This window comes from Thalassophryne amazonica, chromosome 3, assembly GCF_902500255.1.
Source record: "Thalassophryne amazonica chromosome 3, fThaAma1.1, whole genome shotgun sequence".
Taxonomy (NCBI): Eukaryota; Metazoa; Chordata; class Actinopteri; order Batrachoidiformes; family Batrachoididae; genus Thalassophryne; species Thalassophryne amazonica.
Window position 1 is genome coordinate 125,564,921 of NC_047105.1, and position 72,089 is coordinate 125,637,009.

Below are 72,089 nucleotides of genomic sequence, written 5' to 3' on the forward strand. Positions count from 1 at the left end.
ATTCTCAGCGTTACGCTTGTGACAGTTTTACCTTGCTTTAGAAACATGATGTTTGTTCTAGGAAATGACATTTCTACCTTTACAAAAATGTATTACTTAGTGTTAGTATGAAGCACAAACAAACAAACTGACAAAATACAAGGTTATTTCTTAACATTCAACTTTAAATGATAAGGCTAAATATCAATGTCACACAAAATTGGTGAAAAAAGTGCTATTTTTGGGGTAAATTTCCTGCATATCTCTGGAACCGCGCAGAATTTTTCCATGAAATTTTCAGTACCTGTCAAAGAGACTGCAGGCAACTCGCAGATAAATCTGGATGGTGCTAAATAAAATAATGGCTTTTACATGACAAATGAAAATCAGTAGTTAGGCTTCATTACTTTTGAACTAGGCCTTATCTGTTCTGTTCATCGAGCCGGTTCCTTAACGATTCCCTTATCGATTCTTGACTCACTTTTCCATCAGGTAACAAATACACCAACACAGCTGTTCCCTGCGTTATTATCGGAAATTTGTAACAAAATTCTGGTAAAACAAGGCCTCATCATGAAGCATTTGGTCGGGTTTTTTTTTGTCTTTTTTTTTTGGAGAAAATGTGACTAAATATAGACTTATTTTAGTGTCTGATATCTATCAGTGAATGAAAAATGGTGACTGAACCAATGGTACCTGGTAACATATATGTGATAAAGTACCTGCTGGGTAGATAATAAAGCCTCAAAATTGTATCACAATATTCCAAGGAAATTTGTACTAACGACATTCAGATGTAAAACCCAGTAAGTTTTTTTTTTTTTTTTTTTTTTATGGAGAAAAATGCAGTTGAAAATTGAGATTTAAAGGAAACCATATTTGGAAACGCACAGACTTTCAGCAATAAAATGAAAACAGTTTGATCAAATTCTCTCATATTTTGCACACTGATGGTCCCCTTGACAGCCAAGTACATGTTGGCCTCAACTAAAAATTTATGGTTTTGGAGATACTGGGATTTGCATCTGAACTCTTCATATATATATATATATATATATATATATATATATATATATATATATATATATATATATATATATATATATATTAGACAAATAATGGATGGTAAGGAGTCCAACATAGAGAAATATTGGACGACTTGCCATCCATCAATTATGTTCTCCACGCCCCTCCCAAATTAAGCAAACAACAAAGAGTCAAGTAAATTAGATCAATTTATTTTGTTGTGAACAGCATATGAATGCTTCTAAAACGTCAGTAGCGTGCTTGTCTACCTTCTTAGTGTTTTTGGCATCCTTGGAGTTCAATATTTCCACCAGTTCCTCCTCTGTGAACTCAGCAAACCTCGCCGGCAGACGATTTTCTGCTGTTGTTGACAAGTTTGTTGCCATTTTTTTAACCAGCGTCTGTCAGCAAGTTCCTGACCTCCGCTACGTCATTAGTGATGTCATCTCATGAATAATTCTATGCCGTGCTCTGATTGGCTAGCTGTTGGCGGTAAACTCTAACGCTATTGGTCAGTGGGAACTGATCCAATATAACTTTTGGTCCTAGCCTTTTTGGATCCCTTTGGATCCAGCATAACTTTCTGGTGCCAAGCATGCCAAAATACAGGTAAATGATGGACAGAAAGGCTAATCTGTGATTGGCTATTGCAGTCTGAGTGGAGAACATATATATATATATATATATATATATATACTGCTCTCACTTTCAGACATGATTACGATCGTGTTGTTGTGTGCGCTAAGGAACATAAATACAAAATTGCACGATTTGAAATCACGAATTGAAAATGTGCTTAATGTAAACAGGTGTATTTATAAAAATACACAAATATAGGAATATGTAGTAGGACTTACCCATTCATTGTAATGATGGTGATTGAAACTCCAGTTTATTGCAGCCTCCTGCTTTTATCGCTGACTCGTCAGCACATTACACTTGACTCCATACGTTGTCAATTTATTTGTTCTTGCAGCAGTTTTAAATGCAGCTGTGCTGGAACATGTGACCGGATAACAAAGTTAAACATCCCTCACTCTGCATTTGCAAAGCGCCAGTGTTTACATTAACCACAAAAATTTAAAGCCGCTAACTGGTGCCTCCCTCACAAGTGCACATTAGACCTCTGTGGTCGTAACCCGTTAAGGCGGATCAGACGGATGTGCAGCTCCCATCAGCATGCATGCTTCTTCAAGTCAATAAACAGCTGTGTTGGCCACAGCGCTGTGCCTTTGCACTTACACCCTTCAGACAGATATTTGTGGCCTAAAACGTTCAGGCTCTACCAGAGATTATACAGTGTGTGTCTGAGTGAAGCTGCTCTGTAGTCAGAGAGGCCGAGGTGAGAGCAGGGGCCCCGGCGTTCCCTGTGGGATCCAAACACAGAGCTCCGTTTATTGCACGGACACCATGAACACTTCAGCCTTTCTATATTTTGGGTTTCCTAAGCTATTAGTTCTCTGTGAGCCCTTTAGGGTGGAGAATAAAGGCCTTGGCAGATTTGGGCCTCGATAAGGTTAACAGGACGGGCTGCTTTGAAATGGACCGCACAGTGTATTATTACACACAACTTTACAATAAGTTGACTGCTGAGCGTTTGTAATTTGACTTGATACTGTTTGTTAGAATGGCCTGAGATGACTTATTTATTTATTTTTGTGAAGAAGTTAATTCCACATTAAAATGTGGATTTGAAGTTTCCATGCTTGTTGAGCGATTCCGCGTTCGTCAGAGAGCAAAAACACACAATGCACTCTTTCATTTCAGTGTGTATGCCATCTCGGCTTGTTGCTGAAATATTCAGTCTGCTGGCTGTTTGTCAGATCCTGAATCAGTTCAGACATTACCTCTGCTGAATGGTGTTTTATAGCAGGAGGAAATATGATGGCTTTGGAAACGGCCACGTTAGAAATGTATTCCTGAGATGTTGTTAGTTTCTTTACGGACTTGGTGATTTGTTTAGATCAAGTAAGTTAGAAGTTCACTGTCAAATGCTCTTCCTCAGTGCTTCAAGACAAATATGCAATTGGAATTGCAACATGCCATTATGTCATGTTGAGTGGTTTATTGAATCTGAGTGAGTGCAGGACGTCTCTATATTACATACAGTGAGGAAAATAAGTATTTGAATACCCTGCGGTTTTGCAAGTTCTCCCACTTAGAAATCATGGAGGGGTCTGAAATTTTCATCTTAGGTGCATGTCCACTGTGAGAGACATAATCTAAAAAGAAAAAAAAAATCCGGAAATCACAATGTATGATTTTTTTTCATAATTTATTTGTATGTTACTGCTGCAAATAAGTATTTGAACACCTACCAACCAGCAAGAATTCTGGCTCACACAGACCTGTGAATTTTTCTTTAAGAAGCCCTCTTATTCTGCACTCTTTACCTGTATTTATTGCACCTGTTTGAACTTGTTACCTGTATAAAAGACACCTGTTCACACACTCAATCAATTACACTCCAACCTGTCCACCATAGCCAAGACCAAAGAGCTGTCTAAGGACACCAGGGACAAAACTGTAGACTTGCACAAGGCTGGGATGGACTACAGGACAACAGACAAGCAGCTTGGTAGAAGACAGCAACTGTTATGATTATTTATTAGAAAGTGGAAGAAACACAAGATCACTGCCAATCTCCCTCAGTCTGGGATTCCATGCAAGATCTCACTTTGTGGGGTAAGAATGATTCTGAGAAAGCTCAGAACTACACAGAGCTGTGTGATGACGTGAGCAATGTGAGTGTCCAATCGGAATTGGTTCACCATCACATGGTTTTCCAAAATCCAGTCGTAGGGCAGATTCACCTCACGTGACACACCAAAGATTGTTTTTAGGAGTGATGTGTTACGTGTTTATTATAGTTTGCTGTGTGTTTTGAAGAAATGTGTGTGGAAAATTATTTTCCGCTTTACTTTTTCCTTTCTTGTTTATGATTGTAAACCTTTATTACACTTATAAAACACAAGTATAACATATATATTTTGAAAGTACAGGTTGTCCTGAAAAAAGAAACATAAAACTTGACTGTGGGATGCAGGAAGAGCTGTTAACAGCAATAATAAAACATTTATACCAGGCGAATGAACTGTCCAAAAAATGCCCTCAGACCCAAGAGGGTTAACCACTGAATCTGAAACATGACGGAAGATGCGTGTAATGACGTGGAATAAGTCTCTTTGCCAAAGGGTATTCCATGTGACATCAGTGACCTTATGGCCGTGGCGGAGGTTTGTGCTCTCCGAGTGCTTCTAGCTTCTGCTTAAAACTGACTTTAGAATGATTTAAGAGCTTTTACCATGTCATCTGATGGTTAATAATCCCAATAATCCATTAGATCACTTTGGATGAATAGACCTTGTTTCAGATGAGCTGCTGAGCTCTGAAATGACGCAAGCACAGGGGAGGCAGGGTGGACTAATTTTTAGGGGGGAACTATTTGGTCTGTAACACCAGCGCTGATATCACTTCCTCCTTCTTCTCCAATGTTGGGACTCGCCAGGAAGTTCCTGTTTTATAGTGGCTCGCAGTTCAAAACCTGAATATTTATTTCTTCAGTAACTGTGCAGCAGGAAAGGATACATTTCCAACTGTTGTTTAATTTTAGTCTTAAATACTCAAAAAAAAAAATTACATATCATGTCACCTACACTTTAAGTCCTGCTTCAGCGTGCTCATTATGCTCTAATCAAGGGGGGAAGTATATAGCAACTGGTTTTTCATCATCCATTTGTCTACCCATCACACAAGTTGTGAATGCAATAACTTGAGAATGAGTGGCAGCAGGTCAACTAAACTTGGTGTATAGGTGACTCTTACAAGGACTTCAAATCAGTTTGCATATACACTCATCAAAAATATAAACGCAACACTTTTGGTTTTGCTCCCATTTTGTATGAGATGAACTCAAAGATCTAAAACTTTTTCCACATACACAATATCACCATTTCCCTCAAATATTGTTCACAAACCAGTCTAAATCTGTGATAGTGAGCACTTCTCCTTTGCTGAGATAATCCATCCCTCCTCACAGGTGTGCCATATCAAGATGCTGATTAGACACCATGATTAGTGCACAGGTGTGCCTTAGACTGCCCACAATAAAAGGCCACTCTGAAAGGTGCAGTTTTATCACACAGCACAATGCCACAGATGTCGCAAGATTTGAGGGAGCGTGCAATTGGCATGCTGACAGCAGGAATGTCAACCAGAGCTGTTGCTCGTGTATTGAATGTTCATTTCTCTACCATAAGCCGTCTCCAAAGGCGTTTCAGAGAATTTGGCAGTACATCCAACCAGCCTCACAACCGCAGACCACATGTAACCACACCAGCCCAGGACCTCCACATCAAGCATGTTCACCTCCAAGATCGTCTGAGACCAGCCACTCAGACAGCTGCTGAAACAATCGGTTTGCATAACCAAAGAATTTCTGCACAAACTGTCAGAAACGTCTCAGGGAAGCTCATCTGCATGCTCGTCGTCCTCATCAGGGTCTCGACCTGACTCCAGTTCGTCGTCGTAACCGACTTGAGTGGGCAAATGCTCACATTCGCTGGCGTTTGGCACATTGGAGAGGTGTTCTCTTCACGGATGAATCCCGGTTCACACTGTTCAGGGCAGATGGCAGACAGCGTGTGTGGCGTCGTGTGGGTGAGCGGTTTTCTGATGTCATTGTTGTGGATCAAGTGGCCCATGGTGGCGGTGGGGTTATGGTATGGGCAGGCGTCTGTTATGGACGAAGAACACAGGTGCATTTTATTGATGGCATTTTGAATGCACAGAGATACCGTGACGAGATCCTGAGGCCCACTGTTGTGCCATACATCCAAGAACATCACCTCATGTTGCAGCAGGATAATGCACGGCCCCATGTTGCAAGGATCTGTACACAATTCTTGGAAGCTGAAAATGTCCCAGTTCTTGCATGGCCGGCATACTCACCGGACATGTCACCCATTGAGCATGTTTGGGATGCTCTGGACCGGCGTATACGACAGCGTGTACTAGTTCCTGCCAATATCCAGCAACTTCGCACAGCCATTGAAGAGGAGTGGACCAACATTCCACAGGCCACAATTGACAACCTGATCAACTCTATGCGAAGGAGATGTGTTGCACTGCATGAGGCAAATGGTGGTCACACCAGATACTGACTGGTATCCCCCCCAATAAAACAAAACTGCACCTTTCAGAGTGGCCTTTTATTGTGGACAGTCTAAGGCACACCTGTGCACTAATCATGGTGTCTAATCAGCATCTTGATATGGCACACCTGTGAGGTGGGATGGATTATCTCAGCAAAGGAGAAGTGCTCAATATCACAGATTTAGACTGGTTTGTGAACAATATTTGAGGGAAATGGTGATATTGTGTATGTGGAAAAAGTTTTAGATCTTTGAGTTCATCTCATACAAAATGGGAGCAAAACCAAAAGTGTTGCGTTTATATTTTTGTTGAGTGTAGTTGCCCCTGCCTACTTTTAAAGATCACAGAGGTTAACTTAAGAAATTCTTGGTGATTATGACAACTTAGAACAAATTACAGCAGGTTCACCAAATTTGGTATATACATGGCTCGTGTAATGACCTCACATGACTTTACATATGGCTGACCTTGGCCACCTTTTTAAGGTCACAGATCAGTGAAGTAAATTCTTAATAAACCTTGCTGAATTCAGCCATTGTTTCATTTGTGGATACAACACTGGATAAGCCTACTAACATCAGCCTGATTTACTGCCTAATGATCAGTCATATTATGTTAAGCAGTCAATGAAATGCTGATATTATCAGTTTATAAGTGTTATTTCCCAAGGAAGAGGTTATACTTCATGCATTCTCTGAACACCACTTTAATCATTAAAAACTGGTCTCTTGAGTCTTCAAGACAAATCAAAGGTAGTTCTGTTCAAGCCTAAGAAACCTGGAACTAGTTAACAGCAGCCTATAAACACTGACATTTTATGGAGACGAGGATTAAAAAGCAAGCAGAAAAATCACTCTTACTAACAAACATCTAGAAGATAATAATATAAATTAAGAAATGTCAGGGCTTGAAATAACAAGCTAACTTTAGACGCTAGTGACAGAGTCAGAACTCGGAGCTCATAATAAATAATCCAGAACTTCCAAATTGCCGGGGCCACTGTCTCCCAAAAGACACGTGGAGTCACAATCATGAGACTCGAAGCAGTCAAACACTGATCTGACAAGACTTGAATGATAGCACAGACTTCTCCAGCATAATTCAGAAGGAATTTCACCCAGTGGATACTTGGAGGAAGTTTCACTTGAATAACACAGTTCATGTTTACAGTTGAAACCTAAGAAGAAAACCTCTCAAGGATAACTCAGAAGGAACGCCACTCAGAAGATAACTCAAAGGATAACTTGGAAGGAATTTTACTCGGAAGATAACTCAAAGGATAACTCAGAAGGAATTTCACTCGGAAGATAGCTCTAAGGATAACTCGGAAGGAATTTCACTCGGAAGATAGCTCTAAAGATAATTCGGAAGGAATTTCACTCGGAAGATAGCTCTAAAGATAACTCGGAAGGAATTTCACTCGGAAGATAGCTCTAAAGATAACTCGGAAGGAATTTCACTCGGAAGATAGCTCTAAGGATAACTCAGAAGGAATTTTACTCGGAAGATAACTCTAAGGATAACTCGGAAGGAATTTTACTCAGAAGATAACTCAAAGGATAACTCGGAAGGAATTTCACTCGGAAGATAACTCTGAGGATAACTCGGAAGGAATTTCACTCGGAAGATAACTCTGAGGATAACTCGGAAGGAATTTTACTTGGAAGATAACTCTAAGGATAACTCGGAAGGAATTTCACTCGGAAGATAGCTCAAAGGATAACTCGGAAGGAGTTTCACTCGGAAGATAGCTCAAAGGATAACTCGGAAGGTATTTCACTTGGAAGATAACTCTAAGGATAACTCGGAAGGAATTTCACTCAGATTATTTACTAACACCACTTGTAAGGGAACTTGTTGGAAGGCCTGATGACTTGAATGGACTCTGTTGTAGGACTGGTCAAGATCTGGCAAACATGTGAGATGACAAAAGCCCCTTTAATAGAACCTGTGCTTGTTAATTTTGGAGCTGCAGGTGAAGTGGATGTTTGTGACTAGACATGGGAATTGACTCCCCATGTGGTAACCAAGCAATAGAAACTGCTTGCAAGACCATTGAGGAGCTGACAGCAATAAAGCCCAATCAAGGCAGTATGGGAGAGGAAAAGCACCTTTACAATGAAACCAGGCTGATGGAGAATACTATGGCTCACACGGCTCAATACAGCGAGGGACTCGGACAAAAGAAGAACAGAAATGCAAACAAAGTGACTGCCCCATGTTACGGTGAGTAGTTATACGTAAGAGAAACCATTACATTGTACTGAGCAAAAACAAACCAATACACAGAGAGGAAGGAACACAACAGGTGCAGAAGATGATGGAGAAATGTAAATACATGAGAGCACAGAAAGCAAACCAGGAAATAATGCAGTACACAACAAAAAGGTGGCGAGGTCCAAGCAGTCATCTGAACTCACCACGGGACGAGGAGAGGAGACGATAAGAGAACTAAAGGTAAGAATGAGCACCAAGCACAGTCATGAATGGGGAAACATATCTGCCTGCAGAGTTGTGTGATGCACTGAGAAACCAGTTGGTTGTCTGCATGAGGAAAGGTGAGTGCTGATAAACCCAGAAACAAACTCATTAATGACTGACAGATAACCAGATGGCTGAAGGACTTCGAACAATAAACAAAGCAGTGAGGGACGTGAGTGGATGGAAGACCTGGATGGAGACCAGAAAGCTGTCCCGTACATGATCAGAAAACAGGTGTAATAAAAATGAAGAGCACAGCGGGAGCTAAAAAGAAAACTACCGTGGGTGGAGTGTGGGGTTGAGGGGGGGGTGAACGATAAAGCAGAGGGGTGTGCGCGGAAAGGAAACAACAGGGAGGAAAATAATCCCTGCTTAGGCATATGAATATGGCGCTGCTGTCCGATGCTGCTCGGGCTTCAGAAGGCTTAGTATGCCTCTTAGACTTTTATGCTTCCGAGTTCTATGAGTCCATAAATATCTGATTTCCATCGTCACATTTGTGTTTTAATTTTTTTTTACTCTTTCATTTCTCCAACCACAGTCAGTAAGCATGTAAGCACAGACATCGCTAACACCAAAGCGGTGTGACTGTTTCAAGTTGTGTGTCCTCGCCACAGGTTTCCCATTGAGATCATGAGCAGAACAGCCAGTGTTGTTTGCCACTGCAAAGAACGCCCTTTTAAACTAGAAATGTTTTCAATTGTGGCAGTGTAATTTTGCTGAACCCAATAATACAAGTATGATGATCTTCATGTAACACATGCAGAAATAAAGTACCGTTTCCAGGCACTGGCAAGTGAAAGCTTTCACTGCATGAAAACAAATGGAAGTTTGTTTGTTGATGATGTTGGTGATGTTGATGATGCAATGCATGCTGGGTTGATTTTAGCCAATATACGATATGTAGAATTGTACTGCATCAAGCAGACTCATGAATCACTATTTCATATTTTCTCTTCCACCTCTGTGGTCCAGGGGCATTTTCTAGTGTTTACCGACTTTCAGTAATTCTCCTTATAAGGCACTTTTTTGTATAATGCCCTAGTGTTCCAATAAAAAATTACAACAATCTCGGTTTTCAGAATATCTTAACATATTTGTCCAGAACCAGTGTTGCCTCAGTTACTTTGAAAAATACCAGCACCACAGAGAGGGTGCCGGTGGACCTCAGTCTGCAGTTCATCTCCACCTTAAAGACACTAACCACACGTTTGAGGACAAGGAAGTTAAAATCTTAGCCAGAGAAAAGAAATGGTTTGAGAGGGGATTGAAGGAAGCTTTGTATGTGAAACATTTGAAACCCAGGCTTAACCGGGGAGGGGGGCTGAGACACGCTTTGTCCCCTGTTTACAATGGGGTACTCATGTCAAAGCAGTTTCACTGTTTTGCTCATGGTAATGACTCATTCACGTTGTCAGGAGAGGCGTCAGTCCTGTCGTTAGGAGGGACAGCTGCCCTGTCATTAGGAGGGTGCTAACTAGAGTACAATAGGTGCTAATTAGAGCAGTTGTTAGTCACTAGCCAATAGCAGTCTGCCTCTCAGTAGGAGGGGTCTTGTTAGGTTTAAAACTCCAGCTTTTGCTGGCTTCTGTTTGTTCTTCTCTACAAGAGTCTAGACAGAAGTCAGACTACCAGAGCAAGAATTTTAGCTGAGGAAGCTTCTGCCATTAGAAACGAAACGTCCTCACGTCAAGCAACCCAGAAGATTCAAGCTTCTCTACTATGTTTTGGTGGTAGAAACAAGTGTTTGGCTCACAAAAGTAGTATAATATATGAAGAAAATTGTAGCTCATTGTAAAAAAAAAAAAAGGGAAATAAAATCACTCAACATTTCCATCTAGATGTTTTCTGTCTTCACTCTATCCAGAAATATCCATACATATGCTTTACTGGATGAGAAGTACAAAGTCTGTCACCGAAGAATGGCTATTTGCTTTGGGGTGAAAAAAAACAAACAAACTCATCCGCAAGTTTTTTTTTCTTCCCTTGATGACAGTATGCTTTGTTTGCAGGACTAAATAAAAAGTGAAAAGTGTTTTCAGGATGACAGGACCATTATTATTACCTCCGCCAAGGAGGTTATGTTTTCGGTCGTGTTTGTTTGTTTGGAGTGGTTGGAAATGACAAGAGGAACAAGTGATTAAATTTTAGTGGTGATCACGATCCGGAACCAGGATTTTTTTTTTAAAGGATTCTTCACCATTGCAGGATAGGGGGAATTTTGACATTCTAGTTTCTAACTCCACAAAAACAAGGCAGAAAGGCTTGAAAAAATGGTGATCCGGAATATGCAAAAATATAGGGAAAATAGAAAATGTTTGTGTGAGGTGACAAATGAAGCTAGAGATGCACAACTAACACCAAATTGTAGCTGAATCTGTACTGATTCAGTAAGGTGTCATCAGATTTGAAGTAGCTTCAAATGTTATGGAGCTAGATCCAGAAGAAAACTGCCATTACCGAAAATTTTTTTTATACAATAACTTTTGAACTAATAAAGACATAAAAGTGATTCCAAGTTCTAGTGGTATGTTTTCATGGTCAAGGATGTCAAATATAAAGGAAAGAAAAGTGTATGTATCATAGTTTTGGTTGTAACACTGAATTGTTGAATAGATCACTGTGCCAAGGAGGGAATCTCTTTAGGGTCAGTGACCCTATGGCCTTGTTTAGAGAAGTGTTTCATAAATGTTAAAAAATTAATATATTTGCGGTTTAGTTGAATAATAAATTTAATTTAGTCTCTTATTTGTTTTTGTCTATAAGCACATGCAATATCAATATCAGTGCTCAGGTGACAGTAGCTTCTGGGAAAGGTGCAAGTTGCAATAAACTGTGATGCCAAGCGCTAAGGATACATGCTATCCAGTCACAGCAGATGAAACTTTTTTTTACTACTGAGCAAACATCATTGTTAGACTTTTTTAGGTTCAATGATTCCACGGCGTGTAGATGTTATGGCGTCAGTGACCCCATGGCCTTGGCGGAGGTTTGCACTCTCTGAGTGCTTCTAGTTATTGTTATTATGAATATTCATGCTTTTTTAGCCTTTGAGAGGGTTTACAGGCAGTGTGAATCAGTTTGACTCTTGAACAGAGCAGCTGTGCACTCTGTAGCCGATGTGTGTGTGCATGCGCGCACGTGTGTGTGTGTGTGTGTGTGTGTGTGTGTGTGAGAGAGAGAGAGAGAGAGAGCGACAGAGACCCATGTGACCTTCTCTAGGATTGGCTGAGGCAAAGAGAAACAGGGATTGAAACCAGACGTGTCACTGTAGTTTCACAAAGTGGTTGATTGACGTCTCTGTGACATTCTGTTGCTGATCTGTTAATTCGGTTGTTAACTGTGACGTAATGCATCACGTGATTTTCAACTTCCGGGTCCAAAAAAACCCAAAACAAATGCGCTTTGTCAGCTGTTTGTTTGTCTTCTGCATCAGCTGAGCTTCTTTTGAAGCTAAGACCTCACAGGCAGAGTTCCCGGATGTGCGACTGAGTCAGTTGGTCGGAAACATCACCGGAGCTGTCGTTTTATAGATTCCCAGCCGATGACAAACAGAAACAGAAGTGGCTACAACTGATCAGGTCGGCTCCCACCCTGGCCTTTTTGTTTTGATTGGTGATGCTGTAGCGGCTGTACCAACCATTTATGAAATTAATCTCGTCAATTTACATAACCACAAGTGTTTTGTTTGGACCCTGAAACAGATTTATCATGTGACGCGTTACGTCAGAGCTTAACAGTCCCATTGAAACATGATTGAAAAGCAGCTGGGCGTGGCCACACCTCCATCAACCCAGGAGTGTTAAGATCAGGAAAGAGTCAATAAAATTTTGAGGTAGATACTCTGCAAGTGTACAGCAGGTAGGTCAGTGGCATGTGGGGGGTGAACACATGTATTTGATTTCCACTCACACTACCTGTCTGTGTCCTTGGGCAAGATATTTCATCTGTATTCCTCCAGGTAACACAGGTGTAAATGGGTTCTGGCTTTTGGTCTGAAGGTAACCTCTGATGGACTGGTCCATCACTTGGGGAGTCATTCGCTTCATGCTGTGGAACCTGGGGATAAGCAGCGGACCTCAGGGTCCATATAGGACTTACTTCTTTCTTCTTCTTAACCTGCAAAGGGGGCAGTCCAGGGACTGTTACCGCTTCATCAGTCAAAAACCAAAGTCAGACGTTGCCTATCTGGAGGTCACTCTGCATCCTGCCTCCATTGGCTCAGATGCACAGCCCGAATGACTTGTCCAAAGGTCAATTTAGAGTTAATTGGAAGTCAGTCCAACTCCTTCTGTGATGCAGTCCTGATCCTGATTGCTGCACACCAGTTTGTTTCCAGATCCTGTCCCTGTAAACTTGCTGCCCGTTTTATTTGTGCTGTTAATGACTAAGAATCTGCAATACAAGTGAAACCTCATATGAGTTTCATCTCAAGATGCATAATCCAAAGATAATATCAGAACATCGGTCCATACCTGATGCTGATTTGATACCACAACATGAACTATAGCTGCTCGGCATGATTAACTAAAATCTGTGTACCACTGCTCACCTTTAACCCTCTGGAACAAAAACCCCCCCCAAAAAACCCAAGACATTTCATTTTTTTAAAATGCTTTTTCATGTCATTCGGTCATCAGCAGTATTTGTTAATTTGACATTTCTCTGCAGCTCTTTGGTTCAAACCTGAATTTTAATGATGGTTATCACACCAAACTTTGACCAAAGGATGAGGTCATGAAGTAATCTGCCTGTCTTCACTAAACACGTCTTTCTGTTTTCCATTTTTGTTGTAAGGATAGACTTTAAATGATGATGGATTCTTTTTGTTTCCTCAGCCTCGGAGCCCGTTGCTGAACAAAGCGGCGGACACAAATCTCGGCGGAGTCCTCTGCAGACACTGTATGATGGTGACCAGGTCAGTCTCTTCTATCAGACTGATCCTTTGTGCACACACTGTTTGCCAGCTAACATTGTATTGATAAAACCAGTGCAGTGCCTGGACAAAGTTTGTATTCCTATGGAAAATTGGGAGCTACCGTATTTTCCGGACTATAAGTCGCACTTTTTTACATGTTTTGGCCGGGGGTGCGACCTATACTCCGGTGCGACTTATAAATGAAAAATATACCGGTAGGATCTCAATTAATTTACTGTAACAAAACAATTTTACGTGACAGAGTCGATCTATGTTTTAAAATGGCCACCGGAAAAGGAAATGCAATGCATCATGGGCACTGTAGTATGACGGCCATCCTATAGTTCACGCTGGTCGCGATAACCAATCAGAGAACAGAACTTTAGATGCGTATTCCTCACCTCACCCACAGCGTGTGAAGCTGACGAACTCGGTGCTTGCTGTTATTCCGGCTTGGCGAACAGAACAGCTTCAACCCTTGGATATCAATGTGAGCAGAGTGTTTAAGTTGACGCTGAGAGCTGCGTGGGAGCATTGGGTGAGCGACGGCGGAGGATTAGCGTGTGCACTTGGAAGGAGCTGGCGTCGATGATTGTGAAAAGCGTTTGAAGCAGACGAACATGGTGTTTATTCCGGGACGGCTAACAAGACAGCTTCAACCCTTGGATATCACTGTGAGCAGAGTTGACGCTGAGAGCTGCATGGGAGCACTGAGCGACGGCGGAGGATTAGCGTCTCCACTTGGAAGGAGCTGGATCGACACCGCTGGGTGGTCATGAGCTGCGCAGGTAGGCGCTGCATGGTTCGGCTCGCAATGTGGTCCGCAAAATACAAACATATCCGTAGGTAAAATGCAGCTCACGAGAGGGAGCTCAAGGCTTGTGTAACTGTTCCTGCGACTTCTGACTACCATAGAAAAATAAACATTTTAACGTTACTGATAACATAACAAGACAACGGCGAAGGCCCGAAAAAATGCCACCAAAAAGAAAATCATACTCTGCAGATTACAAGTTGTGACTGGTGAAATATGCATCCGAAAACGGTAGCCGTCACAATATTATCATCTGAACTTTTCATGTTAACATACCTGTATGTCCATGGGACTTATAGTCCAGTGGACCTTATTTATGGTTTATTTTTCTTTATAATGGATAAAGTGGCTGGTGCGACTTATACTCCGGTGCGACTTATTTATGGTTTGTTTTTCTTTATAATGGATAAAGTGGCTGGTGCGACTTATACTCCGGTGCGACTTATAGTCCGGAAAATACGGTAAATATTTTAATTAAAAAAGACCATCGCAATACTGCATATTAAAGCCAAATACCACCACCAGACCCATAGAATTCTAAATAAAGTGTTGTGAAATGCCACCAGGTGTAATATAAATAATAAAAATTATAACCAGTGAATATACCTGTACAGTATTTACCACAGTGCTTTATTCTTCCCTCAAAATATTTTATTTTACAAACTATATCTCGTCATTTTTGAATAATTTAGCTATTAACCCTCTGGGGTCCGAGGGCATTTCGTGGACAGTTCACTCGCCTGGCATAAATGTTTTATTATTGCTGTTAACAGCAACAGTCTCTTTTTTCAGGACAACCTGTACTTTCAGAATATATATGCTATAGTTGTGTTTTGTAAATGTAATAAAGGTTTACAATAAGAAATAAGAAAGGAAAAAGTAAAGCAGCGTAATGGCGCAATGGCGCAATGCGTAATGGCGCAGGGCGCATTGGAGCCAGCAGCCAGATGACTATTCAAACGGGCTAACTTGTAACACATCACTACTAAAAACAATCTTTGGTTTATCACGTGAGGTGAATCTGCCTTACGATTGGATTTTGGAAAACCATTTGACGGTGAACCAATTCCGATTGGACACTCACATTGCGCACATCATCACACAGCTTCTATGAGGAGTACAAAGATGGCCGATGGCCGGCTCGAACGTCCGTGGAGTTAACTTTTCAGCAAAAAAAAAAGTACATTTGTATCTCATATCATTCAAAAGTTATTTATAATTTAGTAAAGCTTGGTCCCAACCGTCATATATGACGGCGTCGGCCCCAGAGGGTTAAAAAATCCTGAAGAGGTTTCTGTAGGAAGTATTTTAGCCATAAGGTTATGTGTGATGAAGAAGTGTTGGCTTTTTAAATACTTGAAAGACGCTGGATTCACCGAGAGGAATTAGTACTGCAATAATGGACTTATGCAGAAGGTGGCAGCAATGCAGCAATAAGGATGCCAGCTGCTGTTAAACGCCAAACAAGAAAAAGAAGGGTTCGTTTGTTTCTCCCCACTGGGTCACGTTTTGAGAGGAGTTCATTTTGTGTCAAATTAAAGCCGTAAAGTAAATATATATATGTACAGTGGGGAAAATAAGTATTTTACCCCCTGTCAGTTTTGCAGGTTTTCCCACTTACAAAGAATGGAGAGGTCTGTAATTTTTATCGTAGGTACACTTCAACTGTGAGAGACAGAATCTAAAAAAAAAAAAGTCCAGAAAATCACCTTTTATGATTTTAAAATAATTAATTTGCATTTTATTGCCTAAAATAAGTATTTGACCCCCTAGAAAAACAGAGCTTAACAATTGGTACAGAAACATTTGTCTCCCATTACAGAGGTCAGATGTTTCCTGTAGTTCTTGACCAAGTTTTCACACACTGCAGCAGGGATTTTAGTCCACTCCTCCATACAGATCTTCTCCAAATCTTTCAGGTTTGGAGTTTCAGCTTCCTCCAAAGATTTTCTATTGAGTTCAGGTCTGGAGACTGGCCAGGCCACTCCAGGACCTTGAAATGCTTCTTACGGAGCCCCTCCTTAGTTGCCCTGGCTGTCCCAGACAGCAAATAGATCCAGGCCGTAGAGGTGCACCGATCGATTGGCCACCGATCATTATCGGCCGATCACGCCTTGATCGGTTTGATCAGTGATCGGCAAAATGTGTCTATCAAAAGGACCAATCACAACAGTGCAGGCAGTAGCGCAGGGAGCGCTTGGTGTGTTTGTCAGGAAAATGATAATTTCTCTACATTGATTACAGATCCTGCAGCGGGTCCGTGATCAACTTTTCTGCAGCGCGGCTTTCCTCTGAACCTTGAACCAATCGAACCAGTGGTTCGCAGATTGAAGCAATGCTTCGAGCCTGTTGCTTCGTTTATACTTTCTTTCTTTCGCTTAATTTTCCCCCGCTAAAACCCTAAAGAGCATACGTCTGTGAGTATTATTTACCTTTTCTATGTTAAAGCGACCTGTTATGGTCTTCTGAAACAGTTGATAGATGTATTTTATAATTTAAAAACGGGAGCGATGCTAACGCGTTAGCATGTCTATGGCATTTTCAATGTTAAAAGTTAGCATTACGCATTTGCAGCTGTCATCACGTTCATGTGCATTTGTTTTCAAATTGTAATATTTCTTAAATTTATTTTTGTTTATATATTAATTTATTATTATTTTGGGCATGATCCAAATATGTACTTGATCGGTATCGGCCTTGATCGGTATCGGCCGATCAAAATTTCAGTGATCGGTGATTGGTGCACCTCTACCGGGCCGGATGTAGTCCAACATCTGGTACCAATCCTGAAAACAGATCCGGTCCAGACAGTTTTTGCAACCTGGCCCAGATCCGTCACGGCTCCGTTTTACAGTTCTGGGACAGATCCGGACCAGATCTGAACTGGATCTGCAAAACACCAACCGTTTACAGACTATATCTGGCACGGATCTGGGGCAGATGTGGACCGCATCACAGCACCGTGGCAGGAACATGGGGCATAACGATAAGCAATTTTATCTGCACTCGGTAGAAACTATCCATTAGCGGTTGTCAACTCTGTACTCTGTAATCGTGATCGTCACTGAGGCTTTTTTAAATGCTTATTGCAAAGCGGTTTGTTTCTTTACGACAATCAAGTTTTATAAATCCAGGGACACTGATCTGTGTGTTATACGAGGTCTGTCCATAAAGTATCGTACCTTTTTATTTTTATTTTTTAACTATATGGATTTGATTCATATGTTTTCACGTCAGACAAGCTTGAACCCTTGTGCGCATGCGTGAGTTTTTCCACGCCTGTCGGTGATGTCATTCGCCTGTGAGCACGCCTTGTGGAAGGAGTGGTCCTGCCCCGTCGTCGGATTTTCATTGTCTGGAAATGGCGGAATGATTTGGGGGTTTTTTCAGAAGCTGTTAGAGACTGGCACCTGGAAACTATTCGAAAAATTTATCTGGCTTTCGGTGAAAATTTTACGGGCTTCACAGAGAATAAGGTCTGGTAGTACAGCTTCAAGGACCCCTTTAAGGACGCTCGGCGCGCCGCGCTCCGAGCTGCGACGACATGGCACAAACCACTGGACCATTTCTGAGCTGATGGCTCTGTGGATACGAGACCGTTGTGTGCTCTTTTTCTGGTTATCACAAGAGCTGGACATCAGCCATTTTCCGTCAGATTTCACTTTTAACAAGAGATTTTGTCATGGAAAGCCACGCGGAGGCTTCGCGCGTCACGACCGATGTGCTTTGGAAGCGAGACAAAGGAACACCTCCGTTTCGGCGTGTCAGAGGACAAGTTTGGACATGTCTATCTCGGCTTTCAATGCTTACCAGTCCAGTAAGTATCAGTGAAATTGTGGAGAGCTTTCCATGACAAAATCTCTTGTTAAAAGTGAAATCTGCCGGAAAATGGCTCATGTCCAGCTCTTGTGATAACCAGAGAAAGAGCACACGACAGTCTCGTATCCACAGAGCCATCAGCTCAGAAATGGTCCGGTGGCTTTTGCCGTGTCGTCGCAGCTTGGAGTGCGGCGCGCTGAACGTCCTTAAAGGGGTCCTTAAAGGGGTCCTTAAAGCTGTACTACCAGACCTTATTCTCTGTGAAGCCCGTAAAATTTTCACCAAAAGCCAGATAAATTTTTCGAATAGTTTCCAGGTGCCAGTCAGCTTCTGAAAAAAATTTTGATGGGAAAAAAAACCCCCAAATCATTCCGCCATTTCCAGACAATGAAAATCCGACGACGGGGCGGGACCACTCCTTCCACAAAGCCTGCTCACAGGTGAATGACGTCACCGACAAGCGTGGAAAAACTCACGCATGCGCACGAGGGTTCAAGCTTGTCTGACGTGAAAACATATGAATCAAATCCATATAGTTTAAAAAAAAAATAAAAAGGTACAATACATTATGGACAGACCTCATAGATACAAATCAGTTTCCTCGCATCCACGGAACTTACCCCTGTAAAACTTGTTCCTGCCACGGTGCTGTGATGCAGTCCACATCTGCCCCAGATCCGTGCCAGATATGGTCTGTAAACTGTTGGTGTTTTGCGGGTCCAGTTCAGATCTGGTCTGGATCTGTTCCAGAACTGTAAAGCGGAGCTGTGCCGGATATGGGCCAGGGTGAAAAAACTGTCTGGACCGGATCTGTTTTCAGGATTGGTACCAGATGTTGGACTACATCCGGCCCGGATCTATTTGCTGTCTGGGGTGTGTTTGGGGTCATTGTCATGCTGGAAGACCCAGCCATGACCCATCTTCAATGCTCTTACTGAGGGAAGGAAGTTGTTTTCCAAAATCTCACAATACATGACCCCATCATCCTCCCTTCAATACAGTGCAGTCGTCCTGTCCCCTTTGCAGAAGAGCACCCCCAGAGTATGATGTTTCCACCCCCCATGCTTCACAGTTGTTATGGTTAGAGGAGTTGATTTCAAAAAGCTCTATTTTGTTCTCATATGACCACATGACCTTCTTCCATGCCTCCTCTGGATCATTCAGATGGTCACTGGTGAACTTCAAACGGGCCTGGATATGTGCTGGCTTGAGCAGGGGGACCTTGCTGCCCTACAGGATTTTAAACCATGACAGCATCATGTGTTACTAATGTAATCTTTGTGACTGTGGTCCCAGCTCTCTTCACGTCATTGACCAGGTCCTCCTGTGTAGTTCTGAGCTTTCTCAGAATCATCCTTACCCCACAAAGTGAGATCTTGCATGGGATCCCAGACTGAGGGAGATTGACAGTCAACTTGTGTTTCTTTCACTTTCTAATAAATAAACATAACAGTTGTCTTCTACCAAGCTGCTTGCCTGTTGTCCTGTCGTCCATCCCATCTTTGTGCACACATTTCAGGCTCTGTTGACCCAGTAAGTCGTCAGAGAACAGAGAACTTTCAGAAGAAGTCGGCATGAGTTTATTTGGACATTCCATTGTTAATGGACATTTTGTAATGAAAGAACGTGCGGGCAGAGTCGCATGTCGGGCCGGACCCGACCGTGGGGGGGTCGCGACAGGAATAACACCTCCGTTGGAAACCTTAACGGGCAAGTTGGAACATGCCCAAGCTGTTAAACAATTTCTCAGTTACTCACTTGTTGAAAGCCATCAAAAGCCACCTGAATTTTACAAATGGTTTTCAACACGAAGGTGTTTTTCCTGTCGCGGCGCACACAGATTCGCCGAGTCGTCACGGAAACGACTCGGCGAATTTGTGCGCACGTCTTTCATTACAAAATGTCCTTAAACAGTGGAATGTCCGCATAAAGTCCTCATGCCGGCCTCGTCTGAATCTTCTCTGTTCTCTCACGACATCCTGGGTGAATTAAGCCTTAAATTAGGATGTTTTCAGGTTGAAACAGGCCGACGACTGCGCCTGGAAGTGCTGCGCGACGTCCCGCTCCGTGGGAAGTCCTTACAGCGACAGAAACACCCCATAATCTCTCATCAGCTGTTAAACTTTTCACCGAAAACCAGCTAAATTTCTCGAATAGTGTCCACTCGGATATTCCTCACAGGTCCAGAAAAAATTTCGATAAAGCAACGAGCGCCATCTCGAGCAGCGTGTGAAACAAAGGAATTCAGCCGAGAGGGCGGGACCGCATCTCACTCAAGGCCTGCCCACAGGGAAATGACGTCACCGACACGTGAAAAAACTCACGCATGCGCACGAGGGTTCAAGCATGATTGGTGTAATCGCACGTCATTCAAATCCATATAGTTAAAAAAAAATAAGTGTCGGTTTCTTATCTAATAGACCTCATATATATATATATATATTTTTTTTTTAAGTTAGAGGTGACGAAATAAACGGAACATGCAAACAAATTTTGACAGAAATCCTTATACAAAAAGTGGGTTTGCAGGACAGAGACACCACAGAGGGCCCCATCTTGGAAGTACTAATGTTACAATGTCAAAATAAAGGTTTAATATCAACATGAAAGCTTTGAAAATTAATCTCCAAAAAATTCATAATAAAGGATGCACATCATCGTGCCATGTGCAACCCATATCCGAAAGCTTAGGTAGATTTGATAAACAGTCAGAGACATATGCGAGCCACATACACACACAGATGGTTCTTGCTTTATAGATAGATGGGGGCACATTTTGAGCTCTGATGAATTCTGCATATGTTTGGATAGTGCTGTAAGACCAAAACAGGAACTGGAGCACATCATTGACCTCAGGGAAGATTGTCCCTGTGTAAAGATAAATATAGAATTGATTTACAGACATCCTCATGATTTTCCAGCTTGAACAGACCTCCTGATTTTAGTTATGTAGGGAATCTTATACAACGTTCATAAAAGTGAAATGACAGTGACATTGACTTAGATGTTGCAAATAATTAGATGTTTGTTTAAGAGCTCAGTGGACTGTGATACAGTGAAGGTTTCCACTCATACTGAATGTCTGACAAAAAAAAAAACATTTAGTTTTTCAGTTGCTTGTGCATTATTTATGAACTGCAGATTCAAAACCATAAATGCCATCTACCAAAAGAAAGAAAAAAATCTAAAAGCTCAAAACACCCATTTCTCTAAACTATAAACAAGGGTTGTCATGATACTAGTATTTCAAATTCTATACCAATATGCAGGAAAATACTGTATGCATATACTAATATGCATATTCTGCTGTTTTAAACCCAGTAGAGGAATTGTTCTTGCTTCTTTGTTTTTTTATTCCGGCATGGTGGTGGAAGAGTTACGACGAAGGTCCCTTTATTGAGAGAGTAGTGTCAACTTAGAACATGGCACCATTTTGGGGTCAACTGTGCCTAACTACTGAATGAACCTTTTATGTTTTCAGCGTTTTTTTTTTTTTAATCATTTAACCACATACAGCAACATATCCAGGTACAGCTACTATCAAAATATATATCACAATAATTAAGCTATCAAATTTACATAAATGTACAATTTATGATGATTTATTTAATTCATTTAAAGCCTGATTTATGCTTCTGCAGCTCTGTAACTGTTAATTTGACCCTCAAGAAGCTTTTCTTTCTACAATCATGACCTCCAATTCAAGGGGTAAGCTGTACATTTTCCTCTTTTTCCGACTCCATGCTGTAAATTTGCAGACTTGTCTGCCAAATATATGGGATCCCGAAATGTGGTCAGCGTGTGCACTGCAAAACCTATTAAAATATGAGAGGAAAGAGTGAAAGCAGAAAAGTGTGAAATCACAGCTTTTTGCTGTGTCTGATTTAACAGGTTCACGCCAGGCTCCGGGTCCGAGTCTGAGCACAGTGTGAAAAAAATAAATGGCTGGTTTTTAATGAGGGAAATGACTCCGTTCCCACATGTGAGGGGGTATGCGATGGGAGAGGACATTTTATCTGATGTGAGCAAAAAATCCACTATACAAGATCTGTTATATACGGTGTTTATTACATAGAAAACAATACAAAAACATTTGGACTTTTTTTGTCCGATGACTGCAAATATCCAGTTTATACGATGACAGTTTAGGTGAGCTTTACTGTACATTGGACTGAACAATAAATTTACCTCTCAAAGTTTTGATGATGACGTCGCTTCCATCCCACACGGCTGAATTTATTTTACCAAATTTTTCTTCTGTTAAGATCTGAAGGGACTCTATACATCTTGAAGCTTTTATTGTGTCTATTTGTGCATCCAAATATTGGGAACTCAACTTCTTATCCCACTGAGATACCACATCAGGTGAGATGGAGACAGATGTGCCTCTGTGGTGATCCTGAATGAATGGAAGCCTGTATCAAATCATATTTTTTTAAGTTAGTATTGTGATTCTATGAAAAGCCAAATATTACATGGAAGAAACAATGACCTATTGTAGAAGAATCACAAATGATTTATAATATATACTAATATGAAACAGATAACATCAAGGGTTGTTTCTTTAAAGTGAAAAAGGCTAATATAATCGCATCAGTCTGGCCACTGATACGATTATATATCGTGATATGTATTGTATCGTGGAGCTATTGCTACATTCCCTAGTATTGGTGATTATTTTATTCGCCTCTTCCCTTCTCTGTAGTGTACAGACTCGAGTATGAGCAGCGGTGGGCATAGCTAACTGAAAAGTTAGTTTTGTTAATCATTAAATCGCTAACTGACAAGTTAACTTTTATAATGCTAAGCTGACAAGCTGCTAAAAAATTTAGTAGACGTAACCGCTCACTGCTAAGTTTTAGTATTGACTTTGTACACTGCTAGTGATAAGCTAGTTTTGAGTTTAAACACTGCAGGGGCTGCTGGGTAAATTCAAAGGCGATCACAAACACAAAATGAACACACAAAAAAATCAATAAATAAAAAAATAAAACCCCAAACACTGTCAACATCTTTATCAAAAGCAGTAAAACACAGTTTATCTCTATATTATATATTGTGGCAAGCTGCATGGAAGAATGAGTCAGCACTTTTGTCTTTATGTACCCTGCCAAAAACAAGTGCTATTTATTTTTCTCACACACAACACAAAACGGTGGCAGAAGACATCAAACGCAAGGCACTTTTCACTCATGGTGACAACATAACTCTTAACCAAACTGACTACAACTCCAATTCCAGTGAAGTTGGGACGTTGTGTAAAATGTAAATAAAAACAGAATACAATGATTTGCAAATCCTCTTCAACCTATATTCAATTGAATACACCACAAAGACAAGATATTTAATGTTCAAATTGATGAACTTTGTTTTTTTGCAAATATTTGCTCATTTTGAAATGGATGCCTGCAACATGTTTGAAAAAAAGCTGGGACAGTGGTCTGTCTGTGCCACCGGGGAGGTGGAGCATGAGTGCGTGCGATAGGACCCGAAAGATGGTGAATTATGCCTGGGCAGGGTGAAGCCAGAGGAGACTCTGGTGGAGGCCCGCAGCGGTCCTGATGTGCAAATCGGTCATCTGACCTGGCTATCTGATCTGACCTATAGGGGCGAAAGACTAATCGGATGTGAACCTGGGCACTACAATAAATGCACACTGTGGCTTCTATTCTACGTCTTCGTTCCTCAGGTGTTAATCAAGCCCTGCCGAGTTGCATGGGCTCGTTGGCAGGGGCAGCAGTTGCAGTGGTGAGTGCATTGCCGGTGGAGCATGAAGAAGAAAGAACAAGACCAAGTCATGGAGGGATCTGAGGGGAAGACACGTGTTCGGCCTTTCTCCCGCCATCTTTCCCTCAACCAGTTGTCTATTTTGATAGCTAGTGAAATTAACTTGTCAAGTGTGTCGGGTTCATCCAGGATTGCAAGTTCATCTGTAAGATTATAAGCTTACCCGTGAATAAAGACGGAGTTCCAGCTGGCCTCTGCTGCAGGTACCTGGAACTCAATGGAATATGCCGCGAAACTGGGGTTCTCCTGACGAATCAATACCAGTCACTTGGAGGTTGCTTGCCCACGCATCGGCTGATCAAAGACCATCCTAAAATCCTGTACAAATGTGAAGTATGATGCAAGCACTGGAGACTGTTGGCTCCACAGGGCCGTGACCCAGGCTAAATCCTCACCATGGAGTAAACTGATGAGATGAGATATACGAGGGCTGTCAATAAAGTAACGGTCCTTTTTATTTTTTTCAAAAACTATATGGATTTCATTCATATGTTTTTACGTCAGACATGCTTGAACCCTCGTGCGCATGCGTGAGTTTTTCCACGCCTGTCGGTGACGTCATTCGCCTGTGAGCACTCCTTGTGGGAGGAGTCGTCCAGCCCCTCGTCGGAATTCCTTTGTCTGAGAAGTTGCTGAGAGACTGGCGCGTTGTTTGATCAAAATTTTTTCTAAACCTGTGAGACACATCGAAGTGGACACGGTTCGAAAAATTAAGCTGGTTTTCAGTGAAAATTTTAACGGCTGATGAGAGATTTTGAGGTGATACTGTCGCTTTAAGGACTTTTCACAGTGTGAGACGTCGCGCAGCGCTCTCAGGCGCCGTCATCAGCCTGTTCAAGCTGAAAACCTCCACATTTCAGGCTCTATTGATCCAGGACGTCGTGAGAGAACAGAGAAGTTTCAGAAGAAGTCGGTTTCAGCATTTTATCCGGATATTCCACTGTTAAAGGAGATTTTTTTAATGAAAGACATGCGGACGGGTCCGCGCGTCGGGACGCAGCCGCCGCGACGCTCCGCCACAGGAAAAACACCTCTGTTGAAAGACTTAAGGACAAGTTGGAACATGTCCTGCCTGTTAAACAATTTCTCATATACTCACTCCACTGAAAGCCATCAAAAGCCGCCTGGATTTTACAAATGGTTATCAACACGGAGGTGTTTTTCCTGTGCCACCGCACCGGCTGCGTCCCGACGCGCAGATCCGTCCGCACGTCTTTCATTAAAAAAATCTCCTTTAACAGTGGAATATCCGGATAAAATGCTGAAACCGACTTCTTCTGAAACTTCTCTGTTCTCTCACGACGTCCTGGATCAATAGACCCTGAAATGTGGAGGTTTTCAGCTTGAACAGGCTGATGACGCCGCCTGAGAGCGCTGCACGACGTCTCGCACCGTGAAAAGTCCTTAAAGCGACAGAATCACCTCAAAATCTCTCATCAGCCATTAAAATTTTCACTGAAAACCAGCTTAATTTTTCGAACCGTGTCCACTTCGATGTGTCTCACAGGTTTAGAAAAAATTTTGATCAAACAACGCGCCAGTCTCTCAGCAACTTCTCAGACAAAGGAATTCCGACGAGGGGCTGGACGACTCCTCCCACAAGGAGTGCTCACAGGCGAATGACGTCACCGACAGGCGTGGAAAAACTCACGCATGCGCACGAGGGTTCAAGCATGTCTGACGTAAAAACATATGAATGAAATCCATATAGTTTTTGAAAAAAAATAAAAAGGACCGTTACTTTATTGACAGCCCTCGTACTTTATTGATCTCACAGTGGAGAAATTATGTTTACACTCCAGTTACCTCAGACAGCAATTAGTCCACAATTATTACTTGTTTACCGTAATAATGGCACACATCAGAATTAAAGACAGCACATACACATTTGACATTGTTTATGTGCACTAAATTTGAAGAAGTCCGTTATTCGAACTGAGGCAAGTGGGAGAAGGTCACGCAGCAACCCTGAGTTGCGCCACCGTCAGCTTGGGGCGGGGGGACCAGCTGCAGCTAAAACCATGCCACCCCTGCAGAAGGGAAGGGGTGATGTGAGCAGAAGCCGGAGTGGGGTGTGTGTGATGGGGTAGGAGGGGGGTGGGGAGAGATAGTGGAGCATGCTTCAGTCCTGTGAAACAGTTTATTGTCTTTGTGAGTTGAGATAAGAAAACAGCCAAATAATCACCAAGGCCTGAAGACATTCCTCTGGAGGAAAACAGTTGGGTAATTTGTCCTTCAGGCTGATAAGCCTGCCGTGTTGTGGTTTGAGCAGTGAAAAACACTTTTTACAGCTTCACTTGAACAACCAAATCCCAATTATGAATTAAGAATATTCCCCGGCTTCCGAAATCTTCATCTTCATCTGCAAGGCACGCATCTGCTCCAAGATGTCATCCAATTTGTGTCTGAGTTCAAGAGTCATTGCAGTCTGAGAATGCACTGCCTTGCCCACCTCGTTAATATAAGGTAGGTAAGATATAAGGTAGATAGGGTAAGCTATTTGTTTTGGTCAGTGGAATGTGTTGGTGGAAGTTGTGAAAAACAAATGGTTACTGTAACAAAAACAATGCGCATGTTTCTATGGAACCGGAATAGGGTTTGGGCCTACAGATAACTGGTTCATGTGTGGAATGGTCTTGCGTGGGAAGTGGTGATATGGGTGGTGGCGTGGCTGGTGGTGATGTGGGTGCTGGGGTGATGTGTGACAGCTGATCAGTGAGTGTGGATTATTGAGCACAAAGCTGAGCTAGCTAAAGGCTAAAGCCTGCTGTTGGTTGGACAGGGTCTGGAGCTAATGTTGCTGTTGTCCTAGTCCATGATGTGGCCAGAAACTCCTGTTATGGATAAACCAATGAATGATTCAGACCCAAAATGCAGGGAGCTGTGGTGAATGCAAAGTAACAATTTATTTGAACACAGAGTAAATGAATATTGTAATCGATCGAGGAGGAGGCACCAGAGCAGTGAGACACAGGCTTGACCAGAATGAGGTGTGGACAGAGGACCAGAACCAGGCAGCAGCGACGGAGCTGGCAGGAGGCAGGAACAGTGAAAACAGGGAGCACAAGAGAAATGTCAAAAACTGGACCACAAGGAGTCATGGAAATATACAGAGAACAGTAATTCAAAAATAATCTACTGAGGCCAGGTACCTCTAAGTTGAGCTGAGTTTCTGGTGAGTGTGGAGTGGAAAGACCAGGGTTTAAATATAGGTGTTGATGATTGCAGACAGGTGTGATGAATCAGCTTTGTGACGCGGCACCTGGAGAAACAGGAAGGGAGGGGGCGCAGAGCAAACACCAAGACAGCACATCAGATTCAGGAAGTCAGTGAGCAGAAAACAATAATTTGGTCATGGTAACACAGTGGATTAGTGGTTAGCACTGCTGCCTCACAGCGAGAAGGTCATGGGTTCAATTCCCACCTGTGGCCTTTCTGTGTGGAGTTTGCATGTTCTCCCCGTGTTTGTGTGGGTTTCCTCCGGGTGCTCCGGTTTCCTCCCACATCCAAAGACATGCAGGTTAGGTGGATTGGAATCTTTATATTGTTTGTGGGTGTGTGTGTGGGTATGAATGTGTTTGTTTGTCTGTTTGTGGCCCTGTGGCAGACTGGTGTCCTGTCCTGGATGTATCCCGCCTCGTGCTCTGACTGCTGGGATAGGTTCCAGCCCGCCGCGACCCTTAATTGGACTGGGCGGTTGGATATGTGTGTGTGTGTGTGTGGGGTGGGGTGGTAATATAACCCCTCTGTTCTGTCACCTCAAATCAAAACTCAATGTGGAGCATGAAGAATGCTCAAGAATGAATGCCTAAGTCCCATTTTTCATGAGCTGAATTCAAAGATATAAAACATTTTCTATATACACAAAAGAGCTGTTTCTCTCAAATATTGTTGACAAATCTGTCTAAATCTGTGTTAATGAGCACTTCTGTTTTGCAGAGATAATCCATCCCACCTCACAGGTGTGGCATATCAAGATGCTGATCAGACAGCATGATTATTGCACAGGTGTGCCTTAGGCTGGCCACATTAAAAGGCCACCCTGAAATGTTCAGTTTTATCAGACAGCACAATGCCACATATGTCGCAGGTTTTGAAAGAGTGTGCAGTTGGCATGCTGACTGCAGGAATGTCCACCAGAGCTGTTGCCCATGAATTGAATGTTTATTTCTCTACCATAAGACATCTCCAAAGGTGTGTCAGAGAATTTGGCAGTACATCCAACTGGCCTCACCACCACAGTCCACTTGTAACCACACCAGCCCAGGACCTCCACATTCAGCATGTAAACAAAACTGTCCAGCCCTGGGATACCATGAGTGATTGTGTGGCGTTGCACCATTGCCACATATTCCCCAGGTCAAGAGGCGAGAAATTGGATCCGTCACTGAACACAGTTAATTTCAACCTTTCAAATACAACACAGAAGAAAAGCATTTAGCTTAAGTACTGAAACACATAGCTGCAAAACCTCCGTATGTATACAGATATCTGTCAAAATTTGTTTCTATGTTTTGGCTTTATTTTGACATAAAAGACCAGAAATAGAGTTGTGTGCAAGGATTTCTGGTCGCAGCTCTGACACTGCTACACTCATTTGCATTTGTGATGCTCGAGGCATCTCCATCTTCATTGTACTCAGCTGGAGCTACAATTATCTGTTTCTGCAATTATTTCCATCGTTTCTGCTAGTAAGGATATTACAATTAATATAATGAGAAGGATTTCAGTCCATTATGAGCGTAGATTCGACCCCGCGTGTTCGTAATTGCTACAACTTAGAGATCTGGATGGGTGACAAAATTCACCAAACCAGTCACATTATGTAACAGTTATTTTAAATTGGAGTTATAATTGATTAAATTGAAATGATCCAAAGTAGAGCCCTGCACAAGACTATTTTCTTCGTATTGCTCCTGCAGTGTGCTCCACGGAATTTAGGAGAATTACAGCCCTCAGGAGAAAACGCGTCATTTAGTCGACTAATACAGAGACTCATGGGGCTGTTTGCTTTGTTTCACTGGCCTGTTTGTCTGTTGATGCACTGGTGAGGAATAGCACCCCTATTTTGTTGTTTTAATTTAGTTTAAAGACGGTTTCACGTGTGCCCATATGTGGACCTGCAGTAAAGCACGACTTTGCTGCAGGTCCTCCCGCTGTGTCTGTGTCTGAATGTATACCTGTTGAATCTAAATACAGTAAAACCTGTTTAGAATGAACACATTAAAAAAAAACTTACTCATAATATGAACTGAAATTCAAGGACATTTGTTAATTTTTATAGTTATTTTGTACATAGACAGTTGAACTGATAATTAACATTTTAATTAACATTTAAAATTTGAACGACTTCATGTGTAATCATGGACTTACATTCATAGAATTAATTTCAGAACTTTATTACAACTGATTAATATTTATATAATATATATATAATTTATAATATATAACCATTTTCAGCCTTCCACCTCTTCCACAATTTCTCGGATAGTCACACGACTGAAAAGCCACCGAAAGCCGTCTGAATCTTCCGAATGGTGTAAGAGATGGGCGTCATTTTTCGGAGTCCAGCATGTCCTGTGAGACTTCAACACGGAGGTGCTTTTGCTCCACCGTCAGCAGCTTCGTGCCAAAGCCATCGGCATGAATTTCACCACCACAGCATTCACTTTGGAAATGATCTGGTCATTTCAGCATGTTGATGATGGCCGACCGGAGCGTGGCTCGCTCTCCACCGTTGTGCAGACGTCTTTAAACCGGTTGTACCGCTCCTTAATCTGTGTGATGCCCAGAGGATCGTCACTGAAAGCCGTCTGAATAATCCGAATGGTTTCCACCTTGCTGTCGTCCAGTTTCTGGCAAAAATGTGATGCAGTCGCACTGCTCCAGTCGTTCCGCCATTTTCCTTGCAATGAAAATCCGCAGAGAGACTACACCCGTCCTCACACAAAGGCTGCTTACCAGAAAATGATGCAATTGGCAGGCATGAAAAAATTCATGCATGCGCACGAACATTCAAGGTTGGCTCATGCAAGCACACATGATTCAAATCCATCAGGTTTTTGCAAAAAATAAAAAGGTCGGATACTTTTCTAACAGACCTCGTATAACTGTTTTTCCAAGTTGACTGGGAACAATTTTGGACTTCTATTTAAAGTTCATGTTGGACTGTTCCCATCAAAGGACCAGTGAAGCACATCAAAATGTAAGTCCCTTTTCTGTTGTTTATAAATTAATACAATTAATTAAATAAATTAATAAAATAAATAAATAATAAATAAGGGCAGTTCAGAACCTCCATGACCAGTAAAAGATCAAGGACCGTGACGTCGCCCGGTATGGCGGAGCCGGGGTCCCACCCTGGAGCCAGGCCTGGGGTTGGGGCTCGCGCGCGAGCGCCTGGTGGTTGGGCCTTAGCCCATGGGGCCCGGCCGGGCTCATCCCGAAAGAGTGACGTGGGCCCGCCCTCCTGTGAGTTCACCACCTGCAGAGGGGGCCATGGGGGTCGGGTGCAGAGAGGATTGGGTGGCGGTTGAGGGCGGGTGGCCCGGCGGCCCGGTCCATGCTCACAGCCCCTGGCTGTTAGGAAGTGGAATGTCACCTCGCTGGGGGGGAAGGAGCCTGAGCTTGTGCGGGAGGTTGAGAGATATCGACTAGAGATAGTCTGGCTCACCTCCACGCACAGCTTGGGCTCTGGTACCCAACTCCTGGAGAGGGGCTGGATGCTTCATTTTTCTGGTGTCGCCCACGGGGAGAGGCGGAGAGCTGGGGTCGCATTGCTTATTGCTCCCCAGCTCAGTCGCCAAGTGTTGGAGTTCACTCCAGTGAACGAGAGGGTTGCGTCCCTACGCCTTCGGGTCGGGGACAGGTCTCTCACCGTTGTCTTGGCCTACGGGCCGAGCAGCAGTGCAGAGTACCCGACCTTCCTGGAGTCCCTGGGAGGGGTACTAGATAGCGCACCAACTGGGGACTCCATTGTTCTCCTGGGGGATTTCAAGCCCACGTGGGCGGCAACAGTGAGACCTGGAGGGGGGTGATCGGGAAGCACGGCCTCCCCGATCTGAACCCGAGTGGTGTTCAGTTGTTGGACTTCTGTGCTAGTCACAGTTTGTCCATCACGAACACCATGTTCGAGCACAAGGGTGTCCATAAGTGCATGTGGCACCAGGACACCCTGAGCTGGAGGTCGATGATCGACTTTGTAGTCGCATCATCTGACCTTCGGCCACGTGTCTCGGACACTCAAGTGAAGAGAGGGCCAGAGCTGTCGACTGATCACCACCTGGTGGTGAGTTGGATCCGCTGGGAGGGTAGGAAGCCGGTAAGACCTGGCAGGCCCAAACGTATAGTGAGGGTCTGCTGGGAACGACTGGCGGAACCCTCTGTCAGCGAGGTCTTCAACTCCCACCTCCGGGAGAGCTTCTCCCAGATCCCGGGGGAGGTTGGAGACATGGAGTCCGAGTGGACCATGTTCTCCACCTCCATTGTCGATGCGGCTGCTCGTAGCTGTGGTCGCAAGGTCTCTGGTGCCTGTCGCGGCGGCAATCCCCGAACCCGGTGGTGGACACCGGAAGTAAGGGATGCCATCAAGCTGAAGAAGGAGTCCTACTTATCTTTGTTGGTAGGTGGGACCCCAAATGCAGCTGACAGGTACCTCTGGATTGGCAGACCGGGGTGGTGGTCCCTCTGTTTAAGAAGTGGGACCGGAGGGTGTGTTCCAACTATAGGGGGATCACACTCCTCAGCCTCCCCGGTAAGGTCTATTCCAGAGTACTGGACAGGAGAATTCGACCGATGGTTGAACCTCGGATTCAGGAGGAGCAGTGTGGTTTTCGTCCTGGTCGCGGCACACTGGACCAGCTCTACACGCTCCATCGGGTGCTCGAGGGTTCATGGGAGTTTGCCCAACCAGTCCACATGTGTTTTGTGGATCTGGAGAAGGCATTCGACTGTGTCCCTCGGCGCACCCTGTGGGGAGTGCTCCGGGAGTACGGGGTCTGGGGTCCTTTGCTAAGGGCTATCCGGTCCCTGTACAACCGCAGCAGGAGCTTGGTTCGCATTGCCGGTAGTAAGTCAAACCTGTTTCCAGTGCACATGGCCTCCGCCAGGGCTGCCCTTTGTCACCGGTTCTGTTCATTATTTTTATGGACAGAATTTCTAGGCGCAGCCAGGGTATAGAGGGGGTCTGGTTTGGGAACCACAGAATCTCGTCTCTGCTGTTTGCGGACGATGTGGTTCTGTTGGCTTCGTCAAATCAGGACCTTCAGCGTGCACTGGGGCGGTTTGCAGCCGAGTGTGAAGCGTCCGGGATGAAAATCAGCACCTCCAAATCCGAGGCCATGGTTCTCGACTGGAAAAAAGTGCTTTGCCCTCTTCAGGTCGGTGGAGTGTCCTTGCCTCAAGTGGAGGAGTTTAAGTATCTCGGGGTCTTGTTCACGAGTGAGGGACGGATGGAGCGTGAGATTGATAGATGGATCGGTGCAGCATCTGCAGTGATGCGGTCGCTGTATCGGACCGTCGTGGTGAAGAGAGCTGAGTAGGGGGGCAAAGCTCTCGATTTACCGATCGATCTACGTTCCGATCCTCACCTATGGTCATGAGATTTGGCTCATGACCGAAAGAACGAGATCGCGAGTACAAGCGGCCGAGATGAGTTTCCTCCGCAGGGTGGCTGGGCGCTCCCTTAGAGATCGGGTGAGGAGCTCGGTCACTCAGGAGGAGCTCGGAGTCGAGCCGCTGTTCCTCCACGTCGAAAGGAGTCAGTTGAGGTGGCTCTGGCATCTTTTCCGGATGCCCCCTGGACGCCTCGCTGGAGAGGTGTTCCGGGCACGTCCCACTGGGAGGAGGCCCCGGGGAAGACCCAGGACATGCTGGAGGGATTACATCTCTCGGCTTGGGAACGCCTTGGGGGTTCCCCCGGAGGAGTTGGAGGAGGTGTGTGTGGATCGGGAGGTCTGGGCGGCTTTGCTTGAGCTGCTGCCCCCACGACCCGACTCCAGATAAAACGGAAGAAAATGGATGGATGGATGGATAAATTAATAAAATATCAAATGAGAATGATCTATTTTAAGGCTGCTGGAGCGCAACAACGAGCGTAGTCTCTGGACCTGTTGCCAGAGTCGTCCGCAGCTCTGCACAGCAGACAGGAGGGTGGTGTGAGTGGCCCACTGCCGAGCCTGCAGACTCAGTAAGCGCATCAGAGGCAGTGAGAGCAATCGTGATGATGCCAACCTGCGCTGTAAAAAAAAAAAAAGGAAGACGCATGCAAAATTGCACTAAAAAAAATCAGTGAAACTGCGAGGCTGCGAAAGGTGAACCGTGTTATAGCGAGGGACCACTGTAGTCAATTCATGCACAATTAATTCCCTCCCCAGTGGGACCGGGTCTTTAGCCGTTATATAAAACATATAATGAATGCTTTTACATTCTTTCAATGGAACAAATATTTCATGAGGTTTTTTTTCTATACGTTCCAGCTTTCACGTTATGAAATATTTGTATCATTGAACTCATAAACATTCATTATTTGTATAACATTTACATTGAAGTGTCCAATGCAGGCTAGTGTTTTTTTTTTCACTATTGATCCAGACAGCACACTGACTGTGATAAAGTGTGTGTGCAAAGCAATGCCAAAGAGCAACAGCAGCACAGACAAATCAAAAATCCTGTTATTTTTGTTTCCAAGCAAGACTGATTTTGACTAAGCACAAGGGGACATGATTGATTCAGACTGTCGACCGTCCAGGGACTGTGACATGGAGGTCCCTGCTTAGCCCTGATTCTCAAACTGTGCTGAAAATTTATATATACTTTACTTCATGTCATTCATTACTTGTTGTTAACTGTTGTCAGTGGTGGGCACAGATAACCAAAAAAATCAACTTCGATAACAGATAATAAGATAACTGAAAAGTTATCTTTGATAAAGATAAACCACCCAAAAATGTATCGGAAGTTACAGATAACCGATAAATTCCAGTATTGTCTCTGGTACATTTGCAACTACTAACAAGCTGAATTTGAGTTTTAACACCACAGTTGCTTTTGGAAGCATCAAAAGCTACAAAAGACTCAAACAATGAGTCCGCACTTCTATGTTTGAACATGCTGTCCCCTGCTGGAAGCTACACAGAAGCACCCTGAAATCAGCCACAAAGCCAGCTCTCTACCAATCACAATGCTCCGGTCAGGCGGAGGTCTTGGAAGATAAAGTCATGCTGACTTATGGTTTGGTGTAAATACTGATAGAATAACTCCATTAATGTCAATTCTGTCATTTGTACAAAGTTAAAATATAACAAATATCTTTTAATGTTGAATAATGCACTAATTCTGAGGTTTTGTAACAAACACAGACAGATCGCAATGGATTCTGGGTAAAAGTGCCCCTGCTAAACACTGATTGGTTCAGTCATTAATTATGTAAATCAACACGTTAATGTGAGGTGTGTCGTGTGTTGGTGTTTACAGATAAATGTGCTTTTGTAAAATATTCCATTTTTCATTTGTAAAAACAGGCATTTTTACGGAGCCCTGGAAGTGTTATCGCAAAATGTTTTGCATGTGGAGAGAATGTGCGCTCATTTTATTATTTTTATTATTAGTTTTATGATGTGCGCACGTTTTATTATGTTGTAAAATGTGCACTCAATATTGTCTTGACACATAAATGTTGGCTTTACACTGTGCGAGTTTTGGTTCTTTTTCAGATGATTTTTCATTCGTGCGAGAATTTTTTGGATCGAGTTTCAGGTTAATCACATGTCCTGCATCGTGTAGTGTACATGGAGTAACAAGCTCTGTTTAACATCTCATGACCACCTCCTGATCGCCGATCGTATGGTCGAATGAAAATCAAACCTGTTTGATATTATTCTGGTCGGCCGTCGTGAGGGTATCCTGCTGCTGAAGAGCTACAAGCATCCAACCTCTCGCACTGTGCATGTGCAAACACCGCAGAGCTGTCTTGTAATGTTTTTTTGTTGTTGGTGTTTTGTTTTGTTTTTAAACTTAATTTGTTTAAAAAAAAAAAGCCATTTGCAAAGCCAAAAAGTTCTGATATAACCGGGGTCAAAATAAATAGAACACTGCCATCTACTGGTGCCCAGACGCTTAGTACTTAGGGCGAATACTGCCATGAACACTACTGGCCAGTAGATGGTAGTAGAGGCCTTGAAAACTTGCCAAAACAAAATTCTAGATAATCCGTGTCTGCTACATTTAAGATGCGTGGAATTTAACAAACGCAAATACAATAACAACGTCTATAAACCCAGAGAATATATTCACAAGAGTTGTAGGCACTAGAGTTTAATGCTGCTGTCCGTAGAGTCTGAACAGAGTGTCTGAAATGCATTTGCCCTGTTGTGAACAGATTGCGATTACCCTGTCCTACCCATAATGCACTGCTGGGCACAGCATGTGCTAACAAAGCCTTAAAAATTAGCACATTAAAACTAAAACATATATCTGATATTTTCACTTTATAAAACTTCAGACATGACAGTAATTTTAAATAACTTGTCCAAAATTAGTTAATTGGTTAAAATTTGAACCATAAGTTAAAAATGTGTGCCTCTGGATGACTTGGGTGATATTGCCAGTGTATCAGTATGGTGTTGAAGGAATTTTTTTTTTTTTGTGACCAGTTCTCCTTTGCCTGCATAGGATAGAGTGGTTTCTCCTGAAAGCAGCTCTCTTCTGTTTGCAGAGGGTAGAACTATACATCTGTTAGGAAACTTTTAACGGGTAGGTGCTCAAAAATCTTTGCCGCTGTTCAGCTTTGTTTACTATGTTATCGGTCTAAAAGTTATCGGACAAAAATTTATCGGAAGATAATTAGTCCGATAATGGTTTTTAAAGTATCTAAAAAGATAATCCCATAATGAAAACATTATCTTCAATAATTATCTGTTATCGGATTATTGGAACTGTGCCCACCACTGCCTGTTGTACACATTTTATACAGTATAAAGGAGGGACGAGTGGGTAGAAATGTGTTTATACTTCAATCAGGAACTGGTATTCACTTTTTCTACATCCCTGTTTCAAAAGAGAAAGCTCTGTGACCTGCAGACTTTTCATTCACCCTAGGGACACAAAATAGTCCTGCACCCTGAGAATGCAGAGCCCGGGCCGGTATGTAGAGTTTAATTAGGTCAGCTAAGTAGGGAAGTCGTAGTCCATGAATAATTTTATAGGTTAATAGCAGAACCTTAAAATCTGATCTCACAGGGACAGGAAGCCAGTGAAGAGATGCCAAATAGGTGTAATGTGGTCAAACTTTCTGGTTACTGTCAAAACACTGGCAGCAGCATTTTGAACCAGTTGGAGAGCCCTAAGGCTGGACTGCGGTAAACCAGAAAATAGAACATTGCAGTAGTCCAATCGAGAAGAAACAAATGCATGGATCAGGGTCTCAGCATCAGCTATACACAGGATGGGATGAATCTTCACTATATTTTGCAGGTGGAAGAAAGCAGTCCACGTAATATCTCTAATGTGTAGGTCAAAGGACAACATAGGATCAAAAATTACCCCAAGGTTCCTCACTTTGTCTGTGATGTATGACACACGAGCCCAGGCTAATCGTTAGCTGGTGAAATGGATGCCAATGTCTCACTGGACCAAGAACCATCATTTCAGTCTTGTCAGATATTAAAGTAGGAAATTGCTAGACATCCAGCTTTTCACTGATTCAAGGCAATCCTCTAAGGATTTTATGTGGATGAGATTACCAGCAGTTATCGGCATGTATAATGGAGTATCATCATCATACCAGTGAAAGGTAATCCCAGAACACCGCGATATGTGGCCAAGGGGTGCTATATAAAGTGAGAAAAGCGGGCCTAAGACGGACCCCTGTGGAACCTCAATTTTCTAGTCACTAAGGTTAGTGGTAGTGTTGTTGTATAAAACACAGTGAGAACGACTGGTCAGGTATGATGTCAACCATGGTCAACATGCAAGAGCCTTCCCAGTAATCCTAAAATGATTCTCCAGCCTGTCAAGCAGAATATGATGTTCCATAGTATCAAATGCTGCACTAAGATCTAACAACACCAGAACTGTAATGGTGTCCAAATCCATTGCAAGGAGAAGAACATTTACCACTTTAGTGAGAACTGTCACACCAGTTTTATTTTGTTTAAGTGCTTAATTTCTTTAAGTACTGTGAGTTGTAAATTATTTTTGCAGCATCTTTATAAAAATCATGCCCAGCATTTTTGCACAGATGCACACAAATGATTCATCCTCCTCCCACCTGGTATTCATCAGCACAGCTGACATAGACTTTTGCCAGGATTGCATCCTTTTAACCCCCACCACAAAAGGGTTCACATAGCTGTGATATTCTGATACAATAAACACATAATTCATCAGAAAATATTAACAGCTGCATGATGTATTGTTTGAGAATAGGCATCGCGATGTGTATGTGTGCAGTTGTTTACATTGTAGGACTCACGATATGGCATAATTAAACTAACCATGCACGTCTACATTGCCAAGTGATAAGGGCCAAAGATGTTGTATTGAGGATCCTGGTAATGTGAGTGCATGACATGCACCTTCTCCCTCGCTGCACTGCATGCGCCAGTCACATACTCAGCTGAATAAAAAATTAAAAGCAAGTGCCTTCCTCACAAATTGTCTTGTTTTCAGTGGCCGTAAACGATACTTTTTTAAAACGGTTTCCAGAGTAGATCAATATGAAAACAATGGAACTGGAAGCAATACGAACGGTTCTGAAACAATGATGGAATAGTCCTGCCTTTGTACCCCAGCCACTCATAATGAATAACATGTTGTTGTTGTCGTCATTGTTAATAGTGTTGTTTAACATACTTTTTTGTCTTGGTGGATCATCTATGGGATTTATTTTCAAGGCGAGCCGACAGCTGAAGAAAAGACGGTTATCTGTGGTGAACGCTGATCGTGAATAAATGGAGTGCTGCAAATTAAATAATTTCAGAAAGGGCTTTCAGCTTTTAAAATGTTATTTTTCTTCTTATTTGTACCTTCCTTCAGCTCAGGCTTAGAAATGCACCTAGATCAATGTATTATAACACAGAGGAACTTCTTTAATAATGCTGTGTTTTTTTTCCACAAGCAATTTTCACGATAAGGAATTTCCAGCTAAAGTTTCCAAACGGCGTCTTCCAAAACAAGGGCCTCTTCTGGTGACAACACTTTTCCGAAGGCTGTGATGATGAATTTAGCTGAAAGGACATAACAGGTCAGATTAAAAGACTTTATTCAATTTTCCACTTTGAAACATTCTAACCTTCTGATGCTACATTGATTGGCTCCTTATACTGGTTATGTGCATGGTCCTGTCATCTTGGGGGAAGTGTTACACTGCCACATACAGGCTTGGCATGTGTACTACTGCATTTTTTGATACAGAAAAGATGATCCTGCAAGATATTCATATATCACAATATATATTGCTATGGGGGAAAAAATAAAAAAAAAATCTCAATTTTTTCAAGCATCATGCAGCCAGTCACAAATTTATTTTAGTTAAAAAAGGAAGTTGTTGACTGGTGTTTGTATCAGCACCAACTCCTGTTTATTTCCTTTTTCTTTGTAGGTTGAATCAGCAGTGCAGGCGATTCATCAGGGTCGCCGGGAGCTGTTGGAGGAGGCATGCCACTCAAATACCCATAAGCGCAGAGTTCTCATCCCTGAGGACCTGAACCATGTCATTGTGGACGATCAGCATGGTTTGCTGTATTGTTACGTGCCCAAAGTGGCTTGTACCAACTGGAAGCGAGTTTTCATGGTTCTCACAGGTGCTGTTGAGTCCCATAGAGACCCACTAGACATCCCCGCAAATGAAGCTCACGTTCATGGAAACCTCCGTACCCTTTCAGACTACTCAACGTCCCAGATTAACCAGCGTCTGCGCTCCTACCTGAAGTTCATCTTTGTGCGTGAACCCTTCGAGCGGCTGGTATCAGCGTATCGAAATAAATTCACACTGAGCTACAATACAGCTTTTCATAAACGATATGGCACAAAGATTGTGGAGAGACACAGGCCATTTCCACAGCCACATGCGATGGAGAAAGGAGATGATGTCTCCTTCGAAGAGTTTGTGTATTACCTGGTGGATCCGGCCACCCAGCAAGAAGAGCCATTCAATGAGCACTGGGAGCGGGTGCACTCGCTGTGCCACCCCTGTCTCATCCACTATGATGTGGTGGGGAAATACGAGACACTGGAGCAGGACTCCCGCTATGTGCTACAGCTAGCTGGTGTGAAAGACAAGGTTAGCTTCCCTGATTCCTCCAAGAGTACCAGGACTACAGGAGACATGACAGCGCAGTTCTTCCGCAACATTAGCCCCTTCTACCAGAAAAAGCTGTTCAATCTCTATCACATGGACTTCCTGCTTTTCAACTACTCAGTGCCAGCCTACCTCAAGTTTAGATAAGTGTAGGAGGTTACTACTCATAGGCAAGGAGCTGAAGTCAAGGAGCACAAACTCCTGGGCCCTCATTTATCAACTGTACATAGGAGCAGATTTGTGCTTAAACCTTGCGTATGAATGAACAATTCTTCACAAATTGTGCAATTTACCAACTTGTACTTATACTTAGAAATGTGTGACCATGCATATGCACAGCATGTATTGGTACAACAGGGAAACTGCAACCAGAAAGCATTGCTGCAATCATTGCATGCAGCCTCATTCACAGTTATAAGTACACAATTAGTAATTATGTCTGGTTAGAAACATACATGTAGCCTCATTTGTGTCAGAACCTACAAAGCACATCTGTGTGAACTAAACAGTTTTTGACCTGAACAACAAACGCCTTGAGCTCTACCTGATACTACAAGGCATGAAGCAAATAGTTTCCCTCCTGCAATTTTATATTAACAATTGCCTATATCATTTTCACTGCTCAAATCTCATTAGGAGACATTTTATCTTTACCAAGACAGCAATGCGGTGACATAATAGAAGTACAAAAGATTCTGAGACAACAGTAATGATAAATAATTGTCTGCATTGGAAAGGCTTATGCTGGTTCTTGTGGTGAGCTTGATGGTTCCCACATGCTTAATGAACACTACTGACCAGTAGATGACAGTAGAGGCCTTGAAAACAAAATTCCAGATACAGTAATCCCTGTCTGCTACATTTAAAATGCGTGGAATTTAACAAATGCAAATAAAACCAACATCTATAAACGCAGAGAATATATTCAAGAGAGTTTTAGGCACTAGAGTTTAATGCTGTTGTCTGTGGAGCCTGAACAGAGTGTCTGAAATGCATTTGTCCTGTCGTGATGTACTGAGATTACATCATCCTACCCAAAATGCATTGCGGGTCACAGGATGTGCTCACAAAACCTTAAAAATTAGCACATTACTTTAAAACTAAACATATATCTGATATTTTCACTTAATAAAACTTCAGACATGACAGTAATTTTAAATAACTTGTCCAAAATTTGAACTATAAGTTAAAAACGTATGCCTCTGGATGACTTAGGTGATATCGGCAGCCTATTGGTATGGTGTTAAAAGAATTTTTTTTTTCATTTGGGGCTGTTTCTCTTTTGTTTGCAGAGGATTGAGATACTTTTTATACAAGCGGCTCTCTTCTGTTAGCAAAGGTTATAGCTGTGCGTCTGTTACAAAATTTTTAACAGGTGAGTGCTAAACTAATTTTAAAAATGCTTGTCACTGTTCAGCTTTATTTTGTTTATTGGTTTAAAAGTTATCAGACAAAGATTAATCGGAAGATAATTGGTCTGATAATGGTTTTTAAAGTTATCTAAAAAGATAATCCGATAAAGAAAACATTATCTTCGATAATGATCTGTTATCGGGTTATCGGAAGTGTGCCCACCAGTGGCTTGAGGTGCGCCACCTGTGCAGAAGAGAGAGAAACAGAAGCAGCAGCAGGAACAGGCAGCCCACAAGTGCAATCTACCCACATTTACTGTCTACTAGAAACAGTTGATGGTAAGTAGGTACTCTGAGTATACAACTGCTGTTGTGTTTCTGCATTCTTAAATAGAGATGGATGATAAGCATTTCTGGAGAGTACAGTTTTTGACAGACGGAGAGTTACACCCCAGTGTTAATGACATTTGACACATTGTTTTGTGGCATCACAGATAATGATTACATCTTTTGAACAAAAAATTATTATTCACATAACACTGATGCTTGAGTTTGAAATGTACTCTATTTCTGGAGAGGACATTTTTGACAGCCTGGTTCAAGTCATTTCCCCACTGGGCCATAATTCTGATTGTTATACAGTAGGCTTTGATAGGAACATTAGTCCATTTAGTGGTTACCTACTAAGTAAATAATAGTTCTGGCAGCCCATCAAAATTAGACATCATGGAAGTGACACAGATATTTTGGTAAAAACTGGTATAATTAGAGTTCTGCTGGTAAACAAATGAGTATATCAAACCAAATGACTTGCTGCTGATGGACCAGTAGTACGTAGTCATCCATGTATGGCCTTGTCATTAAACCAAACTTTATCTTTAAAATCCACTTACATACCCTGACTGTAAAACAGCTCAAATTAAGAAACATGACACCATGAGTTAATGTTCATTAGGACCGGCTGTGTTTAAAAGTGCTCGTGGACTTGTTTCTGCCATCTTTTGTTGATGCTTGTTGCTTTTATTTTTGTCATCTCACTGCCATAACCTCGATCTCCATTTCACAAAAGTAGATTGTCCTTACTCTCTTGTTCCATTATTATAAACACAAGCAACAAATGGATAGTTTGTTATCATATATGGTTAACTGAGTGTTTTTCTGAGTGCAAATGACCATGAGCACAGTGGTTGAGAATGCAGGACCGGTGTCGCAGACCGAACGCCCCCCCCCCCCAAAAGAAAAAAAATCAGTCTACCCTGTCTTCACTGCACATGCGTAATCAGCCGCGGTTCACCAATTATCACCTTGTTTCTGCTTCAAACTGCACTCCAGTCATCATCTATCTCAGTGACAGATATCTGAAGCTTTTGTACAACAATCATTTCCACATAAATTCAGCATTATTTCATCATAAAAGACAGAGGAAGCGATCAGAGCACTGAGGCTACACAAGGTGGTAGCCGATGACTTCACTGCACATCAGTCATTTCAAAGCGCCACAGAGTTTTGCCTTGTTTCTGCTTAAAACTGGCTTTAGAATGATTTTATCAGGTTTAGTCGATAGGACAGGTAGGACGCAAATGCAGGACACAGGAACACAGCTTAGTGGCGTAACAGGGTGATTCTTTAACTACGGGCACTATTGGCCTTGTAAATGTAATTTCCACCACACCATTGCCTTACAATATAAAGTGCCTTGGGGCAACTGTTTGTTGTGATTTGGCGCTATATACATGTGCTCTGATGTCACTGTTTATCGCCATAGAAACTACCCAAACAATCTTTCATACAAACTGTTTAAAGGGACATTACAGTGTTGTGGTGGAAATTACGGCAATAGTGTGGGACAACTACATTTTGTTTAAAAAAAATCACAACAGTTGTATGACATTGAATACCCCAATTATATTTTGATTATTTTACTGATATTTTATTCAGAGATATTTTAAAACATTAGAAAAAATGTTTCTTTACCATTCATTTTTATCATTGAAGATCAAAAGTCTGGGTGTGGGACAAGCACAAAACAGCAATATTTGCATATAATGATGCTGAAAAAAGAACCGGGGTGTGGCCAGACAGAGGGAAATACCCACCACCAAGAGCCCAGAGAGGGAGACAAGAGAAAGCAGGACAGAGAACCACCAACCAGAAAGACAGAGCAAGAGGCAGACAGAACCCAAAAGCAACCCCAAAGACCAAAAACCTGACAGATTTATTAGGTTTTACCTTGTCATCTGATAGTTAAAAATCAATTTGATCACTTTGGATGAAGAGACTCTGTCTTAGACGAGCGGCTCGGCTCCAAAATGATGCATGCACAATGGAGGCAGGGCGAACCGTTCGGTCTGCGACACCGACATGCACCTGTTTGACAAATGTTGATTCTTTTGCACTTAACTCACATATTAAATTTTATTCTTACAACAGCTTTTAGAACACACAGCCTGATAAATGAGGGTCCTGGAAGTGTGATGATGTTTGGGATTCATCTGTTCTTTTCTCATTCAGATAATAGAAGTGTCATCACTGGCCTCCAAAGCATACCATATTTATTTCTATTTCCAAGCAGAATGAACGTTTGCAGGGGAGTTTTGTGGTTTTTGAAGAACTGCCATCAGCTTGGAGAACATCTGGAGCACACCAAGGATTACAGCAGAAGAAATGTTATCACCAGTTGAAAGTTGTTACCTTTTAAATGTATGTTGTGGTTGAGGCTTGTTTGAAATGTTTGTCACTTTATGGGGGTTGCACCTTTCCCAGTTTAATGCACACTTCATGTTTCAAAGAAAAAGGTAATACGGTTGAAAACTAGGATTTAGGAGCACTATTTTGCACTTGAATACTTAAGACGTTTGCTTTAAATGGACTCTATCAGCCATGTTGATGCTGAACTGAATATATTCAGTTTTCTTTACATTGAGGCCATTTCCCAAAATATACAGTTGAAACTGTTAAGCCTTAAATTTTCTTCTGCTTTTCTTGACTTGTTAGATTTAAGCCCCGGTCACACGACACTAACGAAGGACAATGAAGCCCAAACGAAATAAGAAATTATGAGACTTAAGTTGACTTTCGGAGGCATCGTTTAACCGTTGTAAGCTTCATCAGAATTTTCAAAGTTGAAAAATGTGACCGAATCCCGACGACAACTTCAGTTTGTCCGTATTCTGTTTTGCTTTCTGTCTTGACGCTTTGTCATCGTTTGTGTAGTTTCTGTGACGTCAGTGTTTCGTTTGACTGTCCTCTAACTTCGTCCAACTTCCCAAGTTTGACGTATCGCACGAACGTTGAGGACATCCGAATGGATCAATAACTAAAGCTCCAACGAGCTGAACGTAACATCCTTGTATCACTGACAACTCGTCCATGTGTGGAACGAAAAACAATGTCATGCAGAAAGAATGTTTTATCAAGTTACGCATGTTCCAGCTGTTTGTGGCTGGCCTACGTGTGCACACACGTTGTTGTGTAGGCAAACATCTCTTACCTGTTGTCAAGACAACCAAATCCCGCCCATGCAAATGCTGCAAGTTTTGATTTTGTTTAAAGTGTCGAGGTCGATGTTCACTTCGTTTTTAATTTGTTAGGTTTGGTTTTGTTTCATTCCTGTTTGTGCTTTTGATTCGCAGGCTTTTCAGTGATGGGTAAGGCGCAGGATCATTCGTCCATCTTTTCTCGACGATTTGTGACTTTTTATCCTTCATTCAGTAATCGCCCTGTGCCATGTGACTGGGTCCTTTCAAATTTACAAAATGTGGGGAAAAAAACCCCCTGTCCTCTCCAGAAAATTGTCAGGGTTTGTTAATCCGTTGCAGTAAGACACCCAGTCACATAACCTTAGTGATGTCAGTCGTCTGATACATTTGTTAGGCCCAGTCCACACAGAAAACCACATATCAATATCTCATGCTGTTCCTGAGACAAGATCAATTTCAATTTAATCAGCTTATAAAGCGCCAAATCACAACAAAAGCCATCTCAAGGCACCTCACACAGAACAGTTCAACATAAAAATTTAAATAAATAAATAAAAATTCAAATTCATAATTAAAAACAGAAATAAAAGAATGAAACAGATAAAATGAAAACTATTCATAAGAAAGAGAATAAAAATAGGTTTTAAGTCTTGATTTAAAAATGTCTGCAGACTCCGACTGCTTCACGGTCGCAGGAAGACTGTTCCACAGTACAGGTGCATGATAACAAAAAGCTCTTTGACCCGCTGACTTCTTCTTCACCCTGGGAACACAGAGAAGTCCCGCATCCTGCGACCGCAAAGCCCAGGCCGGCACGTAGGGTTCCACCAGATCGGCCAGATAAGCCGGCGCCAGTCCATGAACAATTTTATAAGTCAATAACAAAACCTTAACCTCATTATTGTATTTTAGACAATGACCTGTGATTTGACCTTGATCTTGACCATAGACTTATGACCTGTGTTGCGAGAGGATGCGCCACTGAGTTTAGCCACCATGTTTATTGAAATTGCTCTTTGTGTTTTGAAGATATCAGACAGAAACACAGACAGTTCAATTAAAAAAGAAAAAGAAAATCCTCTTTCTGTTTAGATGTGAGGCTCATAAATATCATGTGTAGTTGCTGACATGGTTCTGTAAAGTGTGATAACTCATGTTCTGCTGCTTCAGAAGTAAATTGTGTCAGATGCTCAAGTTTGCAGTTGAGACAAAGGTAACAGAAGAAAAAACCTTTTAAAAACACATTCAGACAGTGAATATTTCTAAATGTTGGTGTTTTATGTTCTCTTTTTTGACTCCAGGACATTTATAATGGACTTTTTCTACTGTAACAAGATATTTGATATATTGACAGTATGTTTTTATTTATTGTGTCACTTCTGACTTGAAAATCCAAATAGATATACTGGATCGCACACATTTCAAATAAACACTGCACGTGTCAGTTAGCTGCATCACATCCTTCACCTCACTGCTGCCGTCGTCTCTTACAGACTTCAAGAAAATGTTCTGTGTCCTTGATTTTAAATCACCATAGACCCTGTGTCCTGTCAGAGAAAATGATCAGGAACATTAGTACTTTCAAAAGATTATGGATGATGATCAGGATGTAGATTTGGATTGTGGAACTTTCTTGTTTTTAATTTTCTGGGATTATGTATTTTAACACATCACCGTTCATTAAAATTTAATGCATTGATATGAGTTGTACACTTTTGTTGTGTCGCAGATGTTTAAATATTACCAAGGAAGCTGACGAGTTTGCACAGGAACACAGTGAACTTTATTTACAGCGTAAACCACCAACAGGTCTCCATCAAAATGTCACCCTACTTCTGCGTAGCTACAGCCTTATAAAGTGGCACTTAGCGCCCCTGCAGGTAACACAAGTTACTGCACCTTTAGAACCTTCCAGATACCACAATTCTATTGTCATAAATTTCACATGACAGAAAATTAAGCGGAAAATTAGTGCAGATCAGGTTTTGGATCCTTATCTATGACATTACACTGAGGAAAATAAGTATTTGAACACCCTGTGATTTTGCAAGTTCTCCCACTTATAAATCATGGAGGGGTCTGAAATTTTCATCTTGTCCACTGTGAGAGACATAATCTAAAAAGAAAAATCCAGAAGTCACAATATATGATTTTTTTTTTTTTTTTTTATAATTTATTTGTATGTCACTGCTGCAAATAAGTATTTTAACACCAACCAACCAGCAAGAATTCTGGCTCACACAGACCTGTTAATTTTTCTTTAAGAAGCCCTCTTATTCTGCACTCTTTACCTGTATTAATTGCACCTGTTTGAACTTGTTACCTGTATAAAAGACACCTGCTCACACACTCAATCAGTCACACTCCAACCTGTCCACCATAGCCAAGACCAAAGAGCTGTCTAAGGACACCAAGGACAAAACTGTAGACCTGCACAAGGCTGGGATGGACTACAGGACAACAGGCAAGCAGCTTGGTAGAAGACAACATGTTGTGTGGGCCGCTGAAGAGGAGGTACTGCTGGCCCACCACCACCAGAGGGCGCCCTGCTTGGAGTGCGGGCTCCAAGCACGAGAGGGCGCCAGACCCAGAAGAAGTGACAGCTGTCACTCATCCCCTGCACCAGCTGTCACTCGTTCATCATCACCACCATAAAAGCCGGACTGCAACTCCACCTCCCCGCCGAGAAATCGACTACCATTATCAAGGTAATTTCTCTGTGAACTTAAGACTGTATATCTGTCTAAACTCTTCTTTGCAGCCGTTTTCCTGTCGGTGAGACTCGTCTGTGGAGGTGGCGTTTGAGGTGTTCAGCGACGGCTTCGCAACACCTCCCACCCAGATAAGTGCTCAAACAGGAGCTGCACGAGTGTGTGCTTGGAGGTGGAGGCGCTTCCTCCCTCGCTAACTGTGGATTTACTGAGTGTGCGGACTCACACTCACTCATCATATTTCTGCTTTCTGCCAGCAGTACCAGGGTCGACAGCCGAAGACAGAGGCCACCTGGGGACTCGGGACTTGGCGGCTCCGGTGTTCTTCAGACCGTTGGTGGTGGAAGCCGTGTGGGACGCAGCTTCTCTCTCGTCGGGGGTCTTCTATCTTCGAGCCTGCCCACACGTCACCGGGTGTTAAATTGACTGTGCAGATTATAGTACGTTTCGTTGTGTATTATCGCAACATTAAATTGTTACCTTTTTGGCTTATTCATTGTCCGTTCATTTGCGCCCCCTGTTGTGGGTCCGTGCTACGACACCTTCTCAACAGGATTTCTCGGCCATCGTCATGGATTCCAAGGGGCGTCAACCCGACCTTGAACGGCCAATGGAAGAGCCAGGAGTGCAGGCGTCAGCGGGAGGCGTGTTGAGTGAGCTGCAGCAGATCTTAACCGCCTTCACGGCTCGGTTAGATTTAGTGACCGAGCAGAATGTCCTCCTTAATCGGAGGGTGGAGGCTCTCACCGCCAGGGTGGAAGCGCGCGACCAGGGCGCTGCTGCAGCCACTCCTCTGGCTGGTCCTGGGCCTGTATCAGACGTTCCACTGGTCGTTCAACGAACCCCCCCACCGTCCCCTGAAGCATACATAAGCCCTCCGGAACCGTACGGGGGCTGTGTCGAGACGTGCGCGGACTTCCTCATGCAGTGTTCGCTCGTCTTTTCACAGCACCCTGTCATGTACGCATCAGACGCTAGCCGGCTGGCTTATGTTATTAATTTGCTTCGAGGAGAGGCACGCGCATGGGCTACGGCGCTTTGGGAGCAGAATTCACGGTTCCTAACGTCTTATGCTGGGTTTGTACGGGAGTTCAAACAAGTGTTTGATCATCCCAACAGAGGCGAGACCGCTTAGAACGTGCTGCTGTCGATGAGACGGGCGCCGTAGCGCAGCCGAGTATGCAGTCGATTTCCGCATCGCGGCAGCGAGGTCCGGCTGGAATAACGTTGCGCTCCGCGCCGCCTTTGTAAACGGACTGTCCCCGGTCCTTAAGGAGCACCTACTGGCTAAAGAGGAACCGCAGGATTTTGACGGGCTTGTCGATTTAGTTATATGCTTAGACAACCGTTTAAACGAGCATCGTCTGGGGCAGGCCGGGGGGCATGACCGGGCACGAGCCGTCCCTCCCCCTTCCGACAAGGTGACGTCGTCCCCACGCTTCACTGCCAGAGAGCTCCGTGTGGCTACAGCTCCCCCTGCTGAGGAGGCTATGGACACGAGCAGGGCCAAATTAAGATCAAATATCAGACAAAGGAGGCTGGCCCGCAGGGAGTGTTTTGTCTGCGGCTCTTGCGAGCACATGCAGAAGGACTGCCCCAAACGGTCAAACTACAACGCCCGTCCTTAGAAACTGGGCTAAGGGTGGGCCATAACACGCATGCGGGAAAACCCCGCAAATCTGCACGAATCCCAGTAACAATCCTTTGTGGGGATTTAACCCTTCACGCCCCAGCACTGATAGACACGGGGTCTGAAGGGAATCTGCTGGACAGCAGATGGGTAAAGGAAGTAGGGCTCCCTCTGGTGGCTCTGCCGACACCATTGCGGGTGCGAGCACTAGATGGCACCCTGCTTCCATTAATCACACATCAGACACAACCAGTGACTTTGGTTGTGTCTGGGAATCACAGGGAGGAGATAGTGTTCCATGTAACACCTTCTACCTCCCGAGTGATTTTGGGCTTTCCATGGATGGTGAAGCACAATCCCCGGATAGATTGGCCGTCCGGGGTTGTCACGCAGTGGAGCGAAACCTGCCACCGGGAGTGTTTAGGATCCTCGGTCCCTCCCGGCACTACGGCTAATGAGGAGGTCAAAGTCCCCCCCAATCTATCGGCGGTGCCAAAGGAGTACCATGATCTTGCTGACGTTTTCAGCAAGGATCTGGCGCTCACTCTTCCCCCGCACCGACCGTATGATTGTGCCATCGATTTGGTCCCGGGCGCTGAGTACCCGTCCAGTAGGTTGTACAACCTCTCACGTCCGGAACGCGAATCAATGGAGACCTACATCCGGGACTCCTTAGCTGCCGGGCTGATCCGGAACTCCACCTCCCCGATGGGTGCTGGTTTCTTTTTTGTGGGTAAAAAAGACGGCGGACTCCGTCCATGCATTGATTACAGAGGGCTGAACGAGATCACGGTTCGCAACCGATACCCGTTACCTCTGTTGGATTCAGTGTTCACGCCCCTGCATGGAGCCCAAATTTTCACTAAATTGGATCTTAGAAACGCGTACCACCTGGTTCGGATCCGGAAGGGAGACGAATGGAAGACGGCATTCAACACCCCGTTAGGTCATTTTGAGTACCTGGTCATGCCGTTCGGCCTCACTAACGCCCCCGCGACGTTCCAAGCTTTGGTAAATGACGTCTTGCGGGACTTCCTGCATCGGTTCATCTTCGTATATCTGGACTGATACTCATCTTTTCCCCGGACCCTGAGACCCATGTCCAGCATGTACATCAGGTCCTACAGCGGTTGTTGGAGAACCGGCTGTTTGTGAAGGGCGAGAAGTGCAAGTTCCACCGCACTTCTTTGTCCTTCCTGGGGTTCATCATCTCCTCCAACTCCGTCGCCCCTGATCCGGCTAAGGTTGCGGCGGTGAGAGATTGGCCCCAACCAACAAGCCGCAGGAAACTACAGCAGTTCCTAGGCTTTGCAAATTTCTACAGGAGGTTCATTAAAGGTTACAGTCAGGTAGTTAGCCCCCTGACTGCCCTGACCTCCACCAAGGTCCCCTTCGCCTGGTTGGATCGGTGCAAAGCCGCGTTCCAGGAGTTGAAACGCCGGTTCTCGACTGCACCAGTTCTGGTGCAGCCTGATCCTGATCGCCAGTACATAGTAGAAGTGGATGCCTCTGACTCAGGGATAGGAGCCGTGCTGTCCCAGAGCGTGGAGGCTGATAAGGTTCTCCATCCTTGTGCCTTTTATTCCCGGAGGTTGACCCCCGCTGAACAGAACTATGACGTCAGCAATCGGGAACTTCTTGCGGTGAAGGAGGCTCTTGAAGAGTGGAGACACCTGCTGGAGGGGGCATCGTTGCCCTTCACGGTTTTCACGGACCATCGGAACCTGGAGTACATCCGGACCGCCAAGCGGCTGAACCCCAGGCAAGCCCGCTGGTCTCTGTTCTTCGGGCGCTTTGACTTCCAGATCACGTATCGCCCCGGGACCAAGAACCAAAAACCAGATGCATTGTCCCGGGTGCACGAAGAAGAAGCCAAAGCGGGGCTGTCGAACCCCACCGAGACCATCATCCCCGAGTCCACTGCCGTGGCCACCCTCACCTGGGACGTGGAGAAGACCGTCCGGGAGGCCCTGACAAGGAGCCCGGACCCGGGGACTGGCCCCAAGAACCGACTGTACGTCCCACCAGAGGCAAGAGCTGCCGTATTGGACTTCTGTCACGGGTCCAAGCTGTCCTGTCATCCCGGAGTGCATAGGACCGTGGCAGTAGTCCAGCAGCGCTTCTGGTGGGCGTCCCTGGAAAACGACGTCCGGGACTACGTCCAGGCCTGTACCATTTGCGCCAGGGGCAAGGCAGACCATCGGAGGACGACGGGCCTCCTCCAACCCCTGCCAGTGCCTCATCGCCCCTGGTCTCACATCGGCCTGGATTTCATCACGGCCCTCCCGCCGTCCCAGGGCAACACCGTGATTCTCATGATAGTGGATCGGTTCTCCAAGGCGGCCCACTTCGTGGCCCTCCCGAAGCTCCCGACGGCCCAGGAGACGGCAGACCTCCTGGTCCACCACGTCATGCGGCTGCATGGGATACCATCGGACGTTGTATCAGATCGTGGTCCCCAGTTCTCTTCACAGGTGTGGAAGAGTTTCTGCAAGGAGCTGGGGGCCACCGTGAGTCTCTCGTCCGGGTACCACCCCCAGACCAACGGCCAGGCAGAGCGGGCCAACCAGGAGTTGGAGCAGGCCCTTCGGTGTGTCACCTCCGCGCATCCGGCGGCCTGGAGTCACCATCTGGCCTGGATCGAGTATGCCAACAACAGCCAAGTTTCGTCTGCTACCGGCCTCTCCCCTTTTGAGGCATGTTTGGGGTACCAGCCCCCATTGTTCCCGCTGGTGGAGGGAGAGGTCGGTGTGCCCTCGGTCCAGGCCCACCTCAGGAGGTGCCGCCGGGTGTGGCGGGCCGCCCGCTCTGCCCTGTTAAAGGCCCGGACGAGTGTGTCGATTCCCCAAAGCTGAAAGACAGATTCGTTGGACCTTTCAAAATCCTCAAGATCATCAACCCGGCCGCAGTGAAGCTTCAACTCCCGGCTTCACTGCGGATTCACCCTGTCTTTCATGTTTCCCGTCTCAAACCACACCACACCTCGCCCCTCTGTACTCCGGGACCTACGCCGCCACCTGCCCGGCTCATTGACGGGGAGCCTGCCTGGACAGTCCGCAGGCTCCTGGACGTCCGTCGTAAGGGCCGGGGTTTCCAATATCTGGTGGACTGGGAGGGGTATGGACCTGAAGAACGCTCCTGGGTGAAGAGGAGCTTCATCCTGGACCCGGCCCTCCTGGCCGATTTCTACGCAAGACATCCAGACAAGCCTGGTCGGACGCCAGGAGGCGCCCGTTGAGGGGGGGGGTCCTGTTGTGTGGGCCGCTGAAGAGGAGGTACTGCTGGCCCACCACCACCAGAGGGCGCCTGCTTGGAGTGCGGGCTCCAAGCATGAGAGGGCGCCAGACCCCAGAAGAAGTGACAGCTGTCACTCATCCCCTGCACCAGCTGTCACTCGTTCATCATCACCACCATAAAAGCCGGACTGCAACTCCACCTCCCCGCCGAGAAATCGACTACCATTATCAAGGTAATTTCTCTGTGAACTTAAGACTGTATATCTGTCTAAACTCTTCTTTGCAGCCGTTTTCCTGTCGGTGAGACTCGTCTGTGGAGGTGGCGTTTGAGGTGTTCAGCGACGGCTTCGCAACACCTCCCACCCAGATAAGTGCTCAAACAGGAGCTGCACGAGTGTGTGCTTGGAGGTGGAGGCGCTTCCTCCCTCGCTAACTGTGGATTTACTGAGTGTGCGGACTCACACTCACTCATCATATTTCTGCTTTCTGCCAGCAGTACCAGGGTCGACAGCCGAAGACAGAGGCCACCTGGGGACTCGGGACTTGGCGGCTCCGGTGTTCTTCAGACCGTTGGTGGTGGAAGCCGTGTGGGACGCAGCTTCTCTCTCGTCGGGGGTCTTCTATCTTCGAGCCTGCCCACACGTCACCTGGTGTTAAATTGACTGTGCAGATTATAGTACGTTTCGTTGTGTATTATCGCAACATTAAATTGTTACCTTTTTGGCTTATTCATTGTCCGTTCATTTGCGCCCCCTGTTGTGGGTCCGTGCTACGACACCTTCCCAACACAACAACTGTTATGATTATTTATTAGAAAGTTGTTGAAACACAAGATGACTGTCAATCTCCCTCGGTCTGGGATCCATGCAAGATCTCACTTTGTAGGGTAAGGATGATTCTGAGAAAGCTCAGAACTACACAGGAGGACCTGGTCAATGGCCTGAAGAGAGCTGAGACCACAGGCACAAAGATTACATTAGTAACACATGATGCTGTCATGGTTTAAAATCCTTCAGGGCAACAAGGTCCCCCTGCTCAAGCCAGCACATGTCCATGCCCGTTTGAAGTTCACCAGTGACCATCTGGATGATCCAGAGGAGGCATGGGAGAAGGTCATGTGGTCAAATGAGACCAGAATAGAGCTTTTTGGAATCAACTCCACTTATCATGTTTAGAGGATGAGAATAACCCCAAGAAACCATCCCAACTGTGAAGCATGGGGGTGGAAAATCATACTCTGGGGGTGCTCTTCTGCAAAGGGGACAGGACGACCTGCACAGTATTGAAGGGTGGATGGATGGGGTCATGTATTGCGAGAGTTTGGCAAACAACCTCCTTCCCTCAGTCAGAGCATTGAAGATGGGACATGGCTGGATCTTCCAGCATGACAATGACCCCAAACACACAGCCAGGGCAACTAAGGAGGGGCTCCGTAAGAAGCATTTCAAGGTCCTGGAGTGGCCTGGCCAGTCTCCAGACCTGAACTCAATAGAAAATCTTTGGAGGGAGCTGAAACTCCAAACCTGAAAGATTTGGAGAAGATCTGTATGGAGGAGTGGACCAAAATCCCTGCTGCAGTGTGTGAAAACTTGGTCAAGAACTACACGAAACGTCTGACCTCTGTAATGGCAAACAAAGGCTACTGTACCAAATATTAACATTGATTTTCACAGGTGTTCAAATACTTATTTGCAGCAGTAACATACAAATAAATTATTTAAAAAAAATCATACATTGTGATTTCTGGATTTTTCTTTTTAGATTATGTCTCTCACAGTGGACATGCACCTAAGATGAAAATGTCAGACCCCTCCATGATTTCTAAGTGGGAGAACTTGCAAAATCGCAGGGTGTTCAAATACTTATTTTCCTCACTGTATATGTAAAATTGAGCATTTTTTTTATATCCACGTTTCAGTTAAGATTATTGTTGGGGGTGGGGGGCTGTCAAATTAACAGGGGACAGAAACCTCTTCCTCCCATAAACAGTACTATAATATATTGCACTTTGTAGACGGTCCCTAAGCTTCCGTTTCCCTGCCGCCTGCTCGTTCAGATCAGTATTATTTATTTCCAGCTCAGAGGACGGCTCGTATGGATAAAAATAAGGTCGCTCATTGTCTACCTTCCTGAGGTTAGAAACTAGTATTGTTTGTTTTCAACAACATTTCTCTCAAGATTATTGAGCCGTTTACCGGAGGGGGAGGTTTCTGTCCTGTGAGTTTGACAGGTGGACTGTCCCAGTCAAACTCCTCACCTGGCACTGTCCCTGGAGCGGGACACATCCAGTGGGACCGGGCGCTTGACACCACAAGCAGTGATGGGGGTTTGCAATCAAGATTTCCTGTAGTAACTGAGCTGTAAACGGAAATCCATAAACTAAAGTATTTAAACTGAAATATAAATATACGAGGTCTATTAGAAAAGTATCTGACCTTATTATTTTTTTCAAAAACCATATGGATTTGAATCACGTGTGATTACATCAGACATGCTTGAACCCTCGTGGGCATGCAAGAGTTTTTTCACGCCTGTCGGTTACGTCATTTGCCTGTGGGCAGTCTTTGAGTGAGGAGTGGCCCACTCTCTCGTCGATTTTTTCATTGTTTAGGAATGGCTCAGAGACTGCTGCTTTGTTTGATCAAATTTTCAAATCTGTAAGGCACAACTGAGTGGACACCATTTGATAAATTCAGCTGGTTTTCGGTAAAAATTTGTAACGGCTGATGAGAGATTTTTGGTCTGGTAGTGTCACGTAAGGACGGCCCATGGCGCCTGATGGCGATCTGCGCTTCGAGGCGGCAGCGTCTCACCGTTTCAAGTTGAAAACTTCCACATTTCAGGCTCTGTTGACCCAGGAAGTCGTCAGAGAACAGAGAACTTTCAGAAGAAGTCGGCATGAGGAGTTTATTGGGACATTCCATTGTTACGGACATTTTGTAATGAAAGAACGTGCGGGCAGAGTCGCATGTCGGGCTGGACCCGACGCAGGGGGTCGCGACAGTAAAAACACCTCCGTTGGAAACCTTAACGGGCAAGTTGGAACATGCCCAAGCTGTTAAACAATTTCTCAGTTACTCACTTGTTGAAAGCCATCAAAAGCTGCCTGAATTTTATAAATGGTTTTCAACACGGAGGTGTTTTTCCTGTTGTGGCGCACACAGATTGCCGAGTCGTCACGGAAACGACGCGGCGAATTGCGCGCACGTATTTCATTACAAAATGTCCTTAAACAGTGGAACTGTCCGCATAAAGTCCTCATGCCGGCCTCTTCTGAATCTTCTCTGTTCTCTCACGATGTCCTGGGTGAATTAAGCCTTAAATTAGGATGTTTCAGGTCGAAAACAGGCTGACGACGGCGCCTGGAAGCGCTGACACGACGTCCCGCTGCGTGGGAAGTCCTTACAGCACACAGAAACCCACATATCTCTCATCAGCCGTTTAACTTTTCACCCAAAACCAGCTAAATTTCTCGAATAGTGTCCATCGGATATTCCTCAACAGGTCCAGAAAAAATTTTGATAAAGCAACGCGCGCCGTCTTGAAGCAGCATGTGAAACAAAGGCATCAGCCGAGAGGGCGGGACCACATCTCATCAAGGCCTGCCCACAGGGAAATGACGTCACCGAACACGTGAAAAAAAGCAGGCATGCGCACGAGGGTCAAGCATGATTGGTGTAATCGCAGTCATTCAAATCCATAAGTTAAAAAAATAAAGGGGTCGGTTTATATCTAATAGACCTCGTATATACGAGGTCTATTAGAAAAGTATCGACCTTATTATTTTTTTCAAAAACCATATGGATTTGAATCACGTGTGAGTGCGTTCAGACAAAGCTTTGAACCCTCGTGCGCATGCGTGAGTTTTTCCACGCCTGTTGGTTGCGTCATTCGCCTGTGAGCAGGCTTTGAGTGAGGAGTGGTCCAGCCCCCTCGTCGTTGTTTCATTGTCAGGAAATGGCGGAATGATTTGGGCTTTTTTTCCATCTGGCAGCTGGAAACTATTAGAAAAATTTATCTGGCTTTTGGTGAAAATTGGTAGAGAATAAGGAGTGTTACTGTCGCTTTAAGGACGGCCCCCAGCGGCTGTGGGGCTGAACGACCATTTCATTTCTAAACGGATGGCTGTCTGGATCCGTGACCATCGTGTGCCATTTCTCTGGTTATCACAAGAGCTGGACATCAACCATTTTCCGGCAGATTTCACTTATAACAAGAGATTTTGTCATGGAAAGCCTAGCGATGGATTCGCTACTGGAGCGAGACAAAACCACCTCCGTTTTGGTCTCACAGGACGGCTTTGAGATGGCGTTCAGACAGCTGTCGGTGGTTTTTCCATCGAGTGATTATCCGAGAAATTGTGGATGTGCCTGGACATGCCAGAACATGTCCTGTGAGGCATCATCACGGCGTTGCTTTGCGCCATGCGTCACCACTGCGACACGCGGAATTCCTCCGCACGTCTGTCTCAATGTGCCGAAAAAGTGCTGATGTCCACGTCTTCACAATTCCTGTGCTAGTCAGACGACGTCCCGGATAAAACACAGCGTCCAGTTTGGAAATGAACGGCACATTCCACTGTTACAGGAGTTTTTGTCATGGAAAGAGGAGCGCGCCGCGGCGAAGCCTCCGCTCATGATATATATATATATAGATATATATATCTATATATATATATATATCTATATATATATAGATATATATATATATATATAAGATATCAAGCAATTTTCAGGTGTTATTTTTCCCCCATTCTTTTGGTAAGCATGTCTTAAGGTGTGAAACTGTACATGGTTGTCATTGTTGCATTTTCATTTAAATTTCTCCACACATTCTCTATTGGTGACAGGCCATGGTTGTAGGCAGGCCAGTGCAGTACCTGTACCCTCTCCTTTGGCAGCCATATCTTTGTATGCAAAATGTAGTTTTACAGTGGCTTATTGAAAGAAGCTTATGTTGCTCTAAAATCTCAAAAATCTACTTTTCTGCATTAATGCTGCCATCACTGATGTAAAATATTTCAGAGCACATGACGTCCAGTACGCGACCGCAGCCGATGTGCTTGATGAATTCCTGTGCAAAAAGTAGTTCCCAGACCTGCGATGACAGCGCGTTTTCATGGATAACAAAAACATCAGGAGTATATTTGGCACAAGAACTTGTGTATCTCGTGTGTTTTTACGCCTAAATGATCGTTAAGTCAGGACTCTCACTCATCCAGCAGCATCTTCTCATGTCTGCAAATTCAGCGCGGGGTCAGGCGAATGTAGTCCGGCGAGTAGAAGTGGGCGGATCAAGCCTAATATTGATAATATTAATACCAACGCTGGTATTGATATTGAACAATCCTCATGTAAAAAGATTGATATTCAAGCTTTTTTTCTCTCCTGCACGCACTGACTGCTGCACACGCATATTCATCAAAGTCTCTGTAAGAGCAGCGCTGCACTGTGTTGCACTGTGTTACACAACACGGAGCAGCGCATCCTTGTATTGTGGTTTGTCAGCCCTCTACCAAAGGAGATTTTGTTTTAAGTTGTGTTGAGTGATATTTTTTTTAAACAAAAATGTTGATTGTGATAAAGTATTTTGTTGTCACGTACAATGTTTGGCGAAATTCTATCCTAGGTCGTTTGGATCCTTTGGGTCTATGAAGCTTAAATATGAAAAAGTATCAGTATTGGTATCGATATTGGCGATACTGGGCCTGTATTTACTTGGTATCGGATCAATACCAAAATTCCCGGTATTGCCCGGTGAGCTATCCCACAATGCCAAAATAGCAGAGACATTGTGCCAACGAGAGCGGCACGCTGAGCAGGGTGCAGAACAAGTGTGAGCCAGTGTCCTTTTTTTTTTTTTTAAACACACATGCTGTGGTCCGGAGAGGAGAGTCAATCAGTGTGTGCTGGAGAGTTCTTCAAGTTTTATCTGCAAGGTCGACTACTCATGGTCTTTATAATAACTTGTTTGTAACCTAAAAGGAGACGTGGAGAGGAGGAGAGAGGTTCGGAGCGGTTTTTCCCAGTCTTCCCAGTGGATGGGAAGGTTAAAAAAATTTTTTTAAATGCTTAAAGTGGCACGGGGTTAAGAGGGCTGTAATTAGGGGTGGTGGGGGAGCCCTCCAGAAGCTGAAAGGTTTTAGCCATGCTAATGCTCCCCTGAAGCATTTGCTCCCCCCTCCAAAAAAGTCTGAAGGACCAAAATGACATGGTGAGATACTGAAGAGCTTCGCTAGTTCATGTCTGCGACATATGCACATTATTATACACTGTAAAGGGAGAAATATGTCAATTCCTCCCAAACCTATGATCCATTTCAATAATTTTCTCACGCTTTTGACACTGGAGAACCTCTACCTATCTTTGCTCCTCAAAGCCTGTCATAGATACTGCTTTTGTTCCAAATTATGGTTACAATCACCTGTTGACTCCACCTTTGAAATAACATTATTTATTCATGTTATCTCACTACTATCCCTAAAGTGTTCTCATCCCAACTGTGGAATATGGTCAGGCCCTGAAATGGAGGAATGATGCATATTAACAAATGAAATGAAGTTGACCACACAAAACATGAAATATCTTGGCTTTATACTGTCTGCAATGAAATCAAAGTAAAACTGCATTTTCCACATCATCTCCATTTTTTTCTGATTTGACAAATTATTTATGTTCCTGACGAAAGACACAGTCTTATCTCAGATTTTATGTGTGATGCTAAAGGATTATTAACCGAGCAAGCGAGGTTAATAATCCTAAATAAAATAATTTCTTTATTATATGGCTGTTTGGAGCTGTGTTTTCATCTTGTTGGTCTTTATTTTGCATTTCGCGTTGTGAAAACTGTAAATAAAGTTGCAAATGTGATACGCGATCCAGGCGGATTGTCATGGTAACGGTCTGATGTGGGAAAATATCGGACCAGAAATCAGCCAATCAGAGCGAACGTAGCATCATAGCCATATAATAAAGATAACTACTGTCCAGTCAAGCTCGATGTCTGTGTACAAAGAGGATTATTGCTGATGGTGGAGGCTACATTGAGGAAAATAAGTATTTGAACACCCTGTGATTTTGCAAGTTCTCCCACTTAGAAATCATGGAGGGGTCTGAAATTTTCATCTTAGGTGCATGTCCACTGTGAGAGACATAATCTAAAAAAAAAAAAATCCAGAAATCACAATGTATGATTTTTAAAAAAATAATAATTTATGTGCATGTTCCTGCTGCAAATAAGTATTTCAACACCTGCCAATCAGCAGAAATTCTGGCCCTCAAAGACCTGGTAGTCTGCGTTTAAAAAGTCCACCTCCACTCCACTTATTCCAAATTAGAAGCACCTATTTGAGGTCATTAGCTGGATAAAGGCACCTATCCACCCACCCAATCGGTAAGACTCCAACTACTAACATGGCTAAGACCAAAGAGCTGTCCAAAGACACCAGAGACAAAACTGTAGACCTCCACAAGGCTGGAAAGGGCTACAGGGCAATTGCCAAGCAGCTTGGTGAAAAAAGATCAACTGTTGGAGCAATTATTAGAAAATGGAAGAAGCTAAACATGACTGTCAATCTCCCTCGGACTGGGGCTCCATGCAAGATCCACCTCGTGGCGTATCAGTGATCCTAAGAAAGGTGAGGAATCAGCCCAGAACTGCACGGGAGGAGCTGGTCAATGACCTGAAGAGAGCTGGCACCAGTTTCCAAGGTTACTCTGGGTAATACACTAAGACGTCATGGGTTAAAATCATGCATGGCACAGAAGGTTCTCCTGCTTAAATCAGCACACGTCCAGGCCCGTCTTAAGTTTACCCATGACCATTTGGATGATCCAGAGGAGTCATGGGAGAAAGTTATGTGGTCAGATGAGACCAAAATAGAACTTTTTGGTCTTAATTCCACTCACTGTGTTTGGAGGAAGAAGAATGCTGAGTACCATCCCAAAAGCACCTTCCCTACTGTGAAGCATGGGGGTGGAAGCATCATGCTTTGGGGGTGTTTTTCTGCACATGGGACAGGACGACTGCACTGTATAAAGGAGAGGATGACTGGGGCCATGTATTGCGAGATTTTGGGGAACAACCTCCTTCCCTCAGTTAGAACATTGAAGATGGGTCGTGAATGGGTCTTCTAACATGACAATGACCCGAAGCACACAGCCAGGATAACCAAGGAGTGGCTCCATAAGAAGCATATCAAGGTTCTGGAGTGGCCTAGCCAGTCTCCAGACCTGAACCCAATAGAAAATCTTTGGCGGGAGCTCAAAGTCCGTGTTTCTCAGCAAAAGCCCAGTAACCTGGCTGATCTGTGTGGAGGACCGGTGTGGAGGAATGGACCAAAATCCCTGCTGCATTGTGTGCAAACCTGGTGAAAAACTACAGGAAACGTTTGACCTCTGTAATTGCAAACAAAGGCTACTGTACCAAATATTAACATTGATTTTGACAGGTGTTCAAATACTTATTTGCAGCAGTAACATACAAATAAATTATTAAAAAATCATATATTGTGATTTCCAGATTTTTTTTTCTTTTTTTCTAGACTATGTCTCTCACAGTGGACATGCACCTAAGATGAAAATTTCAGACCCCTCCATGATTTCTAAGTGGGAGAACTTGCAAAATCGCAGGGTGTTCAAATACTTATTTTCCTCACCGTACATCTGGCAACATGTGTGTCTTTCTGAAAGATATCAATCAACTGATAAAGGCGAGAGGAGGGATGAATCTTAAATTACTGGTAGATGAAAAAACACCTGTACTCAATACAGGGATCAAATTCCATCTGTTTGGTACATGTGAGTACAACAGGCTGGATTCAATGTTTCTGCGCTGCGCAAATAAAATGTCATGATATATAAAATGTTGTGTGCAAAAATGTGAAAATTGAAGTAACAAAAAAAACAAAACAAAAAGAAAAGGAAAACCCCTTCAGCTGCTCCTTTGTTTTCCCTCGGGTTCACCACAGTAGAGCCGAGGTGGATCTGCATGTTAATTTGGCTCAAGTTTCATGCCAGATGCCCATCCTCACACAACTCCACATTACAGGGATGAGGTTTGAACCGGGAACCTTCTGCAGTGAAAGAATGCACACGAACCACTTGGCCACCACCCCTGCTAAGAGTGAAATTTAAAGAACTTTATTTTTACAAAAGGGAAAATGTAGTTAAATCAAACATACCAGTGGAAAATGATGATGATTTTGCTTTTTTTTTTTTTTTTAAAAAAAAGATTGGATCAAAGAAAGCTCTAACAGAGGGTCGAAGCAGGAAAAAATAATAATAAAAAAAAAGGCCTGCACCTGCTGAGCCCTGAATGGTGAATTTCCATGACCCAGAGTGGAAGTCACAAGACCTGGGCAAACATGGATACTTCCAAAAAATGCTATCATCCACAGGTGTTTTTATTTGGTGTTTCACAGTGGTGAATCTCGCGGCATCTCACGGTCCGTGACTCAAGCGAGAGGTCGGTTTCAGCAGAGTTCTGGTTTAGGGCACAATGTAAACATGAAGTATGGACAACAAGACAACGTCAGGGCAGAGCAGAAGTCCATCACAGGTGCTACACCTCCTCTAGATAGCCCCCCCAACTTGAGAGAATGTGTCATAATCACTCGTGAACTCACTGAATCGATGACATCCACGTCCTCGCTAACCATTGTTTACATAGCTTTGAAATGCTGGAAATCTACTGGCACCGCGATGCATTCTGGGAAGCGCAGGGGATTATGGGAGATGTTAAAGTACTGAATTGGTGTAAGACTTGATATATTTTGAAAGGAGCGATTGCACTCTTTACTGTATTTAAGATGAACGCAGTGCAAACCGTGGACTGCACTGCCACTGCACCTATGTTCTATGGAGTCTGTTGGAACTTTTAAGGAGAAATTCAAGACCCATTTGCACAGGCCTGCTTTTAACTAGTTTTATGTTATTGCTGCTTTTAGTTTGTTTTTTTTTATTTCTGTGTTTCTCAAATTACAGCATATCACTGTGATTTTATCTTGAAAGGTGCTGTACAAATAAACTTTGCTTACTTAGAGTGTAAATCGAAGCTGTTCTGTGTTCTTGATGACTGAATTTTTCTTCCTTTGCCAGCAAAATAAAACTTGTATTGAGACTTTGATCTTTTTCTGACTTTTCTAGACACTTTTAACCCCTTAACACCTGAATTTATATAGCTGTATATAAAAAAATGTTTTGTGTGTGTTTTTGCCTTTAAGTAGATGGTAAATAATGTTGACATTATTAATTTCACTTTTGCACAAAAAATAAATAGTAATTTTGGTATTTTGGTAATGAATTTATGTTATAATGTTATAATAATAATAATGGTATGTTGCAAATTTGCGACAACAGGCATACTGGTCAATTTGGTATGTTGCATATTTGAGTCAAATATTGTAGCATATATGCGACAATAGGCGTTAAGGGGTTAAGGAACTCTTTTTGAGTAATTGAACACAGCTGGTGATCAAGGACTCTGTCCAAAGTCTCCACAACACTTACTTCTGTCAACCGACATGAGGGCAGAGGTTATGTGCTTTGCAAACACTAAAACAAACAAACAAAAATAGTTTATGATTTATGATGAAATTTTATGGCGACAAATGGCCTTTAAATTAATGAATATTTGATCAAGGTTTGGGGGCATCTGAATCTTTCCTTTGTTTTCTTTTTTCTCATTCTTTGGCTGTTGTGCCTTATGATGTCATAAAGATCTACTGAGAATAAAAATAAAATTCTGACTACTCTCTTCAGTCAGCTGGTGGAGGAACCACAGGAATGTATTCTCTGGGTGTCTTTCCTGTCTCAATTCTGTAGATGTCTCCTCAGCTTCTTTCTTCACTCCTCCTTTAATGCACTTCATCCTTCCATGTGTGTAACAGTGTATTCTGTATGTTCAGTCAGCACATGTTAGGGTAGACCTGTCCATGTTCTGGTCAAAGTCCAGCTCTGGTGGGACTGGCCATCAGAATCAGTCTGAAGCTCAGAGCCAGGAAGCCAGTTCCCAACAGGTCACCCAGAGCTGTGAGATAGGGGATGGAGAAGTTGTCTGGGTCGAGTCCCCTCTGCCACAGCCACCAAATCATGATGCTCGCCACGTACAGCAGAATCATCACCTGCACAGTGACATTTAATAAATTAAATCTTGAATCTTGAGTCTTTAATAACATTTTCCAAAGTGTTAATTATGCAAAATTTCATGATTCTACTGCAGAAGACTGCATAAAGAAATGAGCAATCTGAGATGACAGATCTCAGATCTGTCATCTGTCAAGGGTTGACGAGAACGCAAAATAAAACGTGATTCACATCGTGACCCGGACTTTACCTGGATCCGGATTCCACAACACAATGCAATAATTGCATACTGATCCAGAATGGTCTGAAAAATCATGATGTTGAAATCTGATATTTAATTCACAAGCTGAAACAAAATAGTGTCTTCCTGATCTATGTTTTACATCGTGATGTCGTATCTTTCTGTTGCAGAACCTGCATATTGAACTGGATCACTCCCAATAAATCCTCAGCCAGAATCCAGATTCAGATCACGTCCAAAATTCAGGAGTCTTTCATGCCCTAATATCTATCTTTGTTGCAAATTTCGTGAGAATACGTGAAGTAGTTTTAACGTTTGAATGTCCTTCAAAGTCTATAGAAAGTCAAATCTTGATCCAGAATCCGGATCCAGACCACCTCCAAAATTTTGTGGAATTTTCCATGGCCTAATTTCTATCTGTGGTGAATATTTAGTAAAAAGCCATGCAGTAGTTTTGATGTAAACCTTAAAAGCCTACAACGTGAAATCATGATCCAGATCACCTCCAAAATTTAATGGAGTCTTCCAATGCCTAACACCAATGTGTGGTCAAAATTTGGTGAAAATCCGTGAAGTAGTTTTGACGCAATCCATCAAAGCCTATATAAAGTGAAATCCTGAACCAGGATCTGGATCTGAATCACCTCGGATACTGACTAGTTGTCTGACCCCACCCCAAGAAAGGAAAACTGTACATTTCGGAGAGGCCTTTTATTGTGGCCAGCCTAAGGCACACATCTGCACTAATTATGCCACATCTGTGAGGTGTGATGTATTATCTCGGCAAAGGAGAAGTGCTCACTAACAAATTTACACAGATTTGTGAACAATATTTGAGAGAAATTGGTCTTTTGTATATATAGAAAATGTTTTAGATCTTTGAGTTCAGCTCAAGAAAACTGGGAGCACAAGCAAAAGTGTTGCGTTTATAGTTTTGTTCAGTGTATATATAGGAAAAATCGACCCAGAATACATTGCATCATCAACATTAATTTTTTTAGCCCATCTATGCACTAACACTGTGATGATTTAGACTTAGCATCACCTCAATAATGTACTTTATTTTGTAATTATTTGTAGTGCTTGTGTACTCTTACTTTTACATGCATTATCTCCAAGTCTGTCATCATGAAGGAGCATGAAAATTTCAGGAATATGACAGTTGCACAGCTGAAAAAAAAAATCTTACTGTAAGTGGTGTTTGACTGCAGGGAACACCAGAAAAAGTCGGAGAGAAAGTGACGGCGGGTCACAACGGTGGACGGCTCTGTTTGCGATGTCAATGGGAGAGCTGTGACATGGACATGGGATGTAAAATGGCTACCAGCCATTCATATTAGCAATGTCAAACCTTATTGACTGTTGACGGACAAATGAAAGAATCAGGAAAGACAGATGTGACAATGGCTATTGGATGTTTATTGACCATCATGTGGAACTCGTACAACTTGGAAATATCAAAGGGAACAATGACTTCCTTTACATATGAAGCCATGAGCAGCACGAGACACCAGTAGTATATTGACAAAGCTGCTGTGTCGTACGTAAAACAGGAGAAGTGAAATCAGCAGGATGTGCTTGTGTTTTAGGGGATGTATTTATCACTAATTTGTTTGTACTTATCCAGTTTTATTCAGACGTATTTCTTTTTTTTTTTTTTTTGGAAGATATGCTAGTACTAGCCTTCAGAATACAGCATAGGTTACAAAGGAACCGGCATGTAAGTAAGTATACGAGTATGTGGTAGGGAGAAGTGCGTGGGTTTTCCAAATTTTTACACATTGGGCTCAAAGTCAAAGTTTAATAAGAATATTTGTCCAGATGACAATGGATGGTAACATGATGAATGGGTGTTACTGGTTTTAAGAACAAAATAAAACTCAGTCAGCCATTTGCAGGTATGCATGCACCTTGTGCTCTGCCACATAACTAAGCCTATTCACGCGGTATTTAAGCAAACTTGTGAATACTTATGTTGTGTTCTACTGGTCTAACGAACAGAGAAATGTGCGCACAGAACGGTTCTCTTTGCGTTTTACACACACAGAATGGATCACATCAGCTGTGATCAACGCACACAGACTCATGAGACAGACAGATATCCATGTGAGTTTCAGTGTGTGTTTTTGTTGTAGACAAAGTGTGACAGTACAAAATTAATGAAATGAAATTTGCACCACAAAACTATAATGCAATTCACATTAGAGACACAAATTATTATACTAGTTTTCCTGAAAGACTTCAGGTGTACATTAGTGACAATAATGATTGAGAGTCACACCAAAATGTTCTTTGTGTTCAGTACAAAAAGTGCAGCACTATGGTTCACCTGTTATGGCCACGCTGGCATTGTTAGCGGCCCTTGCAAATGGTGCAATCTGACATGACAGTGTATTCAGGGAACGTGGGGCTTTACTTGCAAATGACGGTAACTGCCAATTTTGTTTACCAAGACCACTGTTACTGGAGTTGTGCGTAAAACTGTGGTTGGCCCAGAGCGCAATACGGTGAGGAGCCAGGGGTTGTCTGTGTCCACACAGATGCCGACCACACTGGCATTCCTGGCAACAGGGGCATTCCAGTGGGAGCTGGCTGATCGGTCAGGAGTGTGCCAGTCAACCTTGAGCCGAGCCACGCAAGCTGTGTGGAATGCAATCACCTAAATGCCATCCAGGTACATCACATTCCAACACTAATTTAAACAGAGCTATTAACTGCACACATATTGCTATAAAGACGCCATCACATGATGAATTTGTTTTTGTGAATAGGGAACATTTTTATTCCATCAATGTTCAAATCATATGTGATACACAAATGCATCTAACTAACACTGTGGCTACGTGGCCTGGTTCAATGCATGACTCAGTCATTCTGACTAACAGCGTGGTTGGGAACAGGCTAGAGGCTGGCATGGTGGCTTCTTGGTGAGTAAACAGTTCATTTGTTTAATTGTCCCAAATGAGAACCAGAATGTGGTTGAATGTGCACATTTGGGCATGTGCACATTCAAATATGTTTTTTTTTTATTATTATTATTTTGTTGTTTGTTTGTTTGTTTCTTGATGGTGAAAATAGAGCTGCAGAGCTTCTTAACAGCTGTGTTCAATATTTGTTAATCAACACGTGGGTAAAGTTGTGAATGTCGCACACTATCGGCCACGGTGTACCTCATTTGTTTTAACTTCAGTGTGTGCGCTGGTTGCTCTGAGCCCACAGCGTTTACAGCCTCACACATGCTCCCACTCCCTTGTTTTCTGTTCCATGTTTATTCTAGTTGACAGAGTACCAAATAAAATATCCCTGCATGTCTCCATGCCATTTCCATTCGTCTGTAGCTCACACTTGGTCGAATTTCTTATCTTTGTTTATGTTGAATAATCAGACAGAGAGGGGAGGACCAGATCCTAAAGCCTATTGAATTAAATTTGCATATTTAAATGGAGGCCTGGAGAGGGAGGACTTTGATACTTCTGCATGTACACTCAAATCCACGTTGATTGAGATGTACAGAAGGAATGTGCTTGGATCCATCCACACCCACACTTTGGGTATGGATGACTTATTTTCTGTACGACAGTTTTTGGGTTTTAGTGTACACCATGTTTCAGTAGGAAATTCACGCAAGGCAAATGCCTTAATGGGACAGTATGTGCTATTTTGCATATTGGAAAGATGGAATTTTCAGTATGCACTGTTAGCAAATCAGCATGCACTTTTTTGCTGGAGCTGTGGTGTTTGTTTTTACACTTGCAAGCCTTTGAGAAATCAATCTTTTCTTCTGGCACAGACAGGTATCATGAGTGGGAAGCAAACCCAGGTCTACATGTTATCCCAGGTCACTGACCACCGAGCTACCTGCTCTATAAATAATGTAGACTGCAATGGGCTTGAAAGTGACTTTTATTCATTTGTAAATGGCCACTTTCCAATAAGATTTATTATTTTAGAAGCTATGAGCTAAGTTATAACCAAAAACCGTTTGCGTTTTTTGATCATTTTCCTCAATTCTGACACCAAAGAGCCTCTATGACTGGAAAAAAACAGTGGCAGCTCCAGACATTTTTTTCTGCTACTGCTATGGGAGAGCTTGGCATTTTTATGAGGGCGCTATGGGCTCGTGTGTCACGACGGCTCTCTGCTACACTTCTGTCACATTCACAGGCATGCATCCACATAACCACATTCTGATCTGCGACAGTCACTAATGACATACAGAATGACCAAAAATCACACACACAAACCTAGGCTGATGGTCTAGTGGCTAAGGTGTTGGGCTTGAGTCCAGAAGATCATGGGTTCAAATCCCCACCTGACTGGAAAATCACTAAGGGCCCTTGGGCAAGGCCTTTAATCCCCTATTGCTCCCGGTGTGTAGTGAGCACCTTGTATGGCAGCACCCTGACATCGGGGTGAATATGAGGCATAATTGTAAAGCACTCTGAGCGTCTGATTCAGATGGAAAAGCGCTATATAAATGCAGTCCATTTACCATTTAGGCTACTGTCCAGTACAAATATTCACAGACCTACACATGTGGCCTATAGCCTCAGGAGAAAAATTCAAAGGCAGGCAGAGAGAAAATCTTTAACCTACCATTGATGTCTTCATAATAGCACAATGCACCTGTCATGGTTACGAGCAAAAGCATCAATGATTTGATTCCTGTCCGAAGCCCGTGTTCTCTTAGGGGTTAAACGCCAGAAGTGACACCGGGTCACTGGTTTGTCTGTGCCTACTGCTGTTCCTCCTTACCTTAGGGGACACAGACTTCACTGGATGTTTGGGCAGTAAGAACTGAACCATTTCAGCAACTTGAAACTACACTCACTGCAGTACAACGTCATCATGACATCATCGAACGTGATGTCATTGAACATCACGTTACACTCATTTTGTGTAAAACAATCAGTTCTGTGAAATATTTATCTCATCACATAAATCTGAAAACACCAGAAGTGTCTTACTGTGGAAAACTGAAAGGATGATGTCATCACCCCGCCTCTGTAACATGAGCTCAGCCAGAAGGTGAAGCTCTCGATCTACTGGTCAGTCTTCGTTCCTACTCTCACCTATGGTCATGAGGGTTGGGTCATGACTGAAAGAATTAGATTGTGGGTACAAGTGGCCGAAATGGGCTTCCTCAGGAGGGTGGCTGGTGTCTCCCTTAGAGATAGAGTGAGAAGTTTGATCATCCGTGGGGAGCTCGGAGTAGAGTCGCTGCTCCTTCGCATTGAAAGGAGCCAGCTGAGGTGGTTCGGGTATCTGGTAAGGATGCCTCCTAGGTGCCTCCCTAGGGAGGTGTTCCAGGCATGTCCATCTGGGAGGACACCCCAGGGAAGACCCAGGACTAGGTGGAGAGATTATATCTCCACACTGGCCTGGGAATGCCTCATTATCCCCCAGTCAGACGTGGCCAATGTGGCACGGGAAAGGGAAGTCTGGGGTCCCCTGCTGGAGCTGTTGCCCCTGCAACCCAAACACGGAAAAGCGGTTGAAGATGAGTGAGTGGGACAAAGCGCCGGCGTCCTCCCGCTCAGTCTGAGAAACGCATTGAGAGCTTACAAACACTGAGGGGCTTCTTAAAAAACTCTGAACAAGTAATTTCCATCATTAGGAATTAACGCATTTCCAGACGTCATCTTCCAAAAAAAAAAACGGTGTCGTGTGGAGAAGTTTTCATCTGTGATGATGCATCCACACAACAGGTCAGATTAAAAGACTTTTAGTCCGTGTGCCACTTTTGGGAAAAGGTGTTTGGTCAACTATTCTTAAAAAAAACAAAACAAAAAAAAACAAACAAGTAATGTAGAATTCAAACTCAAAGGACAATTTATTTTTAGCCCAAATAACTATTCTACCATTTTGGCTGTAATTTGATATAAATTGAGTTTTTGTTTGTTTGTTTGCTTGTTTTTACATTTTGCCTGCATTAGTACAAAAATAAATCATGAGATCTGACCTGAAGTAGAGCTGCAGACAGGTAGCAGATGATGAACATTGGCGTCATAGCCATGTGGCCGCCCTGCAGGACGTGGATGGTGTACAGGAAGAAGAGGTGACCTGGGACCACAAGGATGACCAAGACCTGTGCTGATTTAGAGTTCGTATCTGGATAAACAGTGACAGAACACTTGTAATGAAGAGTGTGTTCCAAATATTTTGTTTCTTACAAACCCAATTCCAATGAAGTGGGACGTTGTGTAAAATGTAAATAAAACAGAATACAATGATTTGCAAATCCTCTTCAACCTGTATTCAATTGAATACACCACAAAGACAACATATTTAATGTTTAAACTGATAAACTTTATTGTTATTGTGCAAATATTTGCTCATTTTGAAATGGATGCCTGCAAACGTTTATGTGGTATGTTTACCACTGTGTTACATCACCTTCCTTCTAACAACACTCAATAAGAGTTTGGGAACTGAGGACACTAATTGCTGAAGTTTTGTAGGTGGAATTCTTTCCATTCTTGCTTGATGTAGGACTTAAGTTGTTCAACAGTCCGGGGTCTCTGTTGTTGTATTTTGCACTTCATAATGCGCCACACAGGTCTGGACTGCAGGCAAGTCAGTCTAGTACCCACACTCTTTTACTATGAAGCCATGCTGTTGTAACACGTGCAGAATGTGGCTTGGCATTGTCTTACTGAAATAAGCAGGGACATCCCTGAAAAAGACGTTGAATAGCAGCATGTGTTGCTCCAAAATCTGGATGTACCTTTCAGCATTGACGGTGCCATCACAGATGTATAAGTTGCCCATGCCATGGGCAGTAACACACCCCATACCATCACAGATGCTGGCTTTGAACTTTGCACTGGTAACAATCTGGATGGACTTTTTCCTCTTTTGCCCAGAGGACACGACGTCCATCATTTCCAAAAACAATTTGAAATGTGGACTCATCAGACCACAGCACACTTTTCCACTTTGTGTCTGTCCATTTCAAATGAGCTCGGGCCCAGAGAAGGCGGCGGCATTTCTGGATGTTGTTGATGTATGGCTTTCGCTTTGCACGGTAGAGTTTTAACTTGCACTTGTTGATATAGTGACAAACTGTGTTAACTGACAATGGTTTCCTGAAGTGTTCCTGAGTCCACGTGCAAGATCCTTTACACAATGATGTCGGTTTTTAATGCAGTGCCGCCTGAGGGATCGAAGGTCACGGCATTCAATATTGGTTTTCGGCTTTGCCGCTTATGTGTACAAAGTTCTCCAGATTCTCTGAATCTTCTGATTATATTATGGACTGTAGATGATGGAATCCCTAAATATCTTGCAACTGAATGTTGAGAAACATTGTTCTTAAACTTTTGGACTATTTTTTCACGCAGTTGTTCACAAAGTGGTGATCCTCGCCCCATCTTTGCTTGTGAAAGGCTGAGCTATTTGGGGATGTTACTTTTATACCCAATCATGACACTCACCTGTTTCCAAACAGGTGTTCTTTGAGCATTTTTCAATTTTACCAGTCTTTTGTTTGCCCATCCCAACTTTTTTGAAATGTGTTGCAGACATCCATTTCAAAATGAGCAAATATTTGCACAAAAACAATAAAGTTCATCAGTGTGAACAAATATCTTGTCTTTGTGGTGTATTCAATTGAATATAGGTTGAAGAGGATTTGCAAATCATTGTATTCTGTTTTTATTTACATTTTACACAGGTGATGGTCTAGTGGTTAAGGTGTTGGGCTTGAGTCCAGAAGATCATGAGTTCAAATCCCCGCCTGACTGGAAAATCACTAAGGGCCGTTGGGCAAGGCCTTTAATCCCCTATTGCTCCCAGTATGTAGTGAGCGCCTTGTATGGCAGCACCCTGGCAGTGTTAATTTAACATTGGTGATTTTACTGTGTAAAATTAAGTGTGGTCAGGTGCAGTGCCAATGCATTGTTTTCATGAGGTGGCAGGAAGTAGTGGTTTATCAACACCACCGAAAACCTGTTCTACAGTCAATCACAGTTCAAACTAGACAAGTTAATATCCTGGGGCACCCTCTGGTTTACACTCACAGCGATGAAAGTGTGAGTGGAAATGCGTAATGAATGATGATGAGGGTAAACATTCACATTTATCCTCATCATCACTCAGAACAGTGAAAATGAATTATAAAGAAAAAGTGAAAAATGCAGACAGAAAAATACTAATTTTTGGTGGTCTGCATGATATTTTTGTGCTGCTTTACTTTGATGGTTGATGTCAGCCATTCTAGTTAGGTGAGTACTGACAGAATGTAAGTACTTCTTTGCAGCCTGAGTTGATTTTTGTAAAGCGTTTGGTTCTGTTGATCGGACTGCTCTTTGGGACATTCTGAGAACTAGTGGGATCCCCAAGAAGTTAGTGGACATCACCTCCAGCCTGTATATAGACACTGTCAGTGCTATGCAGAGTGGAGGCAGAGACTGAGGTTTTCCCCACTGAAAACTAGCATTTCTCAGACGTGTTCTGGCTTCAACACTGTTCAATGGTTGCATGGACTGGGTGTTGGGTACGGCTGTCTCTTCCTATCATCTTTGCTTCCACGCCTTGCTGATGTTCTTCCTTCTCACCTGTTGCTCATTTCCTCTGCCTCTTGTTTCTTTTCAGTCTCTGCCAGATTGTTTGTGCTACCAGCGTTTCCAGCCTTAATTCACAGTGCCCATGTTTTCTTGTTTATGTCCTGCTGTGTACCGTTTTTCTGCTCACTTTTTGACCTCGTCTATTGCCTTACATTTTGGACACTTTTGCTAATCACCATTTGCTAACCTGTGTACCAATCCCTGCCTGGTAAATGAGAAAATCCTTTTGAACGTACCTTTTTGTGTCAGACTTTGTGTCCAGCCAGTTTATGTCTGAAACTGTGACGGAACGATCTGGCCTGAACATGGACATAGTGGACTCTGGGCTGTTGCAATTGACACGGCGTACTCAAGGTCAGTAATTATCGCAAAAAGAAGATAAGGTGTGCAGGACTCAGTTGGCCAGAAGCCAGGATGAACTAGTGGCCGTTCTTGAATCACAGGGTACCCCCTCTACCCTAAGTTCTGAACCCTCCTCCAGTCGGCTGACATTTACCTCCTTAAGAGTTATGC

General features: G+C 43.4%; 2 protein-coding genes and 1 long non-coding RNA gene across 3 annotated transcripts in view; 2 read left to right on the top strand and 1 right to left on the bottom strand.

The window, feature by feature from the left end:
• The first annotated feature begins 8,159 nt into the window (after positions 1-8,159).
• On the top strand, positions 8,160-40,038 carry LOC117507824 (carbohydrate sulfotransferase 11-like). The gene is made up of 3 exons (XM_034167615.1): positions 8,160-8,385; positions 13,479-13,558; positions 38,578-40,038. Exons 1-3 carry the CDS (start codon positions 8,160-8,162, stop codon positions 39,421-39,423), a joined length of 1,152 nt encoding a protein of 383 aa, XP_034023506.1. The 3' UTR covers positions 39,424-40,038.
• A 14,571-nt stretch (positions 40,039-54,609) lies between these two features.
• Positions 54,610-57,667, top strand: LOC117508022. The gene is made up of 3 exons (XR_004559949.1): positions 54,610-54,623; positions 57,503-57,506; positions 57,610-57,667. It is a non-coding gene; the product is annotated as an uncharacterized LOC117508022 (long non-coding RNA).
• Positions 57,668-62,376: 4,709 nt separating this feature from the next.
• LOC117507825 (solute carrier family 41 member 1-like) overlaps positions 62,377-72,089 on the bottom strand; it is a 17,957-nt gene continuing 8,244 nt past the window's right edge. The window contains exons 3-4 of the mRNA XM_034167616.1: positions 68,972-69,120; positions 62,377-62,806 (exon numbers count right to left, since the gene is read on the bottom strand). Of these exons, the coding sequence (XP_034023507.1) occupies positions 62,627-62,806; positions 68,972-69,120 (329 nt within the window). The 3' untranslated portion in view covers positions 62,377-62,626. The remainder of the gene's footprint in view (positions 62,807-68,971; positions 69,121-72,089) is intronic.

What these genes read in the sequence shown, in the direction of transcription:
- LOC117507824 (XM_034167615.1), top strand. Translation starts at nt 8,160, where the DNA reads ATGGGAATTGACTCCCCATGTGGTAACCAAGCAATAGAAACTGCTTGC. An exon ending in AGTGACTGCCCCATGTTACG is followed by an intron (nt 8,386 to 13,478) that starts GTGAGTAGTTAT and finishes TTGTTTCCTCAG; the next exon opens with CCTCGGAGCCCGTTGCTGAA. An exon ending in CACTGTATGATGGTGACCAG is followed by an intron (nt 13,559 to 38,577) that starts GTCAGTCTCTTC and finishes TTTTCTTTGTAG; the next exon opens with GTTGAATCAGCAGTGCAGGC.